Source organism: Equus caballus, chromosome 12, assembly GCF_041296265.1.
Source record: "Equus caballus isolate H_3958 breed thoroughbred chromosome 12, TB-T2T, whole genome shotgun sequence".
In the NCBI taxonomy this organism is placed as follows: domain Eukaryota; kingdom Metazoa; phylum Chordata; class Mammalia; order Perissodactyla; family Equidae; genus Equus; species Equus caballus.
Window position 1 is genome coordinate 15,044,334 of NC_091695.1, and position 72,089 is coordinate 15,116,422.

Genomic DNA, 72,089 nt, shown 5'->3' on the forward strand with positions numbered 1-72,089 from the left:
CTCTCATGAATATACACAGCATATAGTATAATATGACTAGAGCGGACTAAGAACATACTGTATGCTACACATATAGGAGAGTATTCCAAACTTTCAGAGCAGGATATCCCAGGTGGCACCGTGACCCAGCCTGCAGTAGGCCATTCCAATGTTCTATTCAGCCAATTGCTTCTAGGTGATGAGTAACATGGTTATGCCAGTGAATTCTATGGTGGTGAGCAATTTGCTTTACTTTATTTTCTCTAAAATCTGTCTCCTGATTAGAGAAGATAGAGAAGACAATGAGTGGAGTACCATGGCAATGGATAATGGGTTCAGATCCATGAATAATGAAGCAGGCTGAATCACTGCTTGTAGCAGGGACAAATATATATCTAGAATATGTGATGACTAGATGCTGTCTCCCCCAGGTTGAAGAGTTTCAATGAAGTAAGCTGCCACAGTTGTTGGTTGGTTTCCCTAGAGAATTGTGCCCTATGAGGGAGTCAGTGACGGACTTTACTAACAGAATTTTGGACATTTAGCAGTGATAGTAGCCAGACCAGGAATGCTGAAAGTCAGATCATGTTGAGCCTGTGTAGAACACTCATTTCTGCCACAGGGACCACAAAAGTGCCTGGGGATAAAGGCTGACTGATATTCATAAGACAGGTCATTTTGTCAACCAGACTTTTGAGAGCCTTCTCTGCAGTGGATTCTCTTTGACAGGCACTTATATGAGAAACAAACATTCCTGCATTTGGTGTGCATTTTGAGTGATCCATCCACATACTGCTCCTCCAGACTGCTTTGTCATCCATTCTTCCATTTTTCCTTTCCTTTAATAGTTTATAAAATCTATAGTTAGTGTCCTTGAGTCAGTGGAGATCCATGAGTCAGCAATTTCTCCTTCCATGTGAAGTGGAAAACTATATGTACTGCTCAAATTATTGCTTACTAGGAAGATTTCCTTCACTACAATCCTTCAAGATCACCCTCAAGTGAGACTGCGGTGCAGCAATTGTCCACTTTTGCCTATTGTTACCATGCTATGCAGATTTATTCATACACTTGCTGTTATTGTTATTCTCTCCATCCCACTGCTTATTTTAATTTTACTTTTCTGTCATTTTAATATCTTCTTGAATATATGTTTAGTGCATTGGTTTTTCAAGATTTATCAATTTTTAGTGCATGCAAATAAAATTTTAGCTGACTCTCACAGCTTTGCTGTCCTGTGCTTTCATCATTCTTAAGCTCTAAATATTTTCTAATTTCTGATGTGATTTATTGTACCCAGGGGTGATTTAGAAATGCAGTGCTTAATTTTCAAACATATAGGAATTTTCTGGTTACTTTTAGGTTTTTATTTTCTAGCTTATTTTCTTCATGGTCAGAGACATATTTTATGATTGTAATTCAATGAAATTTGTTAAGAATTGCTTTATGACCCAGTATATAATCAATTTTGAAAAATATTCCCTCTGCACTTGAAAAGAAGATGGATTTTGCAGTTGTTGGATGTATTGTTTTCTTACATCATAGGTCACATTTGCTAATAATGTTTTTTAAATTTTTTATATCTCTATGAACTTTTTGTTGTGTGCATGTTCTTGCAGTTACTGAGAGTTGTGCTGATATCTACTTCTATTATTGCTGATTTATCTATTATTTCTTTCAAGCCAATATAGTTTTTCAAAATATATATTAGGAAGCTATGTTTTTAGTCACATACCCATTTATAATTGTTACATATTTCTGCTATATTGACTTTTTGCTCTGGTAGAACTTTTATATGTGGAAATGCTTCTTGCCTTGAAGCCTGTTTTCTTTCTGATGGCAGTATAGAAAAAGTGCCCCTTTTCTGGCTAAAATTTATTCTACTATATTATTTTCATCTTTTATCCTCTTATGTATGATGTTTATCTTGTAAGGCTCATGCCAATGAGTTTGTTTTCTTTTGGCACTATGAAGACATAATTCCTCTATCTTCTTGCTTTCTATCCTTTTAAGAGATTGGTTGTCAGTATTATTGTTACTTCCTTGAATGCAATAAGTCCTTAAGGTTTTCTCTTTGTCTTTGGTTTTATTATGCCCTAAGTTTTCTATTTATCCTTTTTTTGAAATTTATCATTTTTAAAAATTAATTAATTAAAGTTTTTGCTGAGGAAGATTCAGCCTGAGCTAACATCTCCTGCTAATCTTCCTCTTTTTGTATGTGAGCCACCACCAGAGGATAACCAGTGACAGACAAGTGGTATAGGCCTGTGCCCAGCCTCTGAAGCAGTGCATGCCGAACTTAACCACTAGGCCACCAGGGCTGGCCCCTCAAAATCATCATTTAAAAATTTTATTCTTCATGAGATTTGTAACTCTGTATGAATGTACATCTTAATGCCTTTCAATAGTTTTGGGAAAAATTCAGTCCTATCCTCAAATATTTTGCCTACCTTGTCTCTTTTCCTTCTCTTTCTTAAATTATAACTAAATTAAAAGTATGTTGAAGCTAGGCGCTGTACCTTTTAGTGTCTTTTATGCTATTTCCTGCATTGTCCACCTTTTCACCTCTCTCTTATTTGCATATTCTGCATATTCTCTTCCAATCGTTCTCCCCATTTATTAATTCCCTATTCATATGTGTTTAATCTGCTGTTAAACCCAATAATTGAGTTCTTAATTTCAGTTATATATTTTAGTTTTCAAATTTCTTTGATTCAATTTGTTATGCATCTTGCGCTTTAATTATTTGAACATACTAAATTTGTTTTGAAATGCTTGTTTTTTCCTAGTCTGGATCATCTATATCTGTTTCTATTGCTATTGCTTTTCAATTAAGCCTTGTATTCTCCTATGTTTTGTTATCTTCTTTTTTGTGCCAGATTTTATATTCAAAAAGTTGTAGAGATAATTCAAGGATTTTATGGTGTTTTCATCCTTAAAAGAGATTTCATTTTGTTTCTAGTTGGGAGCTAGGTTTGGGCGAAAGCAAGAACACAGATAATCTCATCAAGAAATTAGATGATTCAAGCTGGGCTTGAGTTTCTCTGAGAACTACTCTATTTTCTCTTCACCCTGACTTCAACAGTAAAGCCCGTTATGGTCTTAAATGAGAACCTGGTTATTTTACAAAAGCATCTTTTCCTTTTTTTCTTTTTGTGAGAAATATTAGCCCTGAATTAATATCTGTTGCCAATTCTCCTTTATTTCCCTTGAGGAAGATTAGCCCTGAGCTAACATCTGTGCCAATCTTCCTCTACTTTGTATGTGGGATACCTTTAGCTCATGGCTGATGGGTGAAGTAGGTCTGCACCTGGGATCCAAACCTGTGAACCCAGGCCACTGAAATGGAACATGTGGCACTTTAACCACTCGGCCACGGAGCCGGCCCCAAGCTTCTTTTCCTTGATAGACGTTGAATCCCATTTGTTGTCCCCCAGGGTAAAGTGTCTGAAGGAAGTTCCACTTAGCTTTTCAGCTTTTCATTTGTGGTTTTGAGAATTAGCTCACATCCTTATAGAGAAAAGAAGCCAGGAAATGCAGGGTCAAGCTCTCTGGTTTCTCTTCTCTTAAAAATATTGACCCTACAGATCCTTGATTCCTTATTAGATCTCAATGCTTTTAAACACATGCATTTTATATTTCTCTAGCTCTTCCAGCTTCTCTTATTGGGAGATTTGGTGCAAAATAAGCCGTTCTTGCTTTTCCATTGACAAATAGAGTTTCTCCATTGAGTTCTCTAGTTTGGGAATGGATGTGGTTTATAGAGAATTACCGTGAATTATTAACTATTTTAAGGCAATGTCTATGTCATTCAGTATTTTCAGTGTTGGAGCACATAAATTCAGCTTCGGGGCTGCTGTAGACATCATCTATCTAGCAAATTCTTTCACTTTATTTAGCTATGCAGAAAGCATTAATAGTTTTTTTGCATTCAGCTTGGAGGGACATAGACAAATATATCTCTGCATATATTAGTTCTCCAGCTCCGAGTTGCAATTTAGTTCACCGTAAGCTTGATCATATCAGATGGTTCTCCTAAATTAAGGATAACTTCTATGTGTTTTGCCATTCACCGGTAAGAGAGGAACAGTGCTTACATGTACTCTTTAAATCTTAGAATTAACACATGTAACATTTGTAGTTGTTGGATTTCCTCCATTTGTTAGGTAAGCTGAAAACCTCCAACTTTTGGTGTGGCTTAGCACATAATAACGATCTTCAGTTGGTTCATATATGTATTTAATGACTCTTTACCTAAGACCCTTATGACCTGGAAAATGCAATATTAAACTAAATACAGTGGAGATGAACATGCTCAGTGGAGCGCATAGTAAGTCATGTTAAGACAAACAACAATGGAAGCTGTCAGAGATTTGAGGTACAGGCAGGCTCTTGCTGGAAAATAATATCTTTCTTGACAAAGTGTTACCCCATTGATATTGGACTAAAATTAAGGTACTGAACTGATGGACTGAAAATCATTATGATTCCACCTGACATGGATTCAGGCCTTGATCAACAATATCCACTCCAAACCAGAACTACAGATCTGTGATTACTTGTCTTTTGAAGAACTGAAACATCAACTTGAATTACTTTCCAGTCTCAAGGCTTTCTGCCTCTGAGCCTCAGGGTCTCTTGAGCAAAGGCTCTAACAGCTAGAGTAAGGACCTCCTTTGTTGGGGATATGAATGGATAAAGAAGACTGAAACTGGTTTTCCTTTCATTTTGGCTGAAATATTATTTGCCTTACCTAAATATTTCCTAATATGAAGATCAGAATTTATTACTTTGTTTAACAGTTTTTTCTTTTCAAACTGCTGGCTTTTCACATATTTGGCTGTTCGCTACTCTTTCTTGGCAAGAGCCAAATCTTTTTTTTCTCTAGGTATTGTTCTAGGGGAGAAAATTGTCCAGAAGAGGTTGCTTTATTTGCTTTTGTTCCAAATATTCTAACAAACTAATCTATAATGACCTTACATTAGCTCTCATTTAAAACAGTAATGATGTAAATACCACAGGCTGTGTCCACACAAATAAATGGAAGAATGATTTTCCTGATAGAATGGCCCAAGTGATTTCCAGGTTGGAGTCTATTTTCCACTCGTATCTAGTCCTGTAGGTGTTTTCTTGTTATATTTTCCTTTTCATAGATATCCCTCATTGCTTATAGAAGTTTAGGGAAGTTCCCAGTTTCCTGGGATGAAGTTGGAGAGAGGTAGAGACATGTTTTTAATTAGGGAGGAAGACGCCTTAGGGATAAGCTGTTTGAATGATTGAAAGGCTAAAGGGCTTTACTATTATCAGGGGGAGTGCTCAGTCATTGGCTATTCTAGGAAGTCAAATCTCAACATTTGCCTTCTTAGGTACAGAGATACATTAATGGTCAGAGACATGAATGTCATCCTAAATCAACAGAGTAAAGTACCTTTTGGTAATTAACTGAGAAGAGATACATAGAAACAACCAATTTCAGTGTTTTTAAATTTGGGGGATTTTTGTTTTGTCAAATAATGGGCTTGCCCAAGTTAATTTCCACTAATTAGGTCAGTTTCTACATAGTCATGAGAATATATCAGCTTTGTTTTTCTTTGAAGAAATTTTCCCAGCAGGTGAGAATGTTTAATTATCTTTGCACAGTAAATATTTATGTTGTATTTGTGTCTTTCTATTCTAGGCATCCACACTGAATACTCCTACATTTATCTAAAAGCTTCAGATGATGGGGAGCCTGCATGGAAATATGGAAAATGTGGCCACTTGAAACTATTTCTAGATCCACTGATCAGCCATACATTATTATGTGTTCTATGGTAACACATAGATACATGAGGTATATACAGTTACCTCATGTGAAGGAGGGAAGCACTGATTTTGATGACTGAGGAAAAAAACGCAAGAGGTGAGTTCTTGTAACAAACAACAAGGGATATTCATTGAAAATTCATATATTTAATTTATATATATATTTAAATATAGTCAAGCCTTAAACATCATATATTTTCATTGGAGGAGGTCTGAATTTAGTAAAGTAAGCTAGCAAAACATAGAAATTAACCAGAATATACAAAATGTATTTGTTTTTGGTATTACAACCTGACTGATGTTCATTGTCCATTTTGCCAAATCACAAAGAGAAACAGGTAATTGATTACACATACACTAATGGATCTATAATTTAGGTTCACGGGCTGTTATATTTTATGTGATATGTTTATATTTATAATTACTTTTAGATAGTTTTATTAGAGAATTTAAAATGATATATCGTGTGTTAGAATATAAAGGAATGAGAGGCTGTTTTGTTCTGGGGGCTTGATAAGAATTGTTATGTGTGAAGCTTTTAAAATTATCACAGCAACCATGTTTACACATATTCATAAATAAACCCATGTTCGGGGAAGGACCTTGCTTACTGTTACTTAACAAGGCATAAAACTGTAGTTATAAAGTACTATAGTAGTTTTCTACCTTAGGATTTTAATTTGTATATTTTCAAAAACATATTCTTAAGAAACTATGATAAATTATCTTCTTAAAATAGAGAAGTGTTAAGTTACTGGTTTAACTTGAAAGCCTAGTAATACTATCTTTTAGTTTTTATGGTATCAAATTTTGATGTCATACACTGTGGAGAATAGTTTATATAACTCATTTTCCCATGTAAATAATTTACCTGGCTGATAGAAGATTCATCCTGGTGAAATTCTATATTGATGATTAATAAGAGTAAGAGCACTAGATTCTGCAGAAAGTAAGGAGTGAAAAGAATTAATTGGATATAGATGACCTACCCTTATGTTCTTCAGCAGGTGAGCCTTTATCAATCCACAGCTTCAGCAATGACAGAACTTCTGAATTGAGTGCGAGCAGTGATGTGAGTGACCCTGTGGAATGCTCCTCACAGTGGGCTTCTAAAGAAAGCTCAGACTTTCCTGCACAAGTCCTCCCCCCACCAAATCCATATGAAGGGAATCAACTCGTCTATATTTGAGGTTTAGTAATTGTGTGATTTTTTTGAGCAGTGAATAGTCTGAAAGTTTGGGTTTGTATTTGTAGTTATACAATTCTTCTCTCTTGTTATTTGTCATGTCTTCTCATTTTGTCATAACCATCAGACGTAGAGTGAGAGAGCAATGCTTTTTTTACCTCTAGAATTTCCTTGTACTACGATGTGCTGTTTATTTGGTATGGCTTCGTACAAAGCCTCCTGAGGAACCCCTGGGAGCCTCAAGGAGTTGGGGCTTTCAGCACTTGTTCACTAAAGGAAGTATTTGTGAAGATGTTTTTAAAGACTATGACCTCACTTAATTATCACATTAATATTATTATCACATATGGATATCAGTTTCTTAAATATAATTTGTACTTCCTGATTTGATCCTTCTTTTCTTTTCTTTTCTACTTTTTTTCTGGTATTCTGCTTGCTTCTGGTTAAAATACATCTAGTCAAAACATTTACATGAATAGGTAAATCTTACTACTCATACATAACAAAATAGATAATTCCTAAGACATACCATCTTATCTTATGCCCCAATTGGGATTCATAAACTATAGATATAATATTTTTTTATCCTGCAGTATGTCTATAATTCTTATCAAATTGACAAAGATCCAGATGTCTTGTTCTGATACAATGTTCATAGTGAAGAACTCAAGAACATTAATAATAGCTGTCATCCGTTGAGCCTTTTTCACATGCCAGGCACTTACCCTGTTCTAGATACTTTACTTGTAATGAAACAACAATCCAAAAGAGTAGACATAATTGGTATCTCCATTCTAAATATGATGAAACTGAGGCACAGAGAGGTTTATTAAGTTGCCCAAGGTCACCTGGATAGTAGGTGTCAAAGCTTAGATTCCAACACAAAACGTGCAGCTCCAGAGTCCACATTACTCCCCACAGTGCTGTGCTCTCTCTCTTTGAGAGAGAATCTTAAATGGGTACACACTGAATGAGAAACTTATAGTCAATATTTGGTCTCCATAATTATCAAATCCCATTACTGCTGGCTAGCTTTTTTAAAGTAATAGTGATAGGTATGGAAAATTTTATTTAATTATAAAAATATAAATAAAGAAAATAAAATTGTCTGCAGAATAGTATAAGGTGGATCTGCACTAATAGTATCATAGATAGTTGGACTGAAAAGGATTCTGACAATGTCTAGTTCAAACCCTTTGTTTTCCAATAAGCAAACTAAGAAGACTTGTAATTAAATTTTGCAAATGACCCAAACCCATGCCTTTTTTACGCTGAACTTGGACTTTTCCCTTGAGTATGCTGCTTTTTCAACTCTGAGCACTGAAGTTCTGTCTTGAGCTCTCTCAGTACCTAAGAAGCGTTGTAAATAAAACTGTGTCCCATTGTCTTCTACTTCTCTGGCCAGTGTCTTCGACCTCTCTTTCCTCTACCTCTATTTTCTCCTCCCTCACTACCTTTCTCATCCCAAGACTTTTGAATAAAAAGATACTACCTGTTAACATAATAGTTGGTGATAGTCATGAGCTATTTCATTTCAGTTCAAAAACATTTGGTGAAAATTTAGGTAGTGTTCCGTGTGTTAAGATTTGTGTGATATGCAATGATTAAATGGAGAGAATTACAACTGCTTAAGAAGCTGACAGAGGGTCAGACCACGTAGTTGCCATAGGGAGCAAAAACTTTAAATGATTTTGTGGTTATTTGACACAGTTCAAAGTCTAGTTTCTTTAAATTTAATGAGAGATTAATGAAGACTGTACCTCCTTTGAAACATGAAGGATTGAATATCTAATAGCAGAATATCATACTATTGGGTGGGTTAGTCCAGAAGAGGAATTATTTTTGGTGTTACGTAGATCATATTGTTACGGTGCTCACCACAAACACTACCAACTCAAAGGTCTGACTTCACGCCAATTTATTTAGAGTTTATCATCACCAGCAGAGAGTAAGTTTCTAGAGAGTAGGAACCCTTTCCTTGTTCATCATTGCTGACTTTTATGCCAAGAACTGACACAGTTTAAAGAAAGCTTTATTAAATGTAAGATTCAATTGTTGGGCCTTTGATTGTGCTTCTTCACAGAAGATCCACGAAGACTTTTAGATAGAACCTCTTTCTGGTAGTCCCAACAAAATCGTCTGAGGAGAAGTAGAATTGTCAAAGGAAGAAGTAATGGGTTCTTTGGTAGAAGAACTCAATAGATATTTACTAAATGTTTATTGCGCATAAACCACTATAGAAGACATAATGGTGAAGGTGTGCCTGTAACATGATGGATGTGTTCATAGTCATGTTCACAATTTCATTTCAGGTTCTGTTCTTCTGAGCTCTAATCCCTGAGACAAGCCTTATAGAAGAGTAAATGGGACATAGTAACAATGTAACAGAATTTGTCCTCCTGGGCCTCACTCGGGATCCTGAGGGGCAAAAAGCATTATTTGTCCTGTTTTTACTCATCTACATTGTGACAATGGTGGGCAACCTGCTCATTGTGGTGACTGTCTTTGCCAGCCCTTCTCTGGACTCCCCAATGTACTACTTCCTTGCCTATCTATCACTCATGGATGCAATTTATTCCACTGTCATTTCACCCAAATTGATTATAGATTTACTTTTTGACAAAAAGACAATTTCCTTCCCAGGTTGCATGGGACAGCTCTTTCTAGAACACTTATTTGGAGGTGCTGAGGTCTTCATTCTGGTGGCAATGGCCTATGATCGCTATGTGGCCATCTGTAAGCCGCTGCACTACTTGACTGTCATGAATCAACACGTTTGCATCCTGCTGGTGGTGGTGGCCTGGGTGGGAGGTTTTTTGCACTCTGTGGTTCAACTTCTCTTTGTGTGCAGTCTCCCCTTTTGTGGCCCCAATGTCATTGACCACTTCATCTGTGACATGTACCCATTATTGGAACTTGCCTGCACTGACACCTACTTTGTAGGTTTCACTGTGGTTGCCAATGGTGGAGCAATCTGTATGGTCATCTTCATCCTTCTGCTAATCTCCTATGGAGTCGTCCTGAATTCCCTTAAAGCTCACAGTCAGGAAGGGAGGCGCAAAGTCCTGTCTACCTGCAGTTCCCACATCACGGTGGTTGTCCTCTTTTTTGTTCCCTGTATTTTCATGTATGTTAGACCTGTTTCCAACTTTCCCACTGATAAATCCATAACAGTGGTTTATACAATTATCACTCCCATGTTGAATCCTTTAATATACACCTTGAGAAATTCGGAGATGAAAAATGTCATGGAAAAACTCTGGTGTAAAAAATTAACCTCAGATGGAATAAGAATGTGTCACCCACTCTGAACACATTTGTTACTAGCTCTAAAATAACAAACAGGCAGTAAATTCTCACAATGAATGACTTAGTGAATTCAATGGATTCTCTAGGGATGCTTGTCTTTATTACACAAAAGCATCGCTAAAGTAGAATCGATTGTCCTTTGAGGTTAGAATGAATCTAATAGAGAAATTCTGGAGGATGAATAAAAGGCACAGATATTTGTCCTATTACAAAGAAAAATAAACTAAGTTCCACCTTGCAACTTTGTTTTTCTCAGTTTATATTGAAATAGGACTTTAGAAGAAAGAGTATTTTCTTTTCAAACGTGAAAAACAAGCTACCTTTGAAAATTTACTTTCACTCAAATTAATGAGTCAGCAGTTTGGCTAATACTCAGAACAAACTTCTGGGGCTGAAGTTCATGACTACGAGCCCATTGCTTTGCTGTGATGTGGGCTTCTTGGTTAGAGGCAATGTTGGGTGGGATTTAATGGCAATGAATAAAAAGAGTTTTGTGAATCCATGTACAGGAGTGCTATAAACAGAATGTGTCTATTCCTGTGAAAACAAATCACTGCTTTGCCTCTTTCATGATTAGCTGGTCTCATATAATAAATGTGATAGCAAATATCTGACTGGTGCTGTATCGTGTTCTCTGCAATGGGCTTTATTGATGCCAGTTTGACATTATGCTTCAGAGGCTGCCAGAAAAAGGTTGGTGAGGACAAATCCATATTTTTAAGCCCATGCATAATATTAGACTGCTATTAGATTCAGTTTTTACATCAATTCATTTAGCAAGCAGTGAGAGTGTTACTGGCTCTTAGTTAATATCAGCCCTGATATTTGTTCCCCTACAGTGAACCCACCATATACGAGTCAAAACTAAAACACACATTTGCAGTTCCCTGGTTCTTTAGTTACACTCATGTGTAAATGCTTGTTTCTTTAACCTCTGACTCTCTGAGCTTTACAACCAAATACAAGTTACAAATTGTTAAAGTCCAGATGGCCTCATGCTGGTCTCCCAGTAAAGTTGTGGCCAATCCCAGGACCTTGAAGTTCTTTTACAGAGAAACTAATGTCCAGAGAATATCAAGAAACTGAAGCTTCCCGGGCCCAACTCCTCAGCTTCCTGACGTCAGAGTCTACCTTCCACCATGGAGATAAACAGCCAAGGACACTCTTCTGAGAAATCCTTCCTTTGTCTCTTCCACTGGAAGCAGCCCCAGACATAGGCCGATGGGAAGATGCTGACCGAGAATGCCAAAGCCCCCCTCCCATAGCTAAAATCCCAAATAAAACCCCCTACCTGTTTCTTAACAGGGAGAGAGCAATTTTTGAGGCACTAGCTCTTGCTTTTATCCCTCTGCCTGGCAAAGTAAAGCCTTTCCTTTTTCACTTGAGACTCTTGTTCTCATTTGGATTGGTGTCGGGATCAGAGACCAAACTTTCGGTAACAAGAGCTTGGAAAGAACTTGACTGATATTCATAGATGGGTCATCTTGTCAACTTGCCCATCAAGAGTTTCTTCTGGATTGTCTGGTGGGCATTTATGTGGAACAAATGTCTTTACACATCACACTCATTCTAAAAGGTCTGTTCACTGCCTTATTATGTTCCGTACATTTTTGTCACCAAACTTTCAATCTTTTTCTTTCTAAGTTCCTGACCAGCTGGCCAAGCCAAGAATTGGGTAGATCAATGCCTCAGGTCATCTCTTCCTTGCAAATTCTACAACCAGATATGCCTCCTTAAAAAATGCTTACTGGGGTTATTTCCTTTCACTGCTCCCTTTTGTGACCATTCTTGTAGGACCATATGCTATAATAATATTTTTCCTGAAGTCAGGGCACTGTGTAAATCCATATACATAAGTGATTTTTTTTTGCCTTTAAAAAAAATCTAATTCTCTTAGGTGACCTTTTTTGATACCCTAGGTGTGAATGAGAGAGAAGTGATGAAGCAAAAGGAGCAGTTAATAAGGAAATTTAAAAATAGACGACCAAGTTTTAATCTTTAAAAAACACTTTATTTTTATTTTTATGAAAGATTTTATTTTTTTCCTTTTTCTCCCCAAAGCCCTCCGGTAAATAGTTGTATATTCTTAGTTGTAGGTTCTTCTAGTTGTGGCATGTCGGACGCCGCCTCAGCGTGGCTTAGATGAGTGGTGCTGTGTCCACACCCAGGATTCGAACCGACGAAACACTGGGCCACCTGCTGCAGAGCACGTGAACTTAACCACTCGGCCACGGGGCTAGCCCCAAAGCACTTTATTCTTAAAGCAGTTTTTAGATCACAGCAAAATTGAGTGGAATATGCAGAGACCCTATATATCCCCCGTCCCAAAATAGGCAAAATCTCCTCTATTATTGACATCCTACAACACAGTGGTATATTTGTTACATTTGATGGATCTACATTATAACATCATTTCACCTAGAGTCCATAGGTTACATTAGGATTCACTCTTGACATTTAACTTCTTGTAAGTTTGAAAAAATGTACAATGACATGAATCCACCACTGTACTATTGTATAGATTAGATTCACTGTCCTAAAAATCCTCTGTGCTCTGCCTGTTCTTCCTTCCCTCCCCATTAACCTGTAACAAACACTGATCTTTTTACTGTCTCCATAGTTTTCTCTTTTCCAAAATGTGATACAGTTAGTATAATACAGTATGTAGTCTTTTCGGATTGGCTTACTTCACTAAGTAATATGCATGTAAGTTTCCTCCATGTCTTCATGTTTTTATAGCTCATTTCTCTTTATTGTTGAATAACATTCTCTTGTCTGGATATACCAGTTTATTTATCCATTCTTCTACTGAAGGACATCTTGGTTGTTTGGGAAACTATGACAGGGTTTGGCAATTATGAATGAGGCTGCTATAAACATCCATGTAAGACTGCTTTGTGGATGAAAGTTTTCAACTTCTTTGGATAAATACTAAAGAACATGTTTGCAGGAATGTATGGTAAGAGCATGTTTTAGTTTTGTAAGAAACTGTCAAATGTCTTCTAAAGTGGTTTCACCATTTTGCATTCCTACCAACAATGAATGAAGAGTTCTTGTTCTACGTTCTTGCCAGCATTTGGTGCTGCCTGTGTTTTGTATTTTGGCCATTCTAATAGGTGTGTAGTAGTATCTCATTGTTAATTTAATTTGCAATAGCCTAATGACACAGGATGTTGAACACCTTTCCATATACTTACTTCTGCAGAAGTATACTGAATATCTTCTTTGGTGAGGTGTCTGTTAAGGCTTTTCCTCACTTTTTGATATGATTGTTCGCTTTCTTATCATTGAATTTTAAGAGTTCTTTGTATATTTTGGCAAAAGACCTTTATTAGATATAACTTGCAAATATTTCTCCCAGTCTGTAGCTTGTCTGCTCATTCTCTTGCATTGACTTTTACAAAGCACAAGTTTTACATTTTCATAAGGTCCAGTTTATTATTATTTTCATTCGTGGATCCCACTTTCCATGTTGTAACTAAAAAGTCATTGCCAGACTAAAGATCATCTCTATTTTCTCCTATCTTATATTCTAATGGTTTTATATTTTTGCATTTTATGATCCATTTTGAGTTAATTTTTCTGAAGAGTATAAGGTCTCTGTCTAAATTTATTTTTTTGAATGTGTGTCCAGTTGTTCTAGCACCATTTGTTGAAAAACTATCTTTGCTCCATTATACTGTCTGTTCCTTTGTCAAAGATCAGTCGACCATATTTATAAGGGTCTGTTTCTGGGCTCTCTCTTCTGCTCTGTGGATCTATTTATGTATTTTTTCATCACGACCAGACTGTATTCTTTATTGTAGCTTTATAGCAAATTTTGAAGTCGAGGGTATCAGTCCTCCAGCTTTGTTCTCCTTCAATATTGATTTGACTATTCTGAGTCTTTCACTTCTCCATATAAACTTTAGAATCATTTGGTTGATATCCAGAAAAGGAATTGCTGGAATTTTGATGGGGATTGCATTGAATCTATGGTCAAGTTAGGAAGAACAGGTACCTTGACAATACTGAGATTTCTCATTCATGAAAGTGGAATATTTTTCCATTTATCTATTTCCTGTTTGATATCCTTCATTAGAATTTTGTCATTTTCCTCATATAAGTCTTATAATATGTATTTTGCTAGATTTATACTTAAGTATTTCATTTTTGGGGGAGGTGTTACTGTAAATAGTGATGTGCTTTTCATTTCAAATTCCATTTTTTCATTGCTAGTATATATTAATCTTGTATCCTTGAACCTGGCTATAATCTCTTATTAGTTCCAGGAGTTTCTTAAAATCAATTTGGTTAGATTTTCTACATAGATGGTCATACCATCTGTGAGCAGACAGTTTTATGTCTTCCTTCCTACCTCCATGTCTTTTATTTCCTTTTCTTGTCTTATTGTATTAGCTATGATTTTCAGTACAATTTGAAAAGCAATGGTGGGAGGGGACATCCTTGTCTTGTTCCTGATCTTAGCAGGTAAGCTGTGAGTTTCTCACGTTAAATATGATATTAGCTGGAAGGTATTTTGCAGATATTCTTTATCAAGTTGAAGAAGTTCCTTTCTATTCCTATTTCCCAACAATTTTTATCATGAATGGGTGTTGAATTTTGTCAGATGATTTTTCTGAATCTATTTATATGATCATGTGATTTTTCTTCTTGAGCCTGTTGATGTGATGGATTATATTCATTGATTTCAAATGGTGAACCAGCCTTGCACACCTGGGATAAGCCCCACTTGGTCATGAAGTATAATTGTTTTTATACATTGTTGGATTTGATTTGCTGATATTTTGTTGAGGATTTTTGTGTCTATGTTCATGAGAGATACTGGTCTGTAGTTTTATTTTCTTTTAATATGTTGGTCTGATTTTGGTATCAGGGTAATGATAATCTCACAGAATGATCATCTTAGAAGTTGTTGATTTTTCACTTTATTCACCTTTTTACTGGTTGTTAGGATGGAGTGGCGACTTTTAAGTTCCCAATGTGCCCTACTGGCTATGGAAATTTGAGTCCATGCTAAAGCAAATTACTTGTGCCTTCTGCACCTGTTTGAGCCGATAAATATATATATCATTTCTTTTTAAAATAGCAAGCAGTTATACATACACATTTTAGTAATTTGTTGGATAAAATAACACCTTTTTAACAATGAACATTTTTGTTCTCATTGTCTCTTGGAATCCCGTGGTTGAATTTTGTCTGTATCAAAGCCTGTTAGCAAGCCTTGAATTGCTTTGTCAACAGGAGAATTTTTGCCAAAGGAAGAGTGTAATGAGTCATTAAAAATCCTAAGTGTCTACACTGTGAGTCTCCTATGGATGTTTACCAGATACACAGATTATATCACTTTATGACCTGAAAAATTTCCAGTGTGATTCATCTTCAATGTCACAAGGTTCATTTTTCAGGGTAAATTTTACTACAACCAGGATCTTCTGTAGAGTCTTCTCTTGCTCTGAACTCACTCAAAATTTGCAACTTTTTAGGTAACCCCATAAACTGATGTATATATCCAATGTGTTATATGTTGCTTTCAAAATCTGAAAAGTGAAGGGAAGCACTACCAGAATGGTGGAATGATGGTCTATGAAAATTCATTCCTTCATGAAAAAAATGAAAGTACTAGTAAAAATCATCAAAATAAACTTTTTTGGAGATCTGGAAATTAATAAAAGACTTTCAATAATCTAGGGATTGTTTATTTTTTTTAAAAAAAAAAGCTGAATGCTGGAAACAACACTGAGTTCTGTGGCATTTTAACTCTCCCTATTACATACCCCTCTCCCCAGGACCTTAGAACTTTTGCAATCATGATACCCATGAAAACCAGGAGTCTGATATTCATTGGAGGGGGCTGAACAGGTTGAGTCCTCCAGACTTCGCTTCAAGAGATTTGTTTTATCTTTCAGCACCTTATAGTCTCCATCTGCAGGGCTTGTTTTTATCTAATCTGACTCAGAGCTCATGCTGTCAGGAAATTTTCTCTAAGGCATTTATCTAAGAAAAATCGAATGCAAAACATCTAACATCCCAGTTTCCCAAGGTGAAAATAATAAATGGGACAAACAAGAAGCTGACCCAAAAACTTAACAGAAAAATCTGTGGAATGAGATATCGATAGAGGAGTTTGAAAAGCCCCTATATATCCCTGGGACTCTAGAAGGCCATGTGCATGCCCATGCCTGTATGAATTCTCAGGAATTACCTAAGAAAGCTCTAACCTTTCAATGTCAACTAACCTTGAGGCTCTGCACAAAGGAAGTGAAGGGTAAAGTATAGTTGTAAACTTCTTGCTGGACCATTGAAGACATGCCCCAATATACACACATAATCCCTCATTAGGCCTGGGAGACTGATGGTTTAACACATTTAAGGAAATTGCCAACCAATAATTAGCTGACCACTAAACAAACTGAGCAAAGACTTCAGGGGAAACTCATGACAAAGAATTCAGATGTTAAAATTAGTCCAGGAAAGTCAATGAAGGAACAAGTTGCAACAATAACAAACAGGAACTACAAGAAATTCTGAGCGGTAGTGGTGGGGTAAATATAATTTCCAGAGCTGCCGCATTATATTATTTAAATTTCTAGTTTTCATCAAAAAAGTAAGACAAGCAAAGAAACAGGAATGTATGACTCATACAAAGAAAAAAAACCTGCAATAGATACATACTGTCCCTAAGGCAGCCTCGATGGTGGACTTACTACACAAAGACTTTAAATTAGTTATTGAAAAATATTCAAAGAATTAAAAAAGCCATTTCTAAAGAGCTAAAGGAAAGAACTATAGAACAATGCTTCAACAACTAAATGATTTATAACAATCAATGAATGAAAATTTTTAAAAAGAACCAAAAGAAATTCTAGAGTTGAAAGTACAATAATTGAAAGGAAAAATCCATTAAAGTGGCTCAATATAAGAATAAACAATTGATGAGGTTAAAGGCAGGTCACTGAGATTATCCAGTCTGAGAGACGGAAAGAAAAAAGGATGCAGAAAAATGAACTGAGTCTCAGAGACCTGTGGAGAAACCACAAGAATACCAACATACACATATGAGAGTCCAAAAATAAGAGGAGATGGAGGTACAAGTAAAAAGAATATTTGAAAAAATGATTAAATTAAAAAAATTTGATGAAAATCATTTTTCTACACATCCAAGAAGCTCGATGAAGGCCACCTAGGATAAACTTAAAGAGCTATACCAAGCACATCATAACCAAACTGTGGAGGCCAAAGAAAAAGAGAGAATCTTGAAAACTGCAAGAAGAGGCAACTCATTACCTACCTACAAGGTGTCCTCAATAAGATTTACAGACAATATCTCATCAAAAAGCATGGAAGCCTGAAGACAGTGGATAACATACTCAATGTGCTGAAGAAGAAAAAAACACTGTCAGTCCAGAATTATACATCATGCAAAACCATCATTCAGAAATGAAGAAAATATATTCTCAGATAAATGAAAATTGACAGAAATCATTACTAGTAGATTTGCCCTAAAACAGACAGTAAAAGCAGTCCTTCAGGCTGAGAAGACAGCTCACTAGATAGTCTCTTGAATTCACAGGAAGAAATGAAGAGCACTGGTAAAAATAACTAAATAGGCGAACATAAAAGACAATATAAATATGTATATATATATTTGCTTCCCATTCTTTTATTATGTGATTTAAAAGACAATAGCATAAGCAAGTCAAAACCTATGTGAATGCCCTTATGGTATATAGAGATGTACTTTGTATGATGATAAGAGTACAAAGGAGAGGGAAAGAGAATGGAGCTATATAAAAGCAAACATTTTATTTAATCGCATATCATAACATTTTAAAGTGTATAATTTAGTGATTTTTAGTGTGTTGACAAAGTTCTGCAACTATCGCTACTGTCTAATTCCAGAAGCTTTTCTTCATTCCTAAAAGCAACCCAGGGCAGAGGATTCTGGGAAGATGGTGGAGTGGGGCACACCAGAAATCCGCCTCCCCAACTGGACGATAATTACACTGGCAGAATCTGTCTGATATAACATATTCTGGAACTCTGGAGTCTATTGAAGGCTTACGGCTTCCAGGGCAAAGCTTGGATGGTAGATTGCAGTTAATTTCGGTCAATTTCAGCTCTTGGCAGAGTAGCAGCTCCTCATCCTCTCCCTCCTCAGCCCCGTGGCAGGCGGCTGTGCCTGTGTTCCTGGAGCAGCCTGCACACAGCTTTTGGGAGACAGAGTGGGCAAAAATGACCTACCCTCCAGATATCAGGATCTGTGCTCTGATCACTGCTGTTTCTGATCACAAAGGTGCAGACAAAGAGATGGTGGCCATTGTTGTTGCATCTCCTCTCATTGCTAAAAGCTCTTACTTCTATGGTTGAAGTGAGTTCCATGGTGTTTAAAGGGGATGATGCCTTTTTCTCTCCTTCATTTTTCTCTTTTTCCTTTTTGAGCAGGATATCAAAGAATAGGACATTCAAAAGTAACTGCATATACTAGGGAAATTAGAAAGTCACCATGCATACCCAGGGGAAGGATGAGGCTCAGAAAAGACCTGGGAAGACCTTAAGTGTACACCTCAGGCTGATCCTTGGCATGGAGACAGCCTACAACAATAAAAAACAAAACAAAACAGTAACAATGGCAACTAAACCAAAAGAAAACCAGTAATCAGCAAATCTGGGCAACGGAGGAGAATCTGTTTTCCAGAGTTACCACATTGTTAGATTCAGATGTCTAGTTTTCAACATAAAATCACAAAGCATATGAATAAATGGGAAAGTGTGGCCCATTCAAATGAAAAAAAATCAGCAGAAATTGTCCTTAAAAAGACCTAATGACTGACAAAAACTTTAACACCGCTAATCTTAAAGAAACTCAAGGAGTAACAGAAGATAGGGCAAAAGTCAAGAAAACCACGTATCAATAAAATGGAAATACCAATAAAGAGATAGACAACCTCTATATCAATAAACCTCAATAAAGAGATCACATGTTTTTAGAGCACGGGTAGAGAGATTCAGATTTAAGGACCTGCCATTGTTATATAAAAGATATGTGAGTATCAAGTGTCAAATATTTCTGGACTTAGCTTTTATGTTTTTTTCTTATATTACTTTATAACAGTCTCTTTCTAATTATACATCCTAATTACTTGTTTCTATATTTGTTTTTTAAGAAATATTGGGGATTTTTTGTGCAAAACTTCTGAGTTGGAAGATTTTATGTGGATGTTATCTTGTCTGAGTGAATTGAAACTTTTTGTAAATTGATTAGCAACAATCTTGTGCCATTTTCATTAAACGTATCTGCCATATACAAAGAATTAAGCTTTTTACTTCATTCCAGTGCCCTCTTGGATTTGAGAATTTTAAATATAAACTGATTAATTGAAAATAAAGTGTTCTTGTTCATGCAATCTTTTGTCTTTGCTATTATTAAGTGACTTGTTCTTTCCTGTTAGATTGCTATTTTTTCACTTAATTCCCCTAGAGTGATTGGCCAGGAGAAGCCTCTGAAAATACAGAATGCACTGGAAGGATTATGTAGAAGGTCTCAGTTCTCTAGAGCATGATTCCTCAGTGAATTTAATTTTGAACAGTCAGCCTTGGGGACAAACTGTTCGAACAACTCAGTGAAGTGATTTATTTTTCGTTGTTGATTAACCCAGTCACATCTTCCTTTGCCTAGGGGAAGATTTCTCTTCGGGTATTAATACTACTATCAAGCTGTAAAATAAAAGCTATTACCTTACTAGACATGAACTACATTAAAACTGTCATATGAACGCTCAAAAAATATCTAAAACAAAGCTCATTTCTTTGATTATCCAGCTTCCTGCAATATTGACCAAAAATGCTATTAAAGATTTGTTCCACTAATTTGATCAGTTAAACTTAATAATTAGGTTTTAAACTTGGTTCTTGATACATATTCTCAACCACAGCTTTCAAATTTGGTGATTCATCAGTCACATCAACGTATATTCTTGATGCCAACTCTGGATAATTTCATAATCCAAACTGTAAAGTGTTTATGAAAGTTGAAGAAGATGGTCATACTTTACGTGGTCATAAAGAGATATATCCATGTGTGAGAAAGCATTTACAGTTGGGTAACTGCGTGTACCCTGATCTTTCTCTGCAGTCACACCTGGATTGATGTGGTGGCAGTCCTGACTTATCTTCATCAAACTAAATCGTCATCTTCCAGGACCAGAGATAGAATTTCAGAAACTTGGATTTAGAACAAGTGACAGAAGAGAAAATAAAAAACACAGGTAACATATTCACACAAACTCTTCACTGCTATGAGCATAGGGCAAAGTAGACTTAGTTGGAATGAACTATGCATCGTTCTTGAGAAGCAGGTTTTGTCTTTGACCCAAAATGTTTTAAGCCAGAAGCTCCTGGCATAAAGTAGCACATGTATTGTCTGTATTTTATAGAATACTATTGGAATAATCACAATGGAAATATTTTTCTCCAGTATTTTGTGTTCCAGTTGTTTAAATGTATACTGAAATACAGAGAATGCAGAGCAGAGCAGAGCATATAACATACAACATACAATATAACATGGCACAGATATGTTTTTCAAAATAGCTTTTTTAGATTGCTTTATATAATCTAGAGAATCTAACACTTATTTGTTTTGAATCTCAGTATTTTGAAGATAATAGTAATGACTACTATAGTTGTTTAATAAATCATTACCTTGTGTCTGGTATCTTTAAGTGTTCTGGTTATGTATAGATGTTTTATTTCTGTTGGTAATTTTTTTATTGTGGTAAAATATACGTAACACATTTTTGTGCATCGATCACCACTATCCATCTCCAGAATTTTTCATTGACCCAAACTGACAATGCACCCATTAAACAGTAACTCCCATTTGCTCCTCCCCCGAACCCCTGGTAACTACTCTTGTATTTCTGTCTCTCTGAATATGACTATTCTAGGTGACTCATAAAAGAGATCACCCTTTTGTGATCTCTTTCCCTTTTGTGTCTGGCTTATTACACTTACAACAATGTCTTCAAGGTTCATCCATGTTGTAGCATGTATCATAATTTACTTCCTTTATAAGGCTGAATAATTTATTTTATTATATTTTCTTATTATATTCTTCTGAGGCTCAAATTCCAAACCAGAAGTTAGAATCTGAATTCCCAAAAAGTGCACTGTGCAGACATCCCGCCCAACTGTGCAAAATTACAAAACAAAACTGACAAAGACTATCTATGAGATAGGCAGTCTACTCTCTCTGATTGTTGTTTTTCTGTGTTTGTCCTTAAAGTCTATTCAACCACATTCAGGTTTTAGAGGTAGTATTTTTCCTTTACTATGAAGAAATTGACTTGGAAAATGATATTTCTTTCTTTTAAAAAAATCAAATGAACTGATTAAGTGTTTATTAAGACCTCAAAACTTTTACTGCACCATTTTTTATGGTCATTGTTCAATCATTTTTAAAAAAGGTGTTGCTTACAGGGGAAACAGGTTTTACTATACAGACAGTTAAATAGAAACCTCTTTAGGCATTGTGATCATATGTTTCAAAAGGATCTGGACTAAAACTCAAAATATCAGAATCTATAATTTCCAATATCTTGTTGATTAAAAGTATTTCCCAGTATTTTAAACCTAGCAAACCATATAAGTGGTTTTTATTTATGCCTTATGTTGTTGAATTTGGCATAGTGTGCATCCACTTAATTTATCTTAATTGTCATTGTGGGATACTTACAAGGGATTTACATTTTTTCAGGATTCTTTAATGATTTATTGTTTCTCACTGAATATGTTAAGAAATTTGAACAATCTCATGAATGTTTGAATCAGATATATTTATTTTTTATAAAATATAATATTGGTAAAGTATAGAGATTTGCATCATGGCAAGTCAAATTAACAATTTTCAATAGTTTAGAGTAATAAGTTCATAAGAACATTTTTAATAGTCAAATATTTATTAATCACTTAAAATATATTAGACACACTCATAGATTCTGGAGATACAATCATTAATAAGGTATGTTTTCTATCCTGGCAGACCCAACAGATGATAGTGGAAAACACAGCTATAGACAAATAAGTGTTGTAAAGACTCAACAGGTCAGGGGCTTAAACCCTCCTAGTGGAAGCTATCTTTTGAATGCTTAGACTACTCCTATAAATTATGACTATTTACTTTCCACTGTAAATGCAGTTTAGCTTCATATTTGTGAGTGAAGATATTTAATTATGTATATATGCAATGACCTGCCAGAAACCCTGAAGGTGGAACTCCTTGTTTAGGCAGCTGATCTCATCTACTGATATATCTTAAAGCTTAGAATTTTGTTTACTCATTTTTCTTTGATTTGGAAGTACAGGATTCGGAAAGGCAAGTCCTGGTACTGATGCTGAGTTATCCCTTGGGCCACCTCCTGATTGATAGCCCAGGAAATCTGAAATTTCCTCTTCACCCAAATCATTCAAACCCCCCAAACCAAACTGTTTACCAATTTCAAAGCAAGTTTCATTCAACCTACTGTCCTTGCTGGTTGCTATCTATCTTTTGTCTATTCTCTCTTATTTTCTCTCATCTACACTTATATTCTCTTTCTGATGCTTGGGTACAAATTTGCCTAGAAGCACAAAGGATAGAATAATCTCTTGCTCTTCACAAATGATCATCTGCAAATGTGGGCTCTGAAACAGAGCACAATTAAAATAATTCTGCCTTACAAATAAAACTGACTCTGGATCATTCCCGAAAGGCCTGACAAATACTGTATTTTCCTCAAGTGAGAATGAATACCTTGTATTCAACACGGACTCAGATAACCAGAACCAATTATATGAACAAAATAACTAGTCTCATACGTTATTAATAATCAAACAACCTTTGACACATGCTAATTCACCCTGATTGACATAAAGAGGATCTACCAACAAAAGTGTTATTGTGTCATTTAGGATAAAAGTTTCAATGACAAAAATTCAGAAACATACATCTGGAAAGATCGTAGCATTTCCAATAAGAATATAAGTTGGGATGTGACTTTTCCCAAGATGACTGAGCAAAATCAAGTAATACTTCTGGATTTTCATATAGAATTCTTTCTACTACACCATGATTCTGCCTAAAATCTTTATTTTGGCCTTCTGAATTGAGCTATGGTTAGCAATAATTAATTCCAAGCAATGTTGGAAAGTAAGGAAAATGTCTAGCACCCAACCCATTCATTTTGATTAGTATTATCCATTTTTTCCTTCAATAACCTAGGTAGTAATAAATGTTAATTCAGTTTGTGTATGTATCCCTGTGTGTGCATGCGCATGTGTATGTATTTTCAAACAAAGCATTGCTTTCATTGGACTTTCTTGGCTGGAGAGAATTTAACACATTTATCTCTGCTCAATTGCTTTCTTATGAGAGTTGATATTCAGTTTAATGAAATAAAATTCAATAAGCATATAACGAGCACTCATGATATGACTTGTTTTTATTTTTTATTGTGGTGAGTGACTTATTCCTTGAGTCGTGATGCTTATAGTAGAGTAATTCAGAAAGGCAGTTATCAAAACTTCAGATGTACATCGGAAAGCTATATAATGTTATTATCCAATTTTAGTGCAATAAAAAATAAAAATTAAAAGAAAACTGCAGGTTTAATTTTATGCTCCATGCACTAGGTATTACTTTACATAAATATATAAATAAAGTTATTAGAGATGAGATTGTTTTCATGGAGGATCTCAGGATTCCAAAAAGCATTCAGGAAAAATGAAATGATAAATAATGTCAAAAATGCCGTCTTTATGAGAGAGATTCTGGAGGAAGTAGCTTTCTTGCTGTTTAGTAGATCATCTCACAGACACGCCCACTCGCAAATAACTTCCGGTTAGAATACTGAAGTCTCATCATTGTTATTGAAACAAGAAATTTGTGAAAAGGAATGGAGTAATTGTGGAAGGAGAATCCAAACTCTCATTTTCTAAATAGTTACTCTGTGTGAGGCCTTGTGGAGCAAACATTTTTGAGTAAGGCATCACATTTTTGATATAAAGCTTGTGATCTTCTCAAATTCATTATTGGCCCTTTTTCTTACAGCCTTTGACAGCTGAGTTCAACACCTTCAGAAGAACACATGGAAAATAGGCACAATGGGACTGAGTTTGTCCTCCTGGGACTCACACAGACCCCTGAGGGGCAAAAAGTTCTATTTGTTGCATTCTTACTTATCTACATTGTGACCCTAGTGGCCAATCTCCTCATCATTGTGACCATTATGGCCAGCCAGTCACTGGGTGCCCCCATGTACTTTTTTCTGGCTTATTTATCATTTATTGATGCTGTCTATTCTACTGTCATTGCTCGCAAAATGATTGTAGACTTGCTTTATGAGAAGAAGACTATTTCCTTCCGGGCTTGTATGACTCAAGTCTTTATAGAACACTTATTTGCTGGTGCTGAAGTCATTCTTCTGGTGGTGATGGCCTATGACCGATATGTAGCTATCTGTGAACCTCTTCATTATTTGATCATCATGAATCAGCGTGTTTGCATTGTCATGCTGCTGGTGGCCTGGACTGGAGGCTTTCTGCACTCATTGGTTCAATTTCTCTTTATTTATCAGCTCCCTTTCTGTGGCCCCAATGTCATTGACAACTTCGTGTGTGATGTGTATCCCTTATTGAAACTTGCTTGCACCAATACCTACCTCACTGGACTTTCTATGATAGCTAATGGAGGGGCAATTTGCACTATCATCTTCTTCATTCTCCTAGTTTCCTATGGGGTCATATTATACTCTCTTAAGACTCATGGTTTGGAAGAGAAATGCAAAGCCCTCTACACCTGTGCATCCCATATGACTGTGGTCATTTTATTCTTTGTTCCCTGTGTCTTTCTGTATGCAAGGCCAAATTCCACTTTTCCCATTGATAAATCCATGACTGTGGTTTTCAGTGTCATACCTCCCATGTTGAACCCCTTAATCTACACCCTGAGAAATGCAGAAATGAAAAATGCCATCAGAAAACTTTGGAGCAAAAATGTGACTTTAGTTGAGAGAGGGCTGTTTCCCTCCCGCAGAACGTAATATTCATTCTTTCACAGAAGAATGGAATACTTTCACTACCAGTGATTATATTTAAAAATAATTTCCTTTGGGTTATTTAGCTTATTCATTCTGAAAGAGTCATATAAGTTAATCTTATCTAAGTGGAATATGTTATAGCCCTTAGAGAGCAAGAGAATTGCATAGGTTTAATCTCATATAGATAACTAATATATATAGGTGACTGGGTGTTTTAGCTTACGCACAGCTGTCTCAAATTCATAAGAACTAGAACCTTTTCCCACAAAGTCTAAGCTTGGAAGATGATGTAAACTGCACTTAATATATTAAAAATGATCAAGTTTACAATTGCTGGTGAGAATTAAACATTTCAGTACAATCTGGATTAAATGATGTGGTTCATTTTGACTGTCAGATAGCAGATGAGAGTAAGCCAGGAGTAAGGAGAGGGTAAAATATTGAGTAAATACTGTTTCTACTCTAAGACAAAAGGGAAGATTTGAAGAGGGAAACTAAGGCCAATGATTGTGTCTTAGGCGTGACAGCAAGTGCTCAGTGGAGTGATGAGAAGATTGATGAAACACAAATTATAAATTGTCAACAGCAAACTTGGAAGGTGTAAGAACTGAAGGAGGAAATGTAAGGCAGTCTGACATTCTCAGTAGACGGAATCTTCTGGTTTGTGAATAATTTTAAGGAATGTTAAGACGTCCCTTTTTATTCATTATCAAGAATCTCTCATGAGGTCCAACTGCCATCTGAATTTTTCTGATACTTAAAACAACATATAAGGACGTAAGTATATTTAGTCCAAAAAATTAACAGGATAAATAATATTTGGGTCTGTTGTATAATGATGCTTTGGGTTATACGGACTTTTAATTCAGTGAAAATATTAGGCATTAAGTGAGGAGAGTGAGCTAACTCTTATTGAAGGCCAACCATGAGGCATACATTTTGATAGGTTATTTACATGCTTTGATTATCTTAGTGTAGCAACAAGTTTTATTAGTCTTTACTCCATTTTGGACAAGAAGAAAATAAGACTCAATGAAGTTAAGCAACAGTATCAAGTCTTTTAGACTCTGTCATCTCTACTCTTCCTACTTCTCAATACTCCTTGCTAGGATGATGTGAAAATATCAAAACACAGAACTGATCATTGGCTGCATTGTCAGGATTGCTCTTGAGGCATCCTTCCCTTATTATGGGGGGCCCTTTCTTCCCTTCGGCTGTCCCTTGACCTCCCCTTCCCAGGTTACTTGCATTCTCCTAATTCCTCAGGTGTCAGAAAAAAGCCATCTGATGATCTCATTTCCACAGATGTAGTTCACTTCATGGGCATCATGAAAAGTGGGATGAAATGAGCTCAAGAAATAAAAGTCAAATTGTTGAATTTCAAAGAAAGTGACACAGGTGAGAGACAAGTTTGGAGAAAGAATAAGCAACTCAATCACTGAGGAGACTAATACTCTGGGCAGGAGGGTAGCACTTTGAAGAGCTAAATGTTGTTTCTATAGGATTTTTCCCATTGTTATGCCATAGTGTTAATATTTATTACTTGAAAAATGGCTCCATTTTCATTTAAGTGTAGGAAATTTTGACTTATTTCATTTATACAAAAACTATTGTTCAATGCCTATAGTGTACCAGAGAGTTCTGGGAGCTGTTGAATACCACAAACAAGGGCTATGTTTGTGTGCAACTTAAATTCAAGTGAGGCATAGATGGATAATAAACAAGATAATGAATAAATAAAAAATGTAATTGTGTTAGTAGTGTTTGCTGAAAAACGTTTTATTAAGAGGGTGATGCAGAAGAGAATTGGATATAGATTTGTGTAGTTGTTTAAAGTACAGCTAGAATTTTAGTCAGACCCAAGATTAAAAAAACACAGTTTCCTCCCTTTCTTTTTGTAAGTGAATTACTCTAACATATACATTTGCAATGGGGATGGTATCTCTCCCAAGTAAAATGGTAAGTAAAATGGTAGGTAAAAATGAGTTCTTGGGAGATGAAAATATCTTACTGTTTTTACATATAAAGCATAGATATACATAAAATACATAAATACTATGTCTGTGGTGTTAAGATTTTTGGGAGGTCATTAGGGTAACAGAATGTCAAAAAGGAGCCTTAGGTGGGCAATAATGAAAATGAGAAAAAGATTGAAGAGCCCTTCTTAACCCACAGTTAGGTAAGAACATGGAGCAGTTTTAGAATGTTAGTAAAGATAATCTAAGTGCAGAGGTTCGCCTGTCACCTCTGAGGATCATATTTAGTAAAACTGAGAGCCTCTTCCTTCTCAGGAGGCTTCCCAGGGTGTATGGTCAAATATGTTAATGAACCAGTTGTAATCTGTGAAGTACACTGTAAATGTAGGATATTGATATTTTTTACTATTGAAGGTGGAAAAAGAATAAAGACTCTAACCTCAAATGTTTCTAAATTGAAAACATGTCATTTGGGAGTACAAATTGTTATGGAATGAGATGGAACTCAGTCCTTATTTTTTCTTGCTGAGATACATTTTTTTAACCCTTAATAATGCCAACTAGGGGCCGGCGCTATGACCTAGTGGTTAAGTTCCATGCACTCTGCTTCAGCAGCCCAGCGTGGGTTCCTGGGCATGGACCTGTGTACACCATTCATCAGCGACCATGGTGTGGTAGCAACTTACACACAAAATAGAAGATTGGCAACAGATGTTAGTGCAGGCCAAATCTTCCTCAGCAAAAAATAAATAATTAATGTCAACTGTCCTTCACTTAGATGTGACACAATTTTAATCGTCTTAAAAGATGAAAGAGCACCAGATTAGGTGATAGAAAAATTTGGTCTTAGTACTTTCTAGCTGGCTAAGAATAAATCCTGTTGACTTTCCTTCATTTATATTATCAGACAGATGGATCATTGTATGGCCATTCTGTTATTGAAGAAGAGATCTTGGTTGTGGAGCAAATAATTGAATTGTTAATACCATGATCTGGTTTTGTGCTTGTGGAACATCAGCTTGGCCTGGCTCCAGTGAAGTTCAGCCCCTGGGAAAAGTGGATCATTGCAGGGGTGGGTGGGAATTCACTGGAATGGTGATTAGCTCCTCAGTCAGTAGAGACACAGCCTCAAAAGGATGCAGTTGGAATGATGCAAGTCTGCACATTTTGAAATTCTGTGCCATCTGGAAATGGCACTCTGTCCTCTTTTAGACTATGTCTATTGCCTGAAAGGTCACATCCTGTTAATGATGTTTCTTCTAAGATGTGGATTGGAAGCTGTTTACCAATTAAGCTCAATGTGCAGACAAATGGAAGACACAGTTCCGTGAATGATTTTGCAAACAGCTTAGCTGGCTGTCTTTTTTCGGCAACTTTTTCTATTGAGATGAAATTTAAATTCCTCCACCAACCACAAGGGTTGTTTTCTACTTGCCTTTAAACCCTTAGAGCAGCTGTTTTAAAACTTTCTTTAAAATCATTAGAAACTGTGATCCTATCAAAATAGCTTTCCATTTAGTGATTGGATGCTTTGTTCCAGTGTAGATCTTACTTGCCTCTGCACTGGGATGTGCTGCTTTAACACTCTAATGTCAGATTCCTAGCTCTTTTGTAGACAAGAGTTTCTTTGAGTACATCCTGAATGGGGCAGACCCGTGGTGACCCTGACATGACCTTAGAAATTTTACTCGCACAATGTCCCCCTTCTAAGCATTGGGTCCGTCAGGTAACTGGCTTTTGGACATTGTAAAGATGACATCAGACCGAGTTTTGGAGGTGACTTTAAAAACTTACGTGAGAATTAAATGTTTTTATTAATTTGAACTATTTTGAAATCATTGAAATAGTTGAATCATCTATATACACAGACAATTATGTTATACTTAAAATGTGTCAGAGGTTTACCTGTTCTATCTATATACACAAATTGCAGACTTGGCTTGGAGAGCTTTGAGCAATCAAAATTTTTATCTTGGTTTATTTGAACTTCTTTTGGCAAATTATCAAATCTTAAGTGTCTGCCTTTTGGTCTGTATCCAGTTGATGAGATTAGCAAATAAAACTGTATTTGTGTTTCAGAGATGAGCTTTTAGGAAGGGAAGGAATGGGATTAACTGGATGTGTCTAGGGTGGTTTTAGATGTTTTTGTTTCCCTTCTTTCATGCAACTCTTTCTTAGTGTGTGTATATATATGCATCTGTATATTATACACGTATATTATATCTATATATGTTTCTACTTTCCTCTTGTACCAATTTCCTCTAATCTTTATTTTTCTACTAATCACCTTTGAGAATTAACCTATCTGATGTTTTTCTTTCTGTTTTAATTCTTTGATGATACATTAAATTTCTGACTTTAATTTTTAATGTAAAGATGAATTGGACTTTAAAAATGTATTTCTCTATCTATATGAAAGCACACACATTTATTTGTGAGCAGCTCTGACAACAAGGGTGGTTTTGGTGTTGATGCTGAGGGTGATACTGATGATTTGTCCAGGGATGGGGTGGTGAAATCAAGAAAGCTTTCAGGGATTAAGACCCTCCCTCCAAAAGCATTCCAAAAAATTAATTTTTGTATCTACAATGGTATAGTAATTTTCACCCTATAAAAGTGCTGCTGTAGATAATACCATCTTCACCCATCTCTCAAGGAAAGCAAAATGAATTAGGAAGATTTCCCAACAGCAAAAGTCATTTTAAAGCCTTTAATTAGAGAAATGTTTTATTCATGGTGTATATGCCCAGGACACAGATCTGTGTCTGAGGAACACAGGGCCACTGATTATTCATTGAAAAATGATGACTCAGGGCCAACCCTGGCAGCCTAGTGCTAAGTTTGGCAAGCTCTGCTCTGCTTTGGTGTCCCAGGTTCCGTTCCTGGGCATGGACCTTAACCACTCTGTTAGCAGTCATGCTGTCCTGGTGGCCCACAGACTAAAAAGTAGAGGAAGATTGCCAGAGATGTTAGCTCAGGGTGAATCTTCCTCAGCAAAACAAACAAACAAACAAACAAACAACTCAAAGGTGCTTACTAAACACGTTGCTACCACTTCTTGTTATCTGTGACTTTATTGAAGAAATTATTTTGCTCCATAAGAAATTAAGACACAAGAAACACATATCAGCTGTAAAGTCAGCTTCTTGGATTCAGATCCAGGCTCTATCACTTACTAACTGTATAGCCTTAAACAAATTAATTATTCTATTTTTTCCAGCATCTAAATATAGCCAGATGTAAGGATTAAATGAGAAAACATGTATAAAGTACTAACAAAATGTCTGGTACAAAAATTATGTATTGTCATTAGTTAAATAAGGATATCTGTGTATAAACTATATATCTCTATATAGATATTACATTGTATTTAATTTAGCTCCATATGGATACCAATAATATGTTTATTGTTTAAGTCATCAATGAAATTCTAGGAATTTCATTGGATTCTAGGAATTCTAGGATTGAATGAACACAAATTAAGGGGAGATACAATTTTTCATCTAGCACTTGCTTAATATAATCAAGATTGATAATATTTAATGTTAGTAAAGCTATGGGGAAAATTGCTCTTTAAGACACTATTGATTGGAATAAGAGATGGGTCAGGATTTTGAAAGCAGTGTCATAGAATCGATTAAAGTGAAACAGATGCATAACTTTTGACGTGGTGATAACATAGATTTCCCCAGCAGAAATATTCAAACCTGGAATTAAAGATGTCTATAAGGGATGTTCGCTGCAGTATTGTGTGTTAGGCAGAATATTAGAAATAACGTAAATTTCAAGCAAAAATGGACTCGTTAAAGGAATTATGGTGTAACCATTAAAATGGAATAATATGTAGCAATTAAAGTGAAGGAAAATTCACAAATACTGAGAAATAATGCCCATACCAATTATTCAAGTATAGTATATTTTATATACGTTTATCTAGAGTAAAACACACAAATGACTGTAACAATTACAGTATACTTACACACAAATGCACATCTGAAGAGCACGCACTAGATTGTTAATAGACGTTGAATGAGTGCTTGTGGTTGGGAGTGGTCCTGATTTTAAACTTTCTATCACTCTATCTATCTATATAAAATATTTTCCAAAGATCAGCTTTTACTTCTATAACTTATAAAAATAAATAAATAATTTTTATTTAAACTATTCTACTTTAGGATATGACTGCAGTCTGTTTTAGAAAATGGTTTTGGATGATTTTTCCTTTAATGTCATTTCAAAAACTTACATCCTGACTAATGTTGAGGAGTCATTAGGCTGATTTCCTGCTAGCCAATTGAGCATTTAATGGAAGCAGGTGTAAACACGTTTGTTGAAAATCCAAAGGCAGAGGACCTATTTTAAAATAGTTTGTGGTCAGTATCAATCTCCTAATCCTAGGAAAAGATATGGGGATGCTGATCTAAGCCCTTTACAATTATAAGCTCATGTAATCTTTACAACAACTCTTTGGGATTGGTAACATTACTTTGCCATTTTACAGAGAATGAAACTGAGGCACAGAGAGGTTGTCTGGCATGTTATAGGAACTCAGAAGGAATAGCTACCTGTAGTGTAGAAAGTCAGGGGTTTTACATGGTTTCTGTAGCCTTATAGCTGTTACTACTTATTCCCAGTTGAACTGTTTAGCTAGGCACACCTACTCAAGGCACCTCATACCTAGGGATAGTAGGGGTGTGTGTGACTAAGTTTTATGGAACACCCAGAGTATGCTAAGAATCATAATATCTAGTAAACATTTAAACTATAATTTAAGTTAATACTTTTGTCATATTTTAATGTTTATAAGTTTATAATGTTGTTTAAATATTAAAATTTTAACTATATTAAAGCATACTGTTGTCCTTCTTGTTCACTTTCTAAACTATGTTTACAAATTTAGAATTTTCTAAATTCTCATGTCAAGCACTAGCTCCTTTCATCTTCTTTGAAACCTATAGATCATACTGATATTTTCCCTTCTGGACTTATATGCACAGGCATTGTTTCATGAGTGTTCATAATCTCTCTCTCTCTTTACGGATAAGGTATTTCCTTGTATCCTTTGGAGTAACGGATATGCTATTGAATGATAAATATGCACTATCTGGAAATAATTAGGTGATTGCAAAAATGTCATTCCTCACTTCCTTTATATGAATGGTCTTTTGAGTGATGGTATTTCACAGGAACGCTGGAAAGAAAAAGACATTATTACAAAGAAGATCTGATGGCAGTGATTCGATACTGAACTGGAAGTCCAAGGCGTGTTTCAGTTCTTGGGTTTGGCTATAGAAAGTCTGGGAGTAGAAATGGCAAAGGTGAAAGATAGTAAACGGGATATTTGAGCTGCATGCTAAAGAAATAGCAGCGAGGCTCTGACAATGATGCTCTCATTTCTGGAGGCAGGGACTGCCACCAGCATTGCTGGCACCCATGGTTCAACGTACTATTTTTTGGATGAATTCAATTTCATTGATTTAATTAAATTTAATTAAATGACTAGTGTGTACACAGTACAGCATTAAGAATGGGTAGAAAGAGAATAAATTAGCTCATCCACATAAGGACATAAAGCCAACATAAAATTAAAAACACATTATCTAAGAAGATAATTGAATTACTGCTGATATGCAACCTAGAAAGCTTATGTAGCAAATATCCAAGATGATGGTTGTGATGGGGACAATCGGGAGGAAGTGAGGCATGAAGGACGAGTGGTAATGGATTTGTTGATAACACACGCCATAGGCAGAGACAGGAGGAAATCAGGGGCTAATAGAAATGGAAATTAATCATGATGAATATTTGAATAACGTTTTGAATATTTAGTGCTCCCTAAACATTCTCATGCCTGTTACTTCCTTTGATTCCCATGGAAGTGTTGTAAGCCAGGGCATAAACTTCTTAGAGGGGTTGTAGAGCGTAGTGGTTAGTAGCCTGTGCTATGAACTTGACCACATACCCACCAAAGGGCTTTGAGCAGTTGCACAAGTTTTCTAAGCCTTATCCACTGCCGTGGAAAATAAGGATAATACTAGTTCCTGCCTCATACAGCTTTTGTGAGAATTAAAAGAGAAAATCATGAAGCTCTTACCACAGTACCCTTGAATAATAACTACTTGAGACCTACTGACTTTAATTGCTGTTGCGTTGTTTTATTTTTTCAGGATCGAAGGTTATGTATTCAGTCAATGGCCTGACTGGGGTAGAGGACTAAATCTGCTCATTCTGAACCCATGAACTTTCCCACTGTCCTAAAGAGACTGAGACGTGTATTCTGGTGGTAAGAGGTGGACTTGACTGCAGTGGGAGGGAGACATACAAAATGATGAAGTTGATTACATGGGGGAGAGTCTTGAACATCAGATTGAGAAGTTGAGATGCGTACTAGTTGTCTAAATAGATTTGTGATGAATCCATAGATTTTAAGACAGAAGAGGCATTATTTTCTTTCCTACTGCCTTTTGTTTTAAAATACCCTAAGTCATGAGGTGGCTCAAAGGAAATTTTGCTTGGAAGTGTAAACATTTCATGCAGGTAAGAACCATGTTGCTGTGTTTGAAAGGGACAGAGTCCCTGCGATGGCTCCTTTGAAACCCTAGTTTTCCACTCATCTACCACAACTGTCTCATTCTCCAGATGAGGAAACTAAGACCCAGAGTAGTGAGCAAATTAACAACATATCCTAGGAGTTAGAGGGACAACCTGGAACAAAGCCCAGTTATCTTGCTTTCCAAGAATGTGTTCCTTCTACTTCATTAGGGCTACTAAACAACTTTTGAAGTCCTTGGACTGGAGATAGGAGAGGTTGTTGTTAGTCTATATTTTAGATTTGCACAGAGTGTCTTGGCAGCTGTATACTTTGTTTAATAAGAGGGATAATTCTAACAATAGGTCTGAGTATTTAGAGCAGTCTTAGAGAGCATGTAGTTTATATCCCCACTTAAAGCAGTAGTCGCTAACGTATTCCCACCAAGTGCCGGATAGACTCTGCTTAAGAACCTATGCTACTGAAGCAGTTCTTTTACCACATCATTTGGCTGTAGGAACAACTGTAATTAGCTAGTATAGGGCACTGTTCACTTCTTCAGTGGTACAGTGCAATGGTTAAGAATTTGTGTTTCACAATGAGATTATGTGGATTTGTAATGCTCAATCATTTTAGGTGAGATGTTTAATGTCTCCATGTCTTAGTTTCCTCATCTTCAAGACAGGATTTGTGATAGTACATATCTCAAGTGATATGAAAAATAAATGCAATAATGCATGCCACATACATAGCTCCTTTCTGGGACACAGTGTAAAAAAGTTGTTTTATTGATATTTTTATTATTCATTAGAATATGTTGTTTCGTCTGGAGGCACCCCTTCACAAGGAAAAGTGGAAGGAATGATTTATACTGATTCAGGCTCATGAGCAGAGATGGTGTCAGGTAAATCGGATCTGCGTCTTCCTGGAGCAGAGAAAGATACTTAAGGTTTTATTTTCTTTAATCACCATATCTGGAAAATTATTAGAATCTTGGAAACTTAATTAATGATTGTAGCTTCTGGTTTGGGGATTGTATTTTATATATGTACGTATATATATATATATATATATACACATATAATTAGAACACACGCTCTATTGTGGAATTGTCAATTTTATTGTAGAACTGTTTAGTGAAGTGAGCACAGAAAACATAAATCTATTTCACTGGATTGTTATGAAAATGAAACTATATCATGAATCACAGTATCTCTTCCATGTTGAGAACTTGATATTATCATCAGAGAAGCAATATAGCTTGTTACTGGTATTGATTTTGAATCATGAAAAGCTGCATTTGATTTGGCTTCAATGTTTACTAGTTGTGGGAACTTGGTGTCATTGTTTCAACCCTCTAAGCTTCGGTATCTTATCTCTAAAGTGAAGAGAATGTCTCATAGGATAATCTGTTGGCTGAGACATAGTAGGGAGTCACTGAATATTAGCAATATATAATAATAATAATCCAATCTGAGAAGAAAGAAACATAGATGGAAAGAGTATAGTTATTAATAAGTGGAGAGCCTTGGGTTATGACATATCTCTTCTACTAGCACAGTCCAATGTTCAATAAGTATATGGAATAAATGACTAAGAATTTGCATGAAATGTTCCAAGTTCTTAGTTCTTGGGTGTGTCAAGTGATAAGTGGAAGTCAGCTTCCTAGCTTGAGTCTTCCAAAAAGCAGAGGCTGATAGAAGGGCTTGTATGTAGGTAGTTTATTTGGGGAAACGGAATGGAGGCAGTGAATGAGGAGAGTGAAACACGAAGGAAAGAAAGTTAATCCAAGATTCTGTTAAGCTTGTTACCATTTATCCACCGGCTTATATCTATCAATGATCCAGGGTGTCCTTAAACTGTGTTAATTCCTTCATCTTTCCAGGTGTGTGTGTGCACCAGAATGATGAAGCAGAGTCTTCTAAGCATCTCAAGCAGCACATACCAGGACAGACAGCAAGAGATACGCTGAGGAGAGAAGGTGTTGTTGGGGGGATAAGTAGGAAAAAGCTGTTGTCAGGCTATAATTGTCAGCAGCTGGCTGCTGTATCAATAGCGAGAGAAAAAAGTAAGTCAAGAGGGTGTGAGATAGAGTGCAAAAATGTCCAATACACTCAGTGATTACTAGTTCAAAACACTATTACTTTGTAGATTTTCCAGTGCAGAGCAATGTGCTTACATCAGCCCACAGTAAATGGAGAATCCAAACAGTGTGACTGAATTCATTCTTTTGGACATCGCAAAGAATCCTGTCCTGCTGAAAATACTCTCTGCTGTGTTTCTAATCATGTATGTGTCCACAGTTTTAGGAAACCTACTCACTGTGGTAACCATGATCACAAATCAGATCACCTTTGTATCTTTTCCTTACTCCCTTGTCCCTAATGGATGCCACCTACTTTTCTATTGTCACCCTCAAGATGACTGTGGACTCCCTCTCTGAGAGCACTATCATCACCCTCAAAGGCTGCATGGCCCAGCTCTTTGCAGAGCATTTCTTTGGTGGTCTGGGGATCATCCTTCTCATTGTCATGGCCTACAATCATATGTGGCCACCTGTAAGCCCCTGCACTGCATAACCATCTTGAGCCCTTGAGTGTGTTGCCTGTTGCTGGAAGGGGCCTCACTGGGGGAACCATGCATGCAACAATACAGCTTTTCTTCATGTATCAAATAACTTTCTGTGGCTCCGATGTCATTGATTACTTTATGTGTGATTTGTTTCCATTGTTGAAACTCGCCTGCATGGACCTCCACAACCTGGGCCTCTTAGTCATCTTCAACACTGGCGTGATGTGTGTGACCTTATCCTCTTCCTTATCTTCTTATCCTCATTGCCTCTTACATGGTGATCCTCTGCTCTCTGAAGTCTTAGAGCTCTGAAGGGCAGCATAAGGCTCTCTCTGCCTGTGTCTCCCACCTTACAGTGGTTGTTTTATTCTTTACCATGTATTTTCTTGTACCTAACTCCTGTGGCCATTTACTCCATAGACAGGCGATAGCTGTGTTCTTTACCATTGTCACATCCATGTTAAATCCCTTGATCTATACCTTGAGGAATACACAGGTGAAAAATGCCATGAGGAAACTGTGGGTGAAACAGGGGACCCTGGATGGTCACTAGCTTACATGCTAAGAACAAATCTTTCCTACAAGGACATTGAGGTCTTTCTCTCCCCATTCAGTGCAATCCACTGGGCACACAGCAGTCAAGGGCATGTTCTAAGCATGCACATCACATTAAGATACCACAATCAAGTTGTTGCTTACCTCCTCAGGACATTTTGTACTCCATCTCTTTTCTCACATGAGTCTGGCCACTCCCTCTCTCTCTATTTTTTAACCTGTCTTTTGAATAATTCAAGCCTTTCCCAGTTTAGGGCTTTTGGTCTTATTCTGATCACTGCTGAAATTCTTTTTTGAATATTTTGCTTGGTTGGCTCCATCTCATTTTTTCCATCTTCAGATCAACCCCCACCTCCTTAGTCAAGTCTTCCCTGATTAATTTCTTTAATCATTCACCTCTGTTATTCTCTAGCTCTTCAGCTCATTGTATCCTTAATATCAATTATCACAAACTATACTTTAAAAAATTTTTTCTTGACTTTTATCTTCTCTGTTTTCCCTGCATGATTATAATCCCTGTAAGGGCAGGGATTATGTTTCTTCAGTCATGCTGTGGGTAGAACACTGCCAGCCAACTACTAGCTGGCTAATAAATATTATTGAATGAATATAAGTCTAAAAGAGACTTTTTGGGGATATTTTCAATTTTGTAGGTTGGGTAAGAAGTAGGGAAGGATAAATAATTATAAAATTAGAATTTTCCTGCTGTCAAATTTCCTTTTGGAAGCTAGTACAATCTTAGATTAGTAATTTGCTATTCAACATGGAGGCCACCACTTTACCAAAATTGTCCACTACCTTTTTCCATCCTTTTGAGAAGCAGAATAAGAATTCATCATGCTGGAGTCAAGAAACTTCAGAATCTGGTGTCTGTATCTTGAATATATCTATTCTTTATGAAAAAAAAGTGCAATTCAATGGATCTATTTTTTTAAACTATGGGAGAATGATTCTTGCTGTTACATTCTAAATTTGGGTTTCTAAATCTAAAGGATATTTATTTTCTCCCAGATCTTTCTTTGGTTGTCGATAGAGAGACACTAATGCCTTCTAAACTGCCTCCCTTGACTAAGTATATGGGAAAGCTAAGGTCATAGCATGATTCAGTATTCTGTTATGGTTTTCTTGGAAAAATATGATATATATCAATACAATAATTGCCATATTAGTTACAGTATTTCAAACAATATTTAAATAAAGATTTTTATTTTTAAATTCAAACTGCATATATGGAATAGATATCTAGCATCGATTACCACCAACCATTTTTAATTAGGTTAATTTATTTATTGAAATGTATTTGCAGAATTTTACAAAGTCTCAGATACTCTTTTAGGATCTGAGTATAAAGCGATGGATGAGACAATGTGTTTCCTTTCTGTCCTTGAGCTTGTGTTCTAGCGCAGGAGATGAACAGCATATACAAATGAAAGTAAAGTCATAGAGTGATAAGCGAATCTCAAAAAATTGTAATGGAGTGCTGTATGTGTGAGTGGGTAACTCTACTTGGGTGGATCTGGGGGCTTTTCTAAGTGATGATTTCTAAACCAAGATTGGAATGATGAGGTAGAACCATTCTTTAGCATTACAGTGGGAAGAACAATTAAGACAAAAGAGAAAACCTTGTGCAGAAACTCTATGGTAGGAACTAATGTAAAGTAAGATCAGGGTAATCAGTGCACAGTGGACTACAGGGAATGTGGTCCAAGCAGAGATGTGAAAGATAAGCAGGGTCCTGATCAGGGAATGCTATTATTTTTTAACTCTCAAGCTCAGAAGAGCACGGATGTCAAAATGACTCTATTTGTATAATAATTAAAAATCAAATCCTTCATGAGGTTACAGATGACACAGCAATTTGGCATCAAAAATCTTTGCACAGAGCTTCCATTTAACTTTTTCCTACATCACTGCCAGCTTACAACATCTTAAAATTAAATTTCTGGATTCACTTTACAATTATTCACCTTATTTCACTTCAAAGAAGAAGAAAATGCCTGTGACAGTGTAATAATGTTGATCTCTGTAAGAGCCTTGTAATGATCATTTTCTATTTTAATTATAGAATGAAAGAACTGAAAGTATCATAATGAGATCTATAAATTTAAGTATTTGTAATCTTTTTGAAAATTTTCCTAGTATCAAAGCAGGTCTAGAAGCTATGCCTTCTATTACATTGATAAGAACTATTCTGAACTTTCACACTGAAATTATTACCTATCAGTTAGATTCCACAAACTTCTCCTCTTGTCTGTTCTATAGGTCCCCTAAATTAATTCAAATTTAATAACTTACTCATTGCATGTTACTCAGCAGCTCAATGCCTTTTTATTCAACAGTCTGACTTCTAATCATATCTTGATCTGACTCCTTTTTAAAATTTAAAAACAAAATTAATTACTTTATTGATGTCATATTGGCTTATAACATTGTGTAATTTCAGGAGTATGTTGTTCTAAATCAGTTTCTGTATAGACTGCACCAATATTCTAGTTTTATCCATCACTATGGATATGTGCCCTTTTACCCTGCCCAACCCTCTTCCCTCTTCTGGTAACCACTAATCTGTTCTCCTTGTCCATGTGCTTATCTTCCACATATGAGTGAAATCATGTGGTGACTATCTTTCTGTCTGGCTTATTTCGCTTAGCATAATACCCTCAATGTTCATCCATGTTGTTGCAAATGGCACAATTTTGTCTTTTTTATGACTGAGTAGTATTCCAATGTATATATATGTATGTATGTATATATATATACATACATATATATACATACACACACTACAACTTCTTTATCCATTCACCCATTGATAGACACTTGGGTTGCTTCCACATCTTGGCTACTGTGAGTAATGCTGCAATGAACATAGGGGTGCATAAATCTCTTTGAATTGTTGATTTCATATTCTTTGGATAAATACCCAGTAGTGGGATAGCTGGATTATATAGGTGCCCACTCTTGACACTCTTATTCAAGATAGTAATGGAAGTTTTGGACAGAGCCTTTAGGCAAGAAAAAGAAATAAAAGGGATCTGAATTACAAAGGAAGAAGTGAAACTCTCACTGTTTGCAAATTACATTATTCTAAATACAAAGAACATTAATGAATCCACCAGAAAACCATTAGAAATAATCAATAACTACAGCAAAGTTGCAGGGTACAAAATCAACATACAAAAATCAGCTGCATTTCTATATACCAATAATGAACTAACAGAAAGGGAAATCAAGAATATAATCCCATTTACAATTACAACAAAAAGAGTAAAGTATCTAGGAATACATTTAGCCAAGGAGGTGAAGACCTATACAGTGAAAATGATAAGACGTTATTGAAAGAAGTCAAAGGAGACACAGAGAAATGGAAAGATATTCCATGCCCATGGAAGAATTAACATAATTAAAATGTCCGTATTTCCTAAAGCAATCTACAGATTCAATGCAATCCCAGTCAGAATGCCAGTGACATTCTTCGTGGAAATACAACAAAGAATCCTAAAATGTATATGGAACAACAAAAGACTCTGAATAGCCAAAGCAATCCTGAGAAAAAAAGAACAAATCTGCAAGTATTAAAATCTCTGACTTCGAAATATTCTATAAAGCTATAGTAATCAAAACAGCAAGTTACTGGCACAAAAACAGACACAGAGATCAATGGAACAAAATTGAGAGCCCAGAAATAGACCCACACATCTATGGATAACTAATGTTTGACAAGGGAGCCAAGAACATACAATGGAGAAAAGAAAGTCTCTTCAATAAATGGTGTTAAGAAAACTGGACAGCCACATGCAAAACAATGAAAATAGACCATTATCTTACACCATACACAAAAATGAACTCAAAATGGCTTAAAGACTTGAATGTAAGACCTGAAACCTTGAAACTTCTAGAAGAAAACATAGGCAGTATGCTCTTCAACATGGGTCTTAGAAGCATATTTTCAAGTATGATGTCTGACCAGGCAAGGGAAACAATAGAAAAAACAAACAAATGACACTACATCAGATTAAAAGTTTCTGCAAGGCAAAGTAAATCATGAGCAAAACCAAAAGACAGCCCACCAACGGGGAGAAAATATTTTCAAATCATATATCTGACAAGAGGTTAAGTTCCAAAATATATAAAGCGCTCATACAGCTCAACAACAAAAAAAACAAACAACCAGGTGAAAAAATGGGCAGAGGATATGAACAAACAGTTTTTGAAAGAAGATATACAGACACATACAGGCACATGAGAAGATGTTTGGCATCAATAATTACTAGAGAAATGCAAATCAAAACTACAATGAGATATCACCTTACACCCATCAGAATGGCTATAATTAACAAGACAGAAAAGAGCAAATGTTGGAGAGGATGTGGAGAAAAGGGACCCCTCATATAATGCTGGTGGGAATGCAAAGTAGTGCAGCCACTTGGTCAAACAGCATGGAGATTTCTAAAAAAGTGAAAAATAGAAATACCATATGGTCTTGCTCCTTTTTTATTAGAATTTGCTGTTACTAGTATTAGATTGTAAATCATTTGATTATCTTTATATTAGAGTTGAAAAATTCAATACTACTCATGAAACAAAGGATAGCAATGAAGGGATAAAATGGCGCTGTAATTTTAAGGAGGATATTGGCCTAAAAGCTACCGCAAGTATCAGACTTATTGGGAAACATTAAATAAACTTGCTTCCTATTTCACTGAGAAAATTTAAGACATCAGAAGATAAACTTTCATAAACTCTTATGATTGTATCTACCAATCTGCCATCACCCATCCAATTACATGCTACCTTGCTACTTACTCCTGTAAATGCATTACCTATTCTCCTATCCAAAGGCAAACAACCTCTTTTCTCATGCACTGGACCTCATCTGCTTATCACTTGCATGAAGACATTGGTCTAAAAGTCTCTTCTACAGCTCTGATATCCTCTTCATTCCCTTTCTACTGGGTCATTTACATTGTAAAAAAAAAAAATCTGTTATCTCTTTTATCCTTAGAAGTACTCCACTCACAACATTCTCTATTGCAACCGATGGCACAGCTACTCTATCAGGAAATCTTGTTGGCCCCACCTTCAATGTGCATCCCAAATTCCGTCACTTCTAATCAGTTTTAGACCTGTTACCTAGTTCCAAGTTGTCATCATCTTTCACCTGAATTATCACAATTGCCTCATACCTCTTACCTTCTAATACTCTATCCTCAACACAGCACTCAGAATTATCCTTTAAACCCTGAGTCAGATCATATCACACTTCTGTTAAATACTCTGCAATGGCTCTCCATAGCACTCAGGTAAAATTTAAAGCCCTTACAATTACTAGAATCAGCAGCCATAATCTGGCTGTCCTGTCAGCTCTCTGAACTCCTCTCTTATGACCAACTCTTCATTGACTCCTCTGGTTATTCTGGCAGCTGACTGTTCCTCTTACAGGTCAGGTATTTTCTAGCTTTGGGGCCTTTACCTAGGCTATTGTCTCTGCTTGGAACACTTTCTCCAAGTCATTTGCATGATTATCATTTTATGTTCATAGATGAGAAGAACCAATATTTTACTTAGTACTGCCTTTAGATCTGGGCAAGCAGGGCCACGGTTCCTGGCTCCACACTTTGAAATATCTTCTGTGAAATTTCCTATGTTCTCTGCCAGTGTCTGTGACTGGGCAGACCCTTCTGGTGGGGCACCCCAGCCCACACCAGAGTGCATGAGTATCATCTCTGTTTTCTCTCTTTGGGGTGCTCTTTGATACTCTATTCCACCCATGGGGCCAATCAGATAGCCCAGGAAGCTGTGGATTCTGTAGCTGTGAACTTACCCCAGGTTCTGTGGCCAGAACCTTGGTTCCAGGAGGGCAGTCTGGCAAGCAAATGGCTTCCACAGGCTGGTTCGTTGTTTCTTTTATAATATTATACTAAGTTGATTACTAGAATGGGGTTTACATGCTCATTTTGGGTGACACAGCACAAGTTCAAGGGTATGGGCTATAAATGGTCCCCTGCTGACCCTTGACGTGGGGCAGGTATGTAGGCCATTCTCAGCAGTCACTTGTTCATGGTCTAACTGCAGTGCCACCATCTACAGCACTGCAGATGGTGGGGGTGGTGGCAACCATCTTATAGCCTGCCCATCCTTCCTGCTGAAAACAAAGGAGGTCACCCTAGCCCTTCCACAGGCTCAAGGTCACATGTCAGACAGTTCAGAGGTTACTGTACTTATCTCCTTCAAGGGCTTTTAAAACTTTTGCTCTGCAATGCTGACTGGCCCTTTCTTGCCTCCCCTGGATGTGGTGGCATTGTGCTCTCCTGTTTTGTTCTTAAACCACATGTGATGAGGGACATGACTTATATGAATGGGACCACTGTTCTTCGTCTGGGCTCAGGTCTTTCATCTCCTCCCTGCAGGTGGTGGAGTGTGGAAGGCAGGGATGTGGTCAGTGTTGAAAGACATCACTTTCCAGGAATTCAGTGATTATGGCTTAAAGAGCTCAAGGGAAAACGTGGTTGGAAGGTGAGTAGTTCCATACTTACGGTATAAAATTCTAAGCAGTCAGTTTAACATGACTGGGAAATGAATTATTCTCACATTTTCTTGCAGACTCTGGTCAACAGATTTGTATTTGTGCTCATTATCAAGGAAATATTGTTTATGGAGTCATTGGAAGCCAGTATTAATGAGCAGTCCAATACGATGAAGCATCATTAGTTATGATGTAAAACGCCATTAAAGACATAGTATTTAGGAACTTCAGAGGCACTGTTACAACATCCAAAGGTTCTGAATAGAACAAGAAGAGATCACTCCTTAACACTGATTTGGCTACTCAGTATCCTCACATGTAAATTGAAAAGAGATTTTATGCTTACTTAAAATCCAATCACCAAAAAGAATGAAAAGAGAACCAGTCCATCAGACTGCTTGCCATTCACTCCATGCTTTAAAAAACCTTTCTGAAGGGAGGACAAAAATATCTTAGATATTAGGACTAGAAACTTATTCAAGTATTTCAAGTGAAAAGAAGTTTATATTTAGGACACTGATCTCAGTGACTGTTGGGAAAAAACAATCAGGACTCAGGAAGGGCAGAGCCCAGAACATTCTCAGAACCTCAACTGTAGGTGTACCTGTATCACATGACTCAATCACTTAACATGATCCATGAACATCTGCTAGAGAATTTGAGTCATTTGGTGAATTTCTTGAGAGAGAAAACCTAATTGACCCAGTCTTGCCTGTGGATGAGTTCCTCTTGGATCAGGTGACCACCCCATGCCAATCAACTATGGGAGAATAAGGGGCACCAGATTGCATAAGGGAGTCAGCAATGAGTATCTTTTATTTGAGAACAATCAAAGAGAACTATTGAGAGAAAATGTTACTAGCAAAACCAGTATGAAAGCTGCAAGTGTAGTAAGCTGATTTTCTTCCCCTCCAACAGGAATAGAAGCCAGAGACATCTGAGACTAAAAAATAGGTTTCAAGAGAGGATTATATTTTAATTCACTTGGTGACCTGAATTTTCTTGCCTTTGTCTACTACCCAAGTCAGAATAATTCTATTTGAATAATAATTGATACAGAGATCATTCCAATTTAGACACATCTTGCATGTCATTTCCATAATCAAGTTTCATTTATCTCAGGTGGCCAAGGGGCTTCTGAAATAAATGATTTACAGTAAAATATTTCATTTTCCCCATGCACATCAACACCAATAAAATACTTACTCATTGAGTATTGTGGACAAAAATACTAAATAATCATTTTTTTCTTTACTTAGTCTTCCCTTTCAGGCCCAATGAAGAAGAGTATATGATATTAATTTTCTGCCAGAGTTTATGAATTCGTCACTGGAAATCCTACTGTAGTAAGATATAAATTTAAATGAGCAGAGTTTAAATTATGGCCTCAATTCATCCTAAGACTACATGTGAGACAGAGGTGAATCAAACTTAGTAAAAACCTCAGTTGTCATCTATTCCCATTTGTGGTTTCCATGATTGAATTACCACAGTCAACTGCATTCAATAACACCCTGGCATTGGTTTAGCAGAACCTGGAGTCCAGTTAGGGAATCCAGTCATTCAGTCTACAGTTCACTCATTGCTGGAAGGGACTTCAAGAGATCATTGACTCAGCTTCCAGCCTTCGGGCAGTTTAATGGTCTCCTTTGAAACTACCCTCTGCAAAATGTTTCCACCAGAACTGGGAAGCTTAATCATTTCCTCAAAGGTAGGGAGTCAATTTCAGGCTTTTTTAATGGAAGTTTAATGCAGGGACTCATTCATGGACTGCTCTTGTTTTCTAGCCTAATAAACCTTATGACACTACTGTGTACCTTATTAAAGTAAAAACAGCATTAGAATTGAACTTAAGAGATTTGGATTCTAGGCTCAGTTCTGTTACTCATTAGCTGTATGACCCTAGGTGAGTTATTTCACTTCCTTGGTCCTCAATTCTTCATGTTTAAGTCTGGTTAATAAAAGCACAAATATTTCCTCTACACTTTCTGAGGCAGGCATTCTTTCCTTTCAAATGTAATATATTTTAGTATTTATAGAAACATTTTAAAGGTAAGTCTTCACTTTGCTGTTTAATTGATGGGGAAACTGAGGCTCAAAAACTTTAAGTAACATACCAAAACCTTCCTAGGGATTCTTCTAGTCCGTTTTTAACAAAAAAGGCCAGATGTGGGGATCTGATTTTTCTCTGAGACACTTGAGCTTGTTGGCTGCCACTAGACACTTCAGTAAAACTGCAAAGCATGGTGCAATCTATTCATGGCATTCTCCCACCTCATTTTGTCTCCCATCTTTCTCCTTCCATTCCTACCCTGGACCTCTCATTCATCCTCATTTAAGGCACCTAGCATGCAATGTCATACCTTGCAGGCAATTCTTAGGCCAGACGGCTGGGTACTAACATGGTTTTCCAGGGAATAAAGTAATGTTGTAATGTAATCCAGCCCATCTTTAATAGGTTGCAACCATTCAAAAGCAAATATATAACTTTCTTCCCTGTAAGTGTAAGGGCATGTATCTTTAACAAGAAAAAGAAAATATATAAGACGAGTATTTAAGAATTCTTTTCTCTTTTCCTCCTTTCCTATCTTCCTCTGTACATTGATTTAAAAACATAGATAAAATTAGAAATGGGAGAACTTAACATTAATAATTTTTAAATAAATAATGACTATTACTAGTGGCCATTTACAAAGAAACAACAGGAAATTAAAGAGGTTGAAAAACTTGCTTAAATTCACTTAGAGATAAGTGGTGGGGCCAGGACTCATGTCTCCCTTACATATTTCATCTTTCTAAGCCTTTAACTGGCTTCAAAGACTTTCATGCCTCTAGAAGAGAAGAGCTTAAGCAAATGACATGGAAAACGGAACAGAGTTTCTCCACCTGCAAATCCTGGTGAGTTGAAGTTTAACTACCTGGGTCCAAAGTTTACTTTTGCCATTGGACTGTCTGTGCTAGGTAGCTCATTGGAAATCCTTTGGGACTGAGTTGGGACTAATGGTTTCCTTGGAGCTTCTGAAGCTAAAAGGCACTTGCAAATTTTGTGGGAATTACTATAAATATCTAATGCTATAAAAAGAAAACACTTAACTCATATTTTTCCAAAAGACAGACTCTAGGAAGAGAGCTGTCTTCAGAGAGATTTCTCTCTCAAAACACAGGAATGTTTTTCTCCAAAAGGTTTCCAAGAACTAAATTAAGAAACTTCCCCTATTTTTCATGACACTCTCTCCTGCTCCATTATGAATATTGTTTTGTTTAACCTATCGCTTCTGGGCGGGAACTGTGTGACTTATGGCCACATGCAGAGTCCTCCTTTCTCCATAACCTCCTGTGATAGAAAGCACTGATAAATCTCCATGAAGTATAATTGCGTGTTTTATCCAGGCATCATAAGATTTATCTTCTAAGTAAATTATAACTGAAGGTACAAAAAATATACTTTATTGGAAGTCATCTACTTGCTCATAAGAAAAGAGGTAAGTTTTTCAGTCTGTCTGAAATATTTTTTTATGTTGCTTCCTCTAGACTGATTTGATGGAATCTTTTTTTTTTTTTTTTTCTGAGGAGGATTGGCCCTGAGCTAACCTCTGTTGCCTATTTTCATCTTTTTGCTTGAGGAAGATTGTTGCTAAGCTAACATCTGTGCCAATATTCCTCTATTTTATGTGGGATGTCGCCACAGCTTGGCTTGACAAGTGGTGTCAGGTCCACACCCGGGATCCGGATTGGCAAACGCCGGGCTTCTGAAGCAGGGCATGCAAACTTAATTATTACCCCACCAGGCTGACCCCTGACTGGATGGAAACTGTGCTCAGTGTGTCTTCTAAGAAGTGATGGAGCTGCGGAGAGTATTTCTACCAATGAAAGGTTATGGTGGTCCAGGGTTCCTAAGTCTTCTCTGGCCTCAGCAAAAAGCAGTACTACCTCTCAAAAGCATCTCTGTTCAGGGGCCACCGGGTGGCTTAGTGGTTGGGTTCATGCTCTCTGCTTCAGCGGCCTGGGGTTTGCCCACCCAGATCCCTGGTGTGGAGCTGTGCACCGCTTATCAAGCCATGCTGTGGCAGGCATCCCACATATAAAGTAGAGGAGGATGGGCATGGATGTTAGCTCAGGACCAATCTTCCTCAGCAAAAAGAGGAGGATTGGTGGTGGATGTTAGTTCAGGGCTAATCTTCCTCAAGAAAAAAAAAAAGCAACTCTGTTCACAAAGTGTGCACTAATCTGTACCATGGCATTGAGGCCGGCCTGGCAGAAATTTTTTTCTTGGGCGTCTTCCTCATTTGAAGAGTTTTAGGTCAGTGGTGATGTTTTGTTGGAAAGAGTATAAGACATGGCTGCACTTTCTATACACTTGAGTTTTCAAGCTCCTTGGCAACCCTTGCTCATGATCCACAACTTCATCTCCTCTCTGATTTTGGGGCAAGTCATAGTGCAGTGGTCAGGGAGAAAGAAGCTGAATTCTCTATGAAATCTTGGGTCAAATTGGCTTTTCTAATATTTTTATTAGAATTAATTCTAATTCTCTCCCCGTTCTATATCTTTCTGTGTATTGTCCTCTGACTCTTCTTTCTATGGTGTCTGCTCACTGTCACTCTCCTCTCTCCTGCTCTGACTTCATTCAGTCTCTGCCCTTTCCTCCTCTTCTCTATTATTCACTTAGGTATCTAGTTGTCTGCTTTGATATTTGTCTCACTGTGCAGTTTACAGAATTTGATTTTGGAGTTGGGACAGGAAATTAAGATATCAATTGGCATCCTTCTCTGATGGTTCAGGATTTGCCTTTTCTAGGATGCAATCTACACGATGATTGGGATTTGTGTTTTATAAGACACGGAGGGCGAATCTAGAGAGAGAAGCTATCCAGTAGCATCCACTCTACTTATAGCCTGACTGTACCTGGTAAAACTTTCTGTATCAGAGGTTAAGCTTTGTACATAGAAAAGAATAAGGCAGGGGCTGGCCCCGTGGCTGAGTGGTTAAGTTCGTGCGCTCTGCTTCGGCAGCCCAGGGTTTTGCTGGTTCTGATCCTGGGTGTGGGCATGACACTGCTCATCAGGCCATGCTGAGGCAGCATTCCACATAGCACAGCCAGATGGACCTGCAACTAGAATATACAACTATGTACTGGGGGGCTTTGGGGAGAAGAAGAAGAAAGAAAAGAAAAAGAAAATTGGCAACAGGTGTTAGCTCAGGTGCCAATCTTTAAAAAAAGAACAAGGGAAGTGGCCATACTCACCTTTCAAGAAAATGTGCAGGTTAAATGAAATAAGAAAAGTGAAAATCTGTATGAATGATAAGATTAAAGAACAAGAATAATGTATAAGCTAGGATTGCTGTATCCAATTAAATGCATATATTTAACAAAGCCCATAGTAATATAGGAGCATAGAAGACAGAGGCAGATGTCCAAATTACCTGGAAAAAAGCGGGAAGACTTCTAGCATCAAATATAATTTGAACTGGTTAAAATTTCAACAGGTAAAAGTAAAAATTAGGGATTAAGGAAGCGAAAATAGGATGCTCACTACTGTGATGTCCCCAAAATCAGAGAGGTAGGATGGTCTAGGAGTGGTAGGAAATAATAGGTAAATTGAATGATAAAACCCCAGGTATGGTTGATGTGAATGTAATGCATACATCTTGTCAAGTGCTGCTTTTCTGTCTTTATGTCCCCAAATCTTCTCTTTCCTTATTGAAAATAAAATAAAATGGAATTACATGGCCTGGCTTTCATGGTTGTAAGTTATCTGCCTACAAATGTATCTTTTACAACTTTTTGATTTGATGGGACTACTTTTTATGGAGATCATCTCTGTTCACCTGAAGCAATGCATGCTTCTCCCCTTATGATTTTTTACTCGCTCTTCTCACCTAACTTCTCTCTTCACAGCAAAATGTTCCCTCCCTTTTGTCTTCATCCCCATATGAACTTAGTGGATTGAAACTAAGTAATCGTTAATTCATTTTCTCTTTTATAGTTGTCAGAGATAATTGGAACTGCCAATCAGATCTTGTGTAGTTTTTATATCATCTCTAGTTTATCACACTGAAGTAATATTATTTTAGCTGGATTGCGAAGAAACAAAGTTTTATTTAGATGTGTATATTTATTAGAGGTAAATGGACAATTTAAGTTACTAATATTGAAATATTGATTTAGTTAGGGAAACCCAGTATAAGCTTATTGAATACTTGAGTTTCAGAGAACCCTGTTGGAAACTACAGTTTAACACAATTAAAGCCGTAACTCCACTTCTTTATCATTTTTTAATCTTCACTAGCCAATCAATTCATTCTCTAGGGAACTTTTTTACTGTTGAAATCAAAATTCATTTGGTATTATCACATACAACTGTGTGTCATTCTTATGTAATTAATTATCATATCTAGAAGTATGTTATCCCTCTAACTTGAATAAAAAGAAGTTGAAGACGCCTTTCCGTGACACACTATAGTGACTGCAGATGAGTAGGTTCTTAGTAAATATATAATGATTTGACTTTGATTCATTGATTCATTGAAGGATTGGTGATTGATCAGAAAGAGGAGGAATATCCCCAAACACATACTGAAATAAATTCTAGACCATTTCTCATTAATATTAAAAGACACAGGAAAATTACAAGACAGAAGAAAGATGATAACTCCCAAATTGAAGTAATAAACTAAACTAGAAAGGGGAGAAAAATTGATAGATTTGACTGTAAAAAATTAAAAATAAATACCAAAAGAGCTCAAAACTTAAAGATATCAAAAAATTAACTGACAAAAGATATGCATAATTGAAAACAGATGAAATGTAAGAAGTAAAACTATACAAAATATTACACTTTACCATTAATCAAAGAAATATATAACATAATTTTAAGTCTATTAACCAAGCAAATAAGATAATGCCCCAAGTTAGTTTTTTATTGGAAATTTGTGCCTTATTGCTATTATTTTAGAAACAATGGGAAATGATTCAATTTGTGCATAAAAAGGGATATTTAACCAGACATATATATATGTATAACCCTGAAAAACCTGAAAGAATGAGGAAAGAGCTAACAGTTACTTCTGCAGTGTGGGATTGGTTAATTATAAATTTTTGAAGGATGGTTTTTTCACCTTGCAATCTACTTTTAACTTTGGATATTTTTATGCAAATATATTCACTCTATAATTAAAATGTGTCTAATAAATATTGAAACAATCAAATTGAAAGGCTATAAAAACCTTGAAAATATTCATATTTTATGGCCACAATCTCCTAGAAATTTATTTTGATGAAATTATTAAAAATAAACAACAAGATATAAATGAGAAGAGCTTTCTTCAAAAGTTTGTATTAGGGTGAAAATTTGGAAACAAGTTAAATAAGAATAAATTATAAGATTTATATTATGAGATTGTGATGTGTTAATTTACAGTTACTAAAATGGGTAACTGTGTTATGGATACTCTTTAATTACATGGACAAAGGCTTTTAACAATCAAAAATGAAAATCAGAAAGTATAATAATATTACATGATGGTTGAAATTATATAGATATGTCTGTATAGAAATAAAGAATAGAGTAGAACAATGGGAAATATTTTTATGTTGCAAGTCTGAAATAATTTTTTTAAATTATGTTTTAAGAGTAATAAAAATTGCAAGAATACAAACCTCTGGACATTAGTGGTATGAGAATCATATGTGAGTAAAGATTATTCAGGTTATAGAAATATAACAAGCAGCACATAAATTTGGATCCAGAGGGTGTGAAACTTGATGCCATGCATCTAACATGAGTAATAGATTATTTCAAATATATAGTAATTTTCCTCAATAATGCCGAACTCAGTGATTTACCCAAATGTCTTATGTGCCCTGACTGACAATGAAGATAAAGTTATGGCGACCATGAGCCTAAAGTTGGAGAAATGATTTCTTCTTAAAGCACAATCAAACCAAGATACTTAAGAGGTCAGGAATAATGGGTGCAAATTGGTGTCCAAATCAAAAAACTGTGTTTTCTTAGTAGAGAGTCTCCAAATATATTATTTTAAAATTATATAGGGATATTATTTTTCAGTAATTAAGATGTATATACATTTTGCATACACATATCATAAACATATACTTCGTGAAGTGTCTATTAACTCTAATTTTCATATGACAAAAAAGCTTCAAGACGTTCGTGATTTGATCAAGATCATACGGCAAAGTCATTAATTCTCAGACAATGGGAGAGGGCGCAATCACTTGAAAGCTTTTTATTTTCCTCAAAAAATCTTGGTCCACACAGGAAGACCTTGAATCAATACTCATAGTTAAAGCATGGATATCATCACCAAAAACAGTTTCCCAAGTGATTATAGTGCAAGCAACACTTTGAGGCCCACAGAGTTATGTGTTAATGGAATTAGAGCTACACACTTGGAATTCAGAGTCCGAGTCCACTGCTATTGCCAAGTCAACATTTTCCCAATTTTCTTTGCAGATGAACCATTTCTCACCTGTGTCCTTTCTACATTCACTGTAGCTGTGGAGCTGAATAGCAGGATGAAGGAGTTCATTCTGCTTGGGTTAACACAAGATGTTCTAAAGGAGAAAATAGTATTTGCGGTCTTCCTGTTTCTATACCTCCCAACCCTGTTGGCGAATTTACTTATTGTGATGACCATAAGATATAGCCGGATGCTTGGGAGCCCCATGTACTTTTTCCTTTTCTACTTATCCTCTACTGATCCCTGCTCCTCAACAACCACTGCGCCTAAGTTGCTTATAGATTCTGTATCTGAGAAGAAAATCATCTCCTACGATAAGTGCCTGACCCAGATCTTTGCAGTTCACTTCTTTGGGTGCATGGAGATCTTGGTGCTCATGCTCAGGTCTTTTGATTGCTATGTGGCCACTTGTAAGCCCCTGCAGTACTCGACTATCATGAGCCAGCATGTCTGTGGTGCCTTGGCGAAACCGGCGGGGTTGGGGTCTTGTATCCATTCCTTAGTACAGAGTCTCTTGGTTTTGAAATTAACCTTCTGTGGCCCCCAATGTTATCTACCAATATTTCTGTGATATGCAACCTTTGTTGAAACTTGCCTGCATGGATACTTATGTCATGGTGTTTAACAGTGGGGCTATATGCACGGTGAGTTTCATAATCCTGCTTATCTCCTACATTTGTATCTTACATTCTCTGAGTAACCACAGTGAAGAAGGAATGCCCTCTCCACTTGCACCTCCCACGTTATTGTTATCATTTTATTCTTTGTTCCATGTATATTTACATAAACTCACCCCCTAAACACATTTCCAGTAGACAAGATGGTGGCTGCATTTTACACTATTGGGACACCCTTGCTCAACCTTATAATTTACACTTTGAGGAATGCAGAAGTTAAAAATGACATGAGAAAATTATGGTGCAACAAGCTCTTACTTGAAGTCGCAAAGAGCAGAAGGCTCCAATTGCTAGTTTCATAATAGTTTAAACAAAATTGGATTGATAGAAAAGAAAAACTGTTTGTATCCCAAGGTGGGCAATCTAGTCCTCTCTCAATAGGACATTTGAAGAAACAGGCAGGATGATCACAGAGCACAGACACGTTTTATTTTCAGCCAATATCACAAAAAGTGTCAGAACATCAAGAACAGTAATATTTGTGGGAGGATAATCCCACTCCTCTCTTCTCTCTGCCTTGCAGTTTATGAGCCAGATCCTGTTGTAAGTATAACTGTAGCTCCCTTTTTGTACATTATTCTTGTTTGTGTTTCTCTTCTCCACGTTTCTGATCCAAGGTGAAAAACTGGTCCCTGATTTCGACTCATCCATTTTGTTGGCAAATCGGTTCTGGATTCTACTAAATCTAGATTTTATCTTTTCTGGCTCAACAGTGAACAGCCCAGAGTCACTACAAGAAACTTATGATCCCAGAGAAGTATATATATGTATATCTCAACTAATTAAGCGCCTATTTGATGCTTATCTCCCCTTTGTAACACCCTTAAAAATAGGCATTTCCTTTGCCTCTTGAACATGTACAAAGAGATAACTCAGGACCTTCTATTCAAACAGGGACATTTCTAGTTAGAATAAACATATTCATTGTATTGATTCATAGTTTCTCTCCATTTGCTTTAACATACTTTTTCTTTGTCATGTTAATTATTTTCATATGTTCATACTATTTAGTTTTATATACATACCTATTTTTGTAATTTAAGCCTGTGGACACTTCCTTAATCTTTGGTTGATGAATTGGTGACAACTTTATAAAATTGCAAGACTTATACTATAAAAGTCAATGCCTCATGGATGAGATCACATATATGAAAAAGGCAATAAATGACATAAAAAAACAGAACTAATGTCATAATAATCCACCACAAAATAGAAGATGTCCACAGAAGTGAGATTCCCAGCTTGGAAATACAGAACAAAATATATCAAGGAAGCAAAACTTCCATTAGGTATCAGGTACAGTCATAGTGCAGGGAAGTATTGCACTGACTCATGTATGAAACTGACCAGCTGCTAATGCTTCTGCATTAGGAGAGAAGTTTCAGGCTATGATTTCTTGAATTCTACCTTCATCAAGCAAACTCTGTGTAGTGATTGGGCTTCCTATAGAGATTTTCCTCCTGGGAGAGAAAGATATTGACCAATGACTGGGATAAGCACTTTGGTGTTTTGATTTATATTTTTCATGGATCTCATTAAATTTATAGTCTGGTCCAAGTACTGTTAACTAATGAGTATGGACAAGAATGAGTCAGTCCATGAAGGAGCTGACAATGAGCCTATCTCTGAGAATAAATATAATTCAGACTACTTTTTTACAGGTCTGAGACCCTGAAGTTTGGTAGATGGAACCATAAATGCCACTTTGAGAGGTTTTGCGTGAGCATTCCTCTTTGGGGATAATGCCACTGAATGACCTTCACAATCTGATGATAAAAGTTTGGAAGATTTATTTAAAGCTCATATTCTTTACTAGAAAATATCTCAAAGTACAAGCCCTATAGATCATGAGGTGGGAATTTTCTGGTTTGTCGCATAAGGCGTCCATAAGATATTTGCCTTGCCAGCTTTGCCACAGAGTTAGCATTGGTATTAATTGCTATTGTTTAACATTATAAAAGCAGAAGAAGAAATGAGAAAAGGAGAAGTAGTGATGGAGATGAGATTATGGAGGGGAGGAAGCTTTTCATCTTGAATTGTAGGAATCTCCTCTGGGCGAAAGTGTTTGTGGAAAGTCATTAGTGATCAGGAAGCTTTTTTCTTTTTTCCATTAGTTGTGATTCCCTGAGCTATCTCTGAAAACGCATGTGTTTAGGACACCAAATCTCAGAGGAGAATTTTCATTTCATATGTTGTATAAATAAAATATAACCAAGAGTTCTTATTGCTTTAAATACCATCTCTATGCTGATGACTCTCAAATTTATGCCATCTCAGACCTTTCACTTGAATGCCAGACTTTTATACTCAATGACTTGCTTACACCTCCCTTATATATCTAATACCATCTTTATATTTAATGACTGATTATTCTTGTTCTAAACATACTCTACCTGTGGCCTTCCCCAGGAAATTCCGTCCTTCCAGTTTCCTAGGCTAAAAAAATGGAGTCTAAATTGGATGATATCACAGCTCCCGACTAACCTATTAAATTTTTTAATTTGATTTCGAAATATATGCAGAATATTATATACTTTCCCACTAATTCTCCTACCATCCTGGTCTAAGCTTCCATCATCTCTCATTTAGATCAAACCATAAACTCTAAGAATTCTCCTTACTTCTACTCTTGTTCTGCTAAGTCCATTTTCAGCACAGCAGACAGAGGATCCTTTTAAAACTAGAGGCAAACCAGGACACTTCTCTGCTTAAAGCTGTGAAAGAGTTCCATTTCAGTCAGAGAAAAGCGCAAAATCCTCACAGTGTTTTGACCTTCTATTGCCTCTTTGGCCTCTCTGGTACTTACACACTTGCTCCCTCGGTTCCAGCCACACTGGCTTCCTTGTAATTCCTTGACTACATCAGGTAGGCTTTCACATTGCAGCGTTTGCTTCAGCTATTTTCTCTGTTTAAGATGCTCTTCCAGAACGGTGCTTGGCTAACAGCAGCTCCTTCTCACCACATTACTCTAATCTCTCCTCGAGGAGGGCTCCCTTATGCCATATTTAATGCAGCATTCCCTTCAGCACTCCAGTTCCTTTAGCTTGGTCTATTTTTTCCTTTTTAAATAGCATTTATCATCCTCTAACATACTATTTAACTTGTCTGTTCCCACTAGAATGTAAGCTCCAAGAAGGCATGGATTTTTGTCCATTTGGTCAGGAATATGTATGAAGCCAGTTGTAGAGTGCTTTGATGATAGCAGAAACTCAGTAAATGTTTGTGGTAGTTGTTGTTATTGTTGTTGTTATTGAGTGCTTAGAATTTGACAAATCTAATCTAATCATCATCTTTGGTGACCCTAATACTAGGACCTGCTGGTTTCTATAAGAATGCTTTACTTTTGAGTTCTGTAATTACTTTGAGTAAGACTAGATTTCTATAAAGGAGATACCAGGTGGTGTAGTCGTTTAAAGCATAAGAGGTTTATTCTTTTTGGTATAACAATTCCATGTAAATGGTCAAGGTTGGCAGGGCACTGCATCTCCTCCTTTTTATTCAGGAACCCAGGTTGCTTCCAAGCTGCTCCTTGGTCATCTGATATAGTATTCATGTTCAAAATCTGAGGCAAATGTTAACATCACTGGCATCACCTGGGAGCTTGTTAGAAATGCAGAATCCTAGGCTCCATCCTACACTTAATGAATCATAATTTGAACTTGCCCCTAGGAGTTTCATATGTACATTGCAGTTTGAGAAGCATTGCCATAGAGCACTGTCGTCTACAGTCGTGACACCACCAACCTGGTATCAGATGTCAAGAAGGGAAAATAAACTTGAAGAGTGCAATCCAATGTTTTAGATTTCTGCCTGTAAATTAACGTAGCCCTTCTCCTCATGTCCAATTGACAAGCAGTTTGTCACAGAGCTGCATTTAGATGGAAAGAAGGCTGGAGAATGTAGGCTGTGCTCAGGTGGCCATGAACGCAGATGCCCCTCTGTTTCTACAGAAGAAGAGAGAACAGATTTTGGTGGAGCACTAGCAGTCTCTATCCCAGGACCTGGCACCTGGAACATCCACAGAAACGTTTTTTACTCAAAATTAGAATTTACTTTGACAAATATTTATCAGCTCCCCATTATCGCCAAGTACTATTTTAGGTGGCAATGAGAAAAGAAAAACTTTGTCTTCACAGCTCATATTCTTGTGGATTATGCTATTTCAAAAAGCCCAATAGCAAGTCCAGGAGTTTTGAGTTCCCAGGCTTTGAAGAGATTGCATGAATGTTTCTTAAACTAAGGACTGTCAATTTTTTAATGATAATTTAAAAATTTTGCTTTCTAAATGTCCTACAGCACCATAAACTCCCTTTACACATCATAACTTTCATCCTCCCCAAATCTTCTTTCATTACATCTCCTGGATGTCAGGTAAATAACAAACAGAATCTCCTATACTTTCAATCTCTTATGTGAATATTTTCTTTATTTTCTTGCTTTCTTGGTTCTTCCCCCATATGCTATTTCCACTTAAGTAGGGGCTGTTTTCTCTTCCGCATCTCTCATGACAAAGGCTTGAAGATGAGATTTTGTTGTGATTGCCTTTCATTGCTACTTCCAGCTCATACCCACTCTTTAACCCATGATTATCCTTAGCTTTTAATTTCTATTAGACTATGCCACCCACCACTTTTATTTACAAAAGTCACCTACTGCTTCTGAGGTCATTCCACCTTATTCCTTGCAGAGGTTGGCTTTTTCCTCACTGTCATTCCAACGTCTTTTGGTAATTTGGTAAAAATTGATAAAATTGGTCATTTTAATACCCACATAGATGATCCTTCCAATTTGCTGACTTCTAAACTGACCCATTGACTCATTTTCTTCCAGGAATCTTGTCGTTTAATCAATCTTAGCTGCTCGCTCCCATGGTCATCCTTAGACCTTGTAATTGCCAATAATTTAAAATCTTCTAAAATCTCAATTTCAACCCACTAATTTTCAACCACATCTCCATTATTTCCAGCTTATTTCCAATAGCAAATGCTAACAATCCTTGGAACCCACCGTCACACCTAAACCATTGTTCCTGCCAACTTTTTACATGACACCAGGGATGTTTCTGCCTAAGAACCTTTGCACAGGTTGTTTTTTGTGTCTTAATATTCTTCCTCCAGATATAAGCATGACTTATCCCCTTGCTTTCTTTAGTATATTATTAAAATGTGTCTTCTCAATAATGGCTTTTCTGGCTACTTCCTAGAAATGCAACTCCCACCAACAGTCTGTACCCCCTATTCCTCCATCTCTGCTTAATTTTTCTCCTAAGCACTTATTCTCTAACATGTCATACAGTTTAGCTGTTTATTTTGTTTCTTTTTGTATATATTCTAGAATAAAACTTATATGAGGGTAGAGACTTGTGTCTTTTTAAAAATATTTTACTGTTAAATTCCCAGTGCCCAGAATAGCACCTGGCACACAGAAAGTGCTGTCAAAAGTCCAGAAATAGGGGCTGGCCCAGTGGAGTAGCAGTTGGGTTGGCACAATCCACTTCAGCTGCCTGGGGTTTGCTGGTTCGGATCCCAGGTGTGGACGTGGGAACCACTTATCAAGTCATGTTGTGGCAGATGTCCTGCATATAAAGTAGAGGAAGATGGGCCCAGATGTCAGCTCAGGGCTAATCTTCCTCAAAAAAACAAAACAAACAAAAAAAATCCAGAAATAGCAAAATTAAAAGCATCAAATAAATAAATAATATTTGGTAAGAGTTAATTGTGTGTGAACTGGGAGCTTCCAAACTCAAAGACTGATATGAAGCTCAAGGATGGCTTGATATGAAGATGCAGGATGGCTTCTAAAGTGAAAATAAGGAAGTTGTGGACCTTTATAATGATTGGTAATTACGATGGGAGTTTCCAGATGGCAGGGGATTGGTTGAAAGTGATTATCTTGTACCATTTTTAGGAAGATGACTTTTAAGTTTCTTTTATGATTGTCAGAGGCATTTATAAGAAATAGCCTAAGTTAAGTTTTGCTCCCATTCATGAAATAAGCTAGATTTGGTTTTGCTTACGTGGCTTAAATGGTATTGTCTGCTCAGGGGATTCTCAAGTTCTGTCTCTATTTTGTATTTAATTTTAACAATTCCCCCCTTTTTGCCATTCTCTCAGCAAGGTGAGTGTGTGACCAACTAGTCTTGGTCTCCACTGTTGATGTAGCCACACTGAAGAATTACATATGTGGAGTTTCCACTAGTTGAGTAGTCAAGATGGAGAGTCATGTAGTTGCTGTTACCAACAGTTATATCATCATCATGGTGATGGGCAGTCAGATCATTGAATTCCTCAAGTTGTCTAATCCTGATGGATAGACTTTGATGTGAGTGGCTGTCAAAAGGCACTTAAAACCCTTGAGAGGATACAGTGCACTAGAGAGGTTAATATAATGACTATCAGGAGAAAAATAGCCAAGGACTGAAAAATTCCCCAGAGCAGATATTCCCAGAAGCCACGATTTAACCAAATAAATAACGTATATGGGTTATAATCAGATTCAGGTTTTACCTTTCTATGTCAATGTATTTTTTTTAGTTGTTTACTTAGGCACAACATGATGGGTTAGCAATCACATAACCTCATGATTATTTAGGACAGGATGAACATGAGGATATTTTATTTCAGGAGGTAGTATTGCAGGTAAGGTTTTGTCTAAATTAGGTCTGTATATAATGTGAATAATCAAGAAATTTAATAAGAGGCATTTCTTTGGAAGTAAAATAAAAACAAAAGTTGATAGTTTGAGTAAATTATAAATTCAGTTTCTGTGTTTGGAGAGCAGCCAGGTGAGAAAATTCATAAATTTGATTTTGAAGTATCTTTAGATAGTGGAATGAGGATGGTAGTTTCAATCAAATTGATTTTCTTAGTTTGCAGTTTGACTGTTTGTGATGGTGTCATTCGATGTTCATTGAACTTTCTTGAGTGGCACAGACAGGAACGGCATGAAGGATGTCCATATGTGATCTCGTGTGCTGGTTTCTCTGAGGTCTATAATTAGATTAAAAAAACCTCAAAGACAATTAACAGGACTAGAATCTGATAATGGATACACCACCATTTTCTCTTGAAACAATTTTTTCCATAATTATTCCATTTTTATCAAAGATATTTACAATGAGACTAATTTGTTTGTAAAATAAGTCTAGTCTTATCAAACTGGAATTATTTACATAAATGTAGCAAGAATAATAATTCTGTGCATATTCTCAAATATGACATTTCAGTGAAATCTTTGGTAGTATCCAAGGGGGCTTATCAGCACCATAAAGTCAATCTTAGTTCTGTAATATTGGCTTGTAGTAAGAAATCTCAGATTAAACCTTTAATGTCTCTTTAGGTTAAGATGTCAAGCTAAGGACTTGTCTACCTGTATCCTATTACAATAACAGATTCTTATTTAACATGTAAATACATATATAATCACGAAACATTAAAAAAAAGTTTCTTAAATCTGGAGGAAACAGGCAGGGAGAAGAAGATAAATATTTCAACTTTGTTTACAAAAGTATACTTTATCATCTAGATGTACGTTATAGACAGTTTCATAGAGAGGAGTAAAAAGAGTCCTTTAAATCAAGAAAACAGAACATTAAAGAACCAGCAATGCTTTAAATGAAGTCATAAAAATTATAATCATCCTCATCATTCAATATCCTGGAATTAGTTCTTATTTTGCTTAATCTTTGGTTATCAGCTTTATGAATCAATCAGCTTTCCATTCGAATTTTAGAAATTCTTACCCAATTCAGTGTTATGATCTAAAGTTATCAGAAAACTGCATTTTAAAGTACTTGTCAGATTCTTTACCATGAATCCCTTTGAAAATGGAGCATTTTTGCCTGTAGTTGATTATAAACGATTTCAGAGAAGACTCAAGAGTAAAACAGTAACTGTCTGTGAATGATAAAAATCTTAAAATTAGCCATGGTTAAAGATCTGGTGAAAGTTCACCAAAAAAAAATTTATGAAATTGAGAAGCAAATTGTTACTTTTGTAATATACAGCATTGTAAACTAATAACTGGAATTATGACTGATAACATTACACTAGAACATATATTTTTAGAAAATTTGTATAATTTTTGGAACACGTTCATAAAATATCAGACGTGAATGTATTCTGAGAAGGTTAAACATTACTTTTTATTTAATGATGTTTCTCATGCAATTTAACATATAAAATAAGCCTAAACAAATTAACATTTCTCTTTTATAAGGAGAGAGAGCAAATCTTTTGAAATCTTCCCTGGGCCCTGTGGAAAATTCCAAAGTTAGTTTGAGGTCAAAAAGACGTCATTGAGCATTTGATTTGGGGAAGTTTGTTAAAAATGTCAAAAGATTTAAACACTTGATCAATTAGGATCATAGGTCACTGTGAAACAATATTTAGTTCTTTAACCAAAGCAACAATTTAAAGATTTCAAAGGCAAATATAGAAAGTTACATAGTTGTAAAAAATCTTAGCTTTTTTAAAATTGAAAAGACTCAGTTTTCCTAAGTAATCAAAGATCTGATAATGATAATGTGGAGCACAGGAAATATTTCCTAAGACACAGAATCATGTTTTCCCAGGCAGGTTACACTAAAAGTGAAGAAAACCTTTTAGATTTTTTAAAAGAGTTTGGTCACTTTCTTATTTATGCTTTCTTTTTGGGGGAAAGTGGTGAGGAAGGTTGGCCCTGAGCTAACATCTGTCGCCAACCCTCCTCTTCCTTTTTTCTCCCCAAAGCCTCAGTACGTTGTTGCATATCCTAGTTGTAAGTGCTTCTGGTTCTTCTATGTGGGATGCCACCACAGCGTGGCTTGATGATGCTGTGTAGGTCCATGCCCAGGATCCAAACCTGCAAACCCTGAGTCACCAAAGCGGAGCATATGAACTTAACCACCACGCCACCAGGCTGGCCCCTAGAATTTTTATTAAAAGCAGACCAATAATCTAAGAAGTTTTGTGATTTTAACAGGAAATTAAAGTAATTTTGTGTCAGTACATTATTGAGCTCATTTAAAAATGCTTATATATAAATCTATTTAATTTTAGCCAGCTCTGACCTCATAACATAAAATATCTTTTCCATAAAACTTCTGCTACTTTCCATATCCTTTTAGATTTTTTCTTATTCTTTTTCATTTCTTATTCTGCAACAACCAATCATTTTATTTTAGAAAACATTACTCTTTTTCCTTCAGAAAAACACATCCTATACTCCTTGCATATTCTACATATAAAAATACAACCAATTTGCTTCTCATACACTGTAAACAAAGTTGTTTCCCTTCACTCTTATTGTTTCTAGTCATTCTAGTTTTACATATTTATTATAGATTTTAACTATTCGTAATCTTTACTTTCCAGAGAATACTAGAAAGCAGGTAATTGTGAACTGTCATCATATATTAGCTTTCTGTAGTAGATTAGCAAATTTACAAGTACACAATTATACAAACTTATACTTTTTAGAGATATATGTTTTTCATAGTACTATTTTTTAATATGACAAAGGATATATTTATTAATAGACCCAAATACCTTTTGTCTCTCTACAAAAAATTAAGAAGCCCAAAGTAGATAATTATAAAATTATGTTTAGCAATCAATGTCTTAGTTTGTTATTTTATTTAGAAAAGATTTAGATATTCAATGAATATCCATTATTTAGTTTAACTTAGTATAAATTTTTATTTACATTTATTTAAATTATGTGTTTTTAGCAATTATACTTAGATTAGACATCAAATAGCTAACTAACATCTTAAGTTATTTTTCTTGCTGACACGTTTGATAACATATAGTATGAGCTTATTTGACTAGTAAACCCAGGTAGATGGTGTTGTATGTTTGCATTACATTTATTATTGACAATTCTGAAGACATTCTTGTTTTTATTAAAACAACAAACTTAAACTAGCTTTTATTTATCAAAGATTATCCTGATCATATGAACTTGAAAACCATTTGGGTTTGATTAAATATTTCTGAGAGTTTTAGGAATACTTAATTTATATAAGTGTTTATTTTTCTTTAAGCCAATTAAATGGAACTCTTTTAAAAATCACATGTACATAATATACATAAACACATAGATACACATAAACATATCGATAGACACACAGATCTTATAGGTTTTATTTTAAAATTTTAGCCATGTCTCAGGTATAATAATACAAAACTCAAAAGAAAAGCTTGAGCCAAATTGTGCTTCTGCAAGATGGCCTAAGTTAAGGTTATCTGCTCAGTTGGAAAAAGTTTTTAAGATTTTTTATTTGTACACTATAAGGATTCTTTTAGAGAAGCTATTTTTGGATTCCTTTCAGTCTTTTAGAAGCTTCCACATACCAATCAAAGAATGTATTCCATTGTCCCCAAGATGTTTGAGATGTTCTTTTCAAAGGTGCCCCTTAAGGTTGACTACCTTATCTAAGTCAAAATTTCTCCAAAGTGGTCCCTAAAATTCTGAATTATCCAAAAGTTCTCCCATTTTTCCAGAAAGCACAAGATCCCGGTCCACACTTACTATACACATGACAGACAGGAGTCTTTTCTTTTTCTTTTTCTTTTTTTTTTTTGCTGAGGAAGATTTGCCCTGAGCTAACACTTGTGTCAATCTTCCTCTATTTTGTACGTGGGTCATCACCACAGCATAACCATCGATGGGTGGTGTAGCTCCACACCTAGGAACCAAACTCAGGCTGCCACAGTGGAGCACGTGAAACTTAACCACTAGGCAATGGGGTCAGCCCCAAGACAGTAGTTTTTAAGGGAGGAGCAGAAGGAGATTTTGACCACCTGGTTATTGGATTTTGGATTCCCTGAAACAAATAATCCATGGGAATCCTGGTAATTTTCCTGCTGCCTAAAACCCAGGGAATCATGGGTCTCTCCTCTTACAGACAGAAGAGTGACCCACCAAGAAGCTTCAACAAACAAAATACAGGTATGCATAACAATCTACATGTTGTAAACACATTGCACATGATTCATCTTCAAGGTAAATCAAAATTGAAAGAGCACAAACTATCAGCTCTCTATTGAATATAATCTCTTTTTGTTGAATTAATGAATAATAATAAAGATACATAAACAGGCTTCTGTTCCTGGATGAGATTCAATAACTTGTTGCCTAAAGTGTTGTTGTCATGAACAACTAGAAAAGCCAGAAACAATAGAGAAATCACCTGTATGAGGTACTGGAGACCTGCTGAGGTAAGCGAAACTGAAAGGGAGACAAGATCTTCAATAAAGTGAGTTGAATTCTGTGGCTGCTTTTACCCTGGGAGCATTTGTTCATTCTGGGCATAGACAAGAGGCTGAGAGTCAGGGCTTTACACCAGTGAAGTGTTCCTCCTGGGGCTTGGGTGAGGTCAGAGACAGAAGCAGAGCTTTTGGAGGAAATTTGGAGAGTATCAATCATACAGTATTTTTCCTTTAGGACGTGATCTCCAATTCTAGAGGCTGTATAAGGTGTGTTGTGCGTTGAGTTATATCCCCCCCAAAAGATCTTGAAGTCCTAATCCTGAGTGGCTGTGAATGTGAATTTGTTTGGAAATAGCGTCTTTGCAGATGATTAAGTTAAGATGAGATCATTAGAATGAGCCCTAATGCAATATGACTGGTGTTCTTATTAAAAAAGGAGAAGGGGCGGAGCAAAATGGCGGGGTGAGCTGACCCGGGATTCTCTCCCCTCCAAAATACAGCAAAAGATTGGAAGAACTGAATTTCAGAGAATAAACATAATGCCAGCTCGTTAGGGACCTACAATAGTAAGAAGGCAGAGATCATAAACCGAGCTTTACCCCTTCGGAGGCGCTGGAACGGTAGGAGAGAACATCGCTCCCTCCCCTAGAGTCTGCGATCGCTGCGGCGCGGGTCGGGAAGGAGCGGGGGAGGGGCCGCGTGACCGGGAGATCACCCAGGACTCCTGCCGCTGATTCAGTGGAGACCCGCTGACGAGGGGGGAAAGCATCCATCTGCGGGGACCCTATAAATCAAGGGCCTTGGGAGACCAGAGAACAGAACTGATCTGAACCCAGACCAGCGCGTGTGAGTAACAGCCCCTCCCCCCCAGCAAAGCCAGTGGGCGCAGCCATCTTGCCCAGAAGGCAGAGAGCTCACATGCCACTCTCGGCCCCCATCTAGTGGCGACAGTCTGTAACTGCAACTGAATTCTACCACCATGAGAAAAAACCGCTCCTCTACCATCCAGCAATTTATAAAAGCCCCAGACCAGAAGGAAAACAATAAAAACACAGAATTAAGTCCTGAGGACTTGGAATTAGGTAAACTAAGTGATAATGAATTCACAGCAGCTATAATCAAAAAACTCAATGAGGTAGAGAGAAAGATAGAGAAACAAGCTGAGTTCTGGAGTTACTTCGCAAAAGAGATTGAAATCATAAAGAGGAATCAAACAGAATTACTTGAGATGAAAAACACAATGGAACAGATAAAACAGAATACGGATTCCCTGAATGCCCGTGTAGACAACCTACAGGAGCAAATCAGCATAATCGAAGACAGACAGGCTGAATGGTGCCAGACAGAGGAAGAAAGAGAACTAAGAATTTAAAAAAATGAGGAAAATCTCAGAGAGATAATGGATTCAATGAGGAGTAAGAACATAAGGATCATAGGAATTCCCGAGAATATGGAAAAGGAAAATGGAGCAGAAAGTGTGCTTAATGAAATTATTGAAGAGAACTTCCCAAATCTAGGGATCAGCGGAGAAATGTGTGTAGAGGAGGGTTTTAGATCTCCTAGATTTGTCAATGTAAAAAGACCCACCGCAAGGCACATAATAGTAAAGTTGGCACATAGGAAGGATAAGGAAAGAATACTCAGGGAAGTAAGAAAAAAAAGAGAATAACCTATAAAGGAGCCCCTATCAGACTGTCAGCCGATTTCTCTACAGAAACCCTACAAGCTAGGAGAGAATGGAGTGATATATTCAAAGCTTTAAAGGATAAAAACCTTCAGTCAAGAATACTCTATCCAGCAAGAATTTCCTTCAGATATGAGGGAGAAATTAAATCTTTTCCAGACAAACAAAAGTTAAGGAAATTTGTAACTAAAAGCCCTCCATTACAAGAAATCCTCAAGAAGGCTCTCATACTTGAAAAAAGAAAAAAGGGAGAAAGGGGACACAAGCCACAGACTAGGGAGACCGATGGATAGAACCAGAACAGGATAGCAAATATTCAACTATAGCATTAGGGTAAAAATAAGGAAACTACCAAAACAAGGACGATCTTAGCACTCTAACTACAAATTAATAAGATGAGTTGAAATAAAAAATGAAAATAATTATTTAGGAGGGGAAGAGCAAAGGGTGTAAATCAGTATTGGTCGAGTAAGTAAGAGACCACCAGAGAATAGACTATATTATACACGAGATTCTAAATACAAACTTCAAGGTAGACACTAAAATAAAGTACAGAACAGAGTCACAAATCATAGATAAGGGAAAATCTAAGAAACCCAGCATAAGAAATTGCAGTATTAAATGGGTAGTCTAAAGCACACAGGAAAAGAAACACAGGAAAACAAGATAATGAGCAACAGATTGACAGTATTAAGTCCACATGCATCAATAATCACTCTCAATGTGAACGGATTGAACTCTCCAATAAAAAGACACAGAGTGGCAAAATGGATTAAAGAACAAGATCCAACAATTTGTTGCCTCCAGGAAACACACCTCAGCCCCAAGGACAAACACAGACTCAGGGTGAAGGGGTGGAGGACAATACTTCAAGCAAATAGCAACTAAAAAAGGCAGGTGTTGCAACTCTCATATCAGACCAAGTGGATTTCAAAATAAGACAGGTAAAGAGAGACACAGAGGGACAATATATAATGATCAAAGGGACACTTCGTCAAGAAGAAATAACGCTTATAAATATCTATGCACCCAACACAGGAGCACCAAGATTCATAAAGCAACTATTAACAGACCTAAAGGAAGATGTTAAAAACAACACAATAATAGTAGGGGACCTCAACACCCCACTCACATCAATGGACAGATCATCCAGACAGAAAATCAACAAGAAAATAGTGGAGCTGAATGAAAAACTAAAACAATTGGACTTAATAGACATATATAGATCACTCCACCCTGAAGGAGCTGAATACACATTCTTCTCAAGTGCACATGGAACATTCTCTAGGATAGACCATATGTTGGGAAACAAGACAAGCCTCTACAAATTTAAAAAAATTGAAATAATAACAAGCATCTTCTCAGATCATAGTGCTATAAGGCTAGAAATTAATTACAAGAAAGAAGCTGAGAAAGGCACAAAGATGAGGAGACTAAACACACTACTGAACAAGCAATGGATCATTGAAGAAATTAAAGAAGAAATAAAAAAATACCTGGAAACAAATGAAAATGATAGCATGCCATACCAACTCATATGGGATACAGCAAAAGCTGTATTAAGAGGAAAATTCATTGCAATACAGGCACATCTTAACAAACAAGAAAAATCCCAAGTAAGCAACCTTAAAGCACACCTAACTGAACTAGAGAAAAAAGAACAAATGAAGCCCAAAGTCAGCAGAAGGAGAGAAATAATAAAAATCAGAGCAGAAATAAATACTATTGAAACGAAAAAGGCAGTAGAAAGGAGCAATGAGACAAAGAGCTGGTTTTTTGAGAAGATCAATAAAATTGACAAACCACTAGCCAGACTTACAAAGTAAAAAAGGGAGAAAGCTCAAATAAACAAAATCAGAAATGAGCGAGGAGAAATAACAACAGACTCTGCAGAAATACAATGGATTATAACAGAATACTACAAAAAACTATATGCTAACAGAATGGATAACCTAGAGGAAATGGATAAATTCTTGGACTCCTACAGTCTCCCAAAGCTCACTCAAGAAGAGGCAGACAATTTGAACAGACCAATCACAAGGAAAGAGATTGAAACAGCAATCAAAAACATCCCAAAGAATAAAACCCCAGGACCAGATGGCTTTCCTGGGGAATTCTACCAAACTTTCAGAGAGGATTTAATACCCATCCTTTTCAAGCTATTCCAAAAAATTAGGGAAGATGGAACACTTCCTAACACATTCTATGAGGCCAACATCACGCTGATCCCAAAACCTGACAAGGACACCAAGAAAAAAGAGAACTACAGGCTAATATCACTGATGAACATAGATGCAAAAATTCTAAACAAAATTTTGGCAACCAGAATTCAGCAATTCATCAAAAGAATCATACATCAGGATCAGGTGGGATTCATACCAGGGACACAGGGATGGTTCAACATCCGCAAATCAATCAACGTGATACACCACATCAACAAACTGAGGAATAAAAACCACATGATCATCTCAATAGATGCAGAGAAGGCATTTGACAAGATCCAACAGCCATTTATGATAAAAACGCTGAACATAGAAGGAAACTACCTCAACATAATAAAGGCCATATATGACAGACCCACAGCCAACATCATACTCAATGGGCAAAAACTGAAGCCCATCCCCCTGAAAACAGGAACGACACAAGGATGCCCTCTATAACCACTCTTATTTAACATAGTACTGGAGGTCCTGGCCAGAGCAATCAGGCAAGAAAAAGGAATAAAAGGAATCCAAATAGGGAGGGAAGAAGTGAAACTCTTGCTGTTTGCAGACGACATGATCTTATATATAGAAAACCCCAAAGAATCCATTGGAAAACTGTTAGAAGTAATCAACAACTACAGCAAAGTTGCAGGGTATATAATCAATTTGCATAAATGAGTAACATTTCTATATTCCAGTAATGAACCAACAGAAAAAGAACTCAAGAATACAATACCATTCACAATCGCAACAAAAAGAATAAAATACCTTGGGGTAAATTTAACTAAGGAAGTGAAGGACCTATATAATGAAAATTACAAGGCCTTTCTGAGAGAATTGGATGACGACATAAGGAGATGGAAAGACATTCCATGTACGTGGATTGGAAGAATAAACATAGTTAAAATGTCCATTCTACCTAAAGCAATCTACAGATTCAACGCCATCCCAATCAGAATCCCAATGACATTCTTTACAGAATTAGAACAAAGAATCCTAAAATTCATATGGGGCAACAAAAGACCCCAAATGTCTAAAGCAGTCCTGAGAAAAAAGAACAAAACGGGAGGCGTCACAATCCCTGACTTCAAAACATACTACAAAGCTACAGTAATCAAAACAGCATGGTACTGGTACAAAAACAGGTGCACAGATCAATGGAACAGAAGTGAAAGCCCAGAAATAAAACCACACATCTATGGACAGCTTATCTTTGACAAAGGAGATGAGGGCATACAATGGAGAAAAGAAAGTCTTTTCAACAAATGGTGCTGGGAAAACTGGAACGCCACGTGCAAAAGAATGAAAATTGACCATTCTTTTTCACCATTCACCAAAATAAACGCAAAATGGATCAAAGACCTAAAGGTGAGACCTGAAACCATAAGGCTTCTGGAAGAAAACGTAGGCAGTACACTCTTTGACATCAGTATTAAAAGGATCTTTTCGGACACCATGCCTTCTCAGAGAAGGGAAACAATAGAAAGAATAAACAAACGGGACTTCATCAGATTAAAGAGCTTCTTCAAGGCAAATGAAAACAGGATTGAAACAAAAAAACCAACCCACTAACTGGGAAAAAATATTTGCAAGTCATATATCTGTCAGAGGCTTAATATCCTTAATATATAAAGAACTATCGCAACTCAACCACAAAACATCAAACAACCCAATCAAAAAATGGGCTGGAGACATGAACAGACATTTCTCCAAAGAAGATATACTGATGGCCAATAGGCACATGAAAAGATGCTCATCATCGCTGATCATCAGGGAAATGCAAATCAAAACTACACTAAGATATCACCTTACACCCGTTAGAATGACAAAAATATCTAAAACTAATACCAACAAACGTTGGAGAGGTTGCGGAGAAAAAGGAACCCTCATACACTGCTGTTGGGAAGGCAAACTGGTGCAGCCACTATGGAAAACAGTACGGAGATTCCTCAAAAAACTAAAAATAGAACTACCATACGATCCAGCCATCCCACTACTGGGTATTTATCCAAAGAGCCTGAAGTCAGCAATCCCAAAAGTCCTGTGCACCCCAATGTTTATTGCAGCACTGTTTACAATAGCCAAGACGTGGAAGCAACCTAAGTGCCCATCAACAGACGAATGGATAAAGAAGATGTGGCACATATATACAATGGAATACTACTCAGCTGCAAAACAAAACAAAATCATTCCATTTGCAATAACATGGATGGACCTTGAGAGAATTATGTTAAGTGAAATAAGCCAGCAAGAGAAAGGTAATCTGTGTATGACTCCACTCATATGAGGAATTTAAAACTATGGACCAAGAACAGTTTAGTGGATACCAGGGGAAAGGAGGGGTGGGGGGTGGGCACAAAAGGTGAAGTGGTGCTCCTACAACATGACTGACAAACATTAACGTACAATTGAAATTTCACAAGATTGTAACCTATCAATAACTCAATAAAAAAAAATTGGAAAAAAAAAAGTGCCATGGATGGTGCACAGATTGAGAGAATCAGGTTAGACTAGAAATAGGTTACTGGAGGAAGGTTTATGTACAAAAGGATTATTTACAAACGTGTAGGTATAGGAGAACTTCAAGGCATGATGCATGGTGACGGAGAGAGAATAATGGTCCCAATGATGTCCACCTTCCAATCCCCAGAACCTATGAGCGTGTTACCTTACCACGGCAAAGGGGACTTTGCAGGGGTGATTAAGGCAAGGGTCTTGGGATGTGGAGAGTTCCCTGGGTGATCCATGTGGCACCAATGGCATCACAAGTGGCCTAATAAGTGAAACAGGCTGGTGGTAGGGTCATAGAGGGAGATGTGGTGACGGATAGAAACAGATATCACAGATGAGAGAAGGTGCTGGGTGGCTGGACATGAAGATGCAGGAAGGGGCCACAAGCCAAGGATTGTAGGTGGCATCCAGATGCTGGGAAGTCAAAAGGAGACTCCAGAAGGCACTAGCCATACAGACATCTTAAATTTAGCTCAGTGAGACTGATTTGGGACGTTTGTCCTCCAGAATTGCAAAATAACAAATTTGTGTTGTTTCAAGCCACCAGGTCTGTGGAAATTTCTTACAGTGGCAATAAAAACCAATAGGTAGTAACAAAGGGTCCTTACAGCCCAGTTGTCACCACCTACAGGCCTCAAGGAATCAAGAGAAGAGAGCCCAAGGAAGAGAACCATGCTGAGTCAGCCCTTGAGAGGAGCTGGGCCTCTAGCCACAGATGGAGCCAGCGCAAGGCCATCTTTTCAGGAAGTAGCCAGGAGGTTCAATGCTTGGGCTCACACTCCTGCCTCCCTCCAGTCTGTTCTTGGGCTTCCCCATTGGTGACTCCAAAGGGAGCTGGAAGGATATGAATCTGCTTGTGGCCAACACCCTACAGGTCGGCAGCAGACAGCAGGTGGAGAAGGACAGAGAGTGGATATGAAAGGACATACTGATGACATCTTAGAACAGGAGGTCATGAGCTGTCGGAAGCGAGGGACCCAAGTGCTGGATCAGAGGAAGGCACAGGCCCTTTCAACATAGGCCTAGAGTTGATGGCTTACGACAATGTAGTTCATCTTTGCCATGCATCAGAACCCTGAGAGAGACTTGGAAAAAATACAAATTTTGGGGTCCCACCCAAGAGCCACTGAATCAGAGCCTGGCAAGGAGGGGCCCCAAAGGAGAAGGTCACTACCTCCCTATCTTCCTCCGTGTGCAGTCTTTCTAGGAGCCCTGTTTTGGGCATAGAACTTCATGACTGTCCAGGGTTGCATTTGGATTTAGATCGAAATCATGCTGTCTATTTTCTCATGAGCTTGTATTTTTTTTTTTAAATTTTGCACTACTGTTTGGAAAAGTTTGAACTCATGCAAGGTATTAGTTTGGCGGCCATCAAATTTCTTGTCAGAACTGGAGCCATTTTATGAGTGAAAAGGGGAGCTATCCATAACATGCCAGGCACCCACCAAGTACCGCCTGAGCTGTCCAGGCTGCACTGGGATGTGTGCTCACCCTTGCCGTCCATGACCCAGAGGCAGGAGACAGGGGGCTGAGGGCAGGGGTCAGCCGCACCTTCATCACACGCACGTCCAAGCCTGGCTTTGTTCTGGCCCTGCCTGGGTCATGGGTTAAAGAGTCTGCTGTGTCTGCCGAGAGGAGGTCAATGGGAGGATGCATGGTGACCTGGGCCCCATAGGCAGGACAGTCAGCAGAGCGACAGTGACCCAGGCAGGAGACAGAGTGGTGGTCTGTACAGGAGGGTGTTGGCAGAGATGGAGAGAACAGAGGGAGTTTGAAGGAATAATCTATGGACTGCCCGATGCATTGCATGGAGAGGGTGAGGACGAG

The 72,089-nt window shown here is 36.8% G+C and overlaps 2 protein-coding genes and 1 pseudogene across 2 annotated transcripts; all 3 read left to right on the plus strand.

The window, feature by feature from the left end:
• The first annotated feature begins 7,396 nt into the window (after positions 1 to 7,396).
• Positions 7,397 to 17,142, plus strand: LOC138916598 (olfactory receptor 4A5-like). Its single transcript, XM_070229531.1, has one exon. The coding sequence runs from the start codon at positions 9,334 to 9,336 to the stop codon at positions 10,279 to 10,281; it is 948 nt and encodes a 315-aa protein (XP_070085632.1). The 5' UTR covers positions 7,397 to 9,333; the 3' UTR covers positions 10,282 to 17,142.
• Positions 17,143 to 22,502: 5,360 nt separating this feature from the next.
• On the plus strand, positions 22,503 to 36,071 carry LOC138916595 (olfactory receptor 4A15-like). The gene is made up of 4 exons (XM_070229526.1): positions 22,503 to 26,754; positions 33,500 to 33,615; positions 34,673 to 34,765; positions 35,747 to 36,071. The coding sequence occupies exon 1, from the start codon at positions 24,406 to 24,408 to the stop codon at positions 25,357 to 25,359; it is 954 nt and encodes a 317-aa protein (XP_070085627.1). The 5' UTR covers positions 22,503 to 24,405; the 3' UTR covers positions 25,360 to 26,754; positions 33,500 to 33,615; positions 34,673 to 34,765; positions 35,747 to 36,071.
• LOC138916604 (olfactory receptor 4C6-like) lies at positions 36,056 to 39,297 on the plus strand (annotated as a pseudogene).
• The last annotated feature ends 32,792 nt before the right edge of the window (positions 39,298 to 72,089 follow it).

Coding starts and splice junctions, on each gene's coding strand:
- LOC138916598 (XM_070229531.1), top strand. CDS start 9,334: ATGGGACATAGTAACAATGTAACAGAATTTGTCCTCCTGGGCCTCACT.
- LOC138916595 (XM_070229526.1), top strand. CDS start 24,406: ATGGAAAATAGGCACAATGGGACTGAGTTTGTCCTCCTGGGACTCACA.